The sequence below is a fragment of the Juglans regia genome, chromosome 11 (genome assembly GCF_001411555.2).
Source record: "Juglans regia cultivar Chandler chromosome 11, Walnut 2.0, whole genome shotgun sequence".
NCBI classification, from domain to species: domain Eukaryota; kingdom Viridiplantae; phylum Streptophyta; class Magnoliopsida; order Fagales; family Juglandaceae; genus Juglans; species Juglans regia.
This window is the reverse complement of record NC_049911.1, coordinates 13,492,938-13,565,026: the sequence shown is the minus strand read 5'-3', so window position 1 is coordinate 13,565,026 and position 72,089 is coordinate 13,492,938. Positions and strand designations below refer to the sequence as shown.

Below are 72,089 nucleotides of genomic sequence, written 5' to 3'. Positions count from 1 at the left end.
ATCTCTTGTAGGATTTTTGGTCCAATTACCATACTTTCTCCTACTTTCTCCTTCGGGGATCTGCACTTCCTGCCATACAAAGCCTCATAAAGTGCCATCTGAATGGTGGCCTAGAAGCTATTGTTATAAGCAAACTCTACTAGAGGTAGTTGCTTCTCCCAATTTCCTTCATGTTCCATACCTAGGCTCTTAGCATGTCTTCTAACGTCTAAATCCTCATTTTTGTTTGCCCGTCTGTTTGAGAATGGTAGGCACTGCTGAACTTCAAACTAGTGCCCATTGACTTCTGCAAACTCTGCTAGAATTGAGATGTAAAACGAGGGTCTCTATTTGACACGATTTTCTTAGGCACTCCATGCAATTTGACATTTTTCGATACATAAATCTTCATCAATCTTTCCAAAGAGTAAGTATTCTTGATGGGTATGAAGTGAGCGCTTTTCATCAAACGATCAACTATCACGCATGTAGTATTATTCCTGACCGAGGTCCTTGGAAAACTCACCACAAAGTCCATCGAGATATCTTCTCACTTCCATTTTGGGATTGGTAGTGACTACAATTCACCTGCCGATTTCTGATGTTCTGCTTTGACTAGTCTACAGACAGAACACTTGTTCACAAATTCTGCTACATCCTTCTTCATTCATTCCCATCGGAAATGCTGCTTTTGATCATGGTACAACTTTGTATTACCAGGATGGGCAATGTAAGGATTTTTATGAGCCTCATTTAACACCTTATCCTTTAACTCCTGATCTGCTATGATAACTCTTCGGTTCTTATAATATAGAGTTCCATCTCCTCTAACACTGAAGTCCTTCAGTCCTTCTGACCTCTCGACTTTTCTGATGACTTTCGCAAGTTTGTTGTCTTCCTTTAAAAGGTCTTTCAATTCTTCCCAATCCAATGGAATGAACTCTTGGACTGCGGTCAGATTGACTTCCTAGCTACGGATCCTGATCAATAGTTTCCTCATACTGAATAAAGGGAACTTACTTTCGATGATGGAACATACAAATCTTCTGATCTGCTCATCCAACTCAAAGCATTAGCTACCACGTTGGCCTTTCCAGGGTGGTACTTAGGCTATGTTTGGCTACCAAAGTCTTCCCAACACTTTTCAAGTATTCTCGTACTTTTGAAAATACTTCACATGCCAAACAACTTAAAATACTTTCAATGGGACTCACAAACCCACTTCAATCTCTACTCATAATTATTCATAAACATTCTATAATACTTATCACTATTATATATAAATAAAAATAAAATTACTATAATATTTATCACTATTAAATATAAATAAAAAAAATCACTATAATATATAAATAAAAAATAAAATCACTATAATATATAAATAAAAAATATTTATCACTATTATATATAAATAAAAAATAAAATCGATATCATATATAAATAAAAAATAAAATCACTATAATATATAAATAAAAAATAAAATCACTATAATATATAAATAAAAAATATTTATCACTATTACAAATAAATAAAAAATAAAATCGCTATCATATATAAATAAAAAATAAAATCACTATAATATATAAATAAAAAATAAAATCACTATAATATATAAATAAAAAATATTTATCACTATTACATATAAATAAAAAATAAAATCGCTATCATATATAAATAAAAAATAAAATCACTATAATATATAAATAAAAAATAAAATCACTATAATATATAAATAAAAAATATTTATCACTATTATATAAATAAAAAATAAAATCGCTATAATATATAAATAAAAACTAAAATCACTATAATATATAAATAAAAAATATTTATCACTATTATATATAAATAAAAAATAAAATCGCTATCATATATAAATAAAAAAATAAAATCGCTATAATATATAAATAAAAAATAAAATCACTATAATATATAAATAAAAAATAAAATCATTATAATATATAAATAAAAAATAAAATCACTAAAATATATAAATAAAAAATAAAATCACTATTATATATAAATAAAAATAATATAATATAATATATAAATAAATAAAATAAAATCACTATAATATTTATCACTATTATATATAACTATTCACAAATAAAATCACTATAATATATAAATAAAAAATAAAATCACTAAAATATATAAATAAAAAATAAAATCACTAAAATATATAAATAAAAAATAAAATCACTAAAATATATAAATAAAAAATAAAATCACTATAATATATAAATAAAAATAAAATCACTACAATATTTATCACTATTAAATTTAAATAAAAAATAAAATCATTATAATATTTATCTCTATTATATATATAAAAAAAATAAAATCACTAAAATATATAAATAAAAAATAAAATCACTATTATATATAAATAAAAAATAAAATACTATAATATATAAATAAAAAATAAAATCACTATAGTATATAAATAAAAAATAACATTTCTATAATATTTATCACTATTATATATAAATTAAAAATAAAATCATTATAATATTTACCATTATTATATATAAAAATAAAATAAAATCACTACAATATTTATTAATATTAAAAAATCTTTATAATATTTATTATTAAAAATAAAATCACTATAATATTTATGGGACCCACACATTTTTCAACTATCTACCCAAAAGTCAACAACTCAACATACTTCACACATCCAAACAACTCAAAATACTTTCAATGGGACCCACAAACTCACTCCAATCTCTACTCATAACTATTCACAAACATTCTCAACACTTCTCAAGTATTCTCACTACCCAAACATACCCTTAATGTCACACTGATAGTCACTAATTAGTTCCAACCATCTCATCTGCCTCATGTTAAGGTTCTTCTACTTAAAAAGGTACTTGAGGCTTTTTTGATCTGTGAAAACCTCACACTTTTTGCCATACAAGTAGTGTCTCCAAATTTTAAGAGCGAAAACCAATGCAGCTAACTCCAAGTCATGAGTAGGATAATTCTGCTCGTGATCCTTCAATTGACGAGCGACTACCTTCCCTTCCTGCATCAGCACACATCTGAATAGCCAATCCATTCCCAAGATTAGGTCGAACTCCATCTAACTGAATACTAACAAGTCAGCTTTCAACGTCCTTCCGTCTAACTCCACGAGACAATCCTTAACTAAATGGGTACAAGCTAATGTATTTCTGTCAGGGATCGTCACTACAACCCGTCAAGTTAAAAGCTTGGTTCACAAACTACAAAATAGCGCAAACGCTGCAGACACAAAGGACTGCAATGCTCCTGACTCACTACAAAATGAGCAGCACGAAGGCTGTCTCAAGTGCAGGAGGATGTCGCATAATAATTAGGAATAAATTCCTAAATTGTCTCATCACGGAAAGTTGTTTGAAATCAAACTCGTTCAAAATGGTGAAAATATTCACAAAGAGAAAATAAAAGTAGTGGTATGTGCAATGAATGGAAGAGTGCAACGAGAATGAAAAGTGTGCTAATCATGGACTAGATTCATATTTTTATATTTTTTTAGTATTGAAATGAAATGTAAGAGACTAACAAATTGAAATTAACAATCAAGGAACCAACTAAGCTAAACAATCTCAATTAATCAGAAAATTAATTAATAAAACTGAAATTAACTAAGTCCTAATTAACCTAATATGCAATGGAACTAAAAGATTAACAAAATTAAACTAAGAACTAAGCTAGATTAGAAAATAATTAATGCAATACAAGCTGAAAATTAAAAAGTCTCAAAATCAAAATTCTAGGGTTCATCATTGTATTTAAATCATAAATTCTCAAAATCAATCTATAACAATTGTAATGCCTATTTAATGGAAGCTTAAAGAAGCAAGAAAAATAACTAACATCAAGGAAAATAAACAACAAATAAAATGCTCAAACTTCTAAGCCAAAGATTAAAAAATACACCACAAAACTTCATCCTAAAATTAAATAAAAAGTAAGGAGTGGAAAGAGCAAACAAAATGGATAGAGATGGAGGTGGTAGGCAACGGAGGACGACTGGGTAGCGGCAGACATTGGACCCCTCAAGGTTATTCAATGTGCTGCGCTCTCTATTCATTCCTTTCTTTTGTGTGTGTCACATTCATCCAAAAATGAGTCTCGTTTTTTTTTTTCCATTTTTTTTTTCATGCAGAGTGCGTTTTGAGGGAAATCCAAAAGAGCCCCTACTTTATGTTGCTTCCATCCAAACACCAAGAGAAAAAATTTGGGTCCCACGTGCATGTATGGCTTTAGAGAAACCAGAACAAAAACTTGCTACTTTTTTTTCTTTTCTATTTTCTCATGCTTTGCATTTCTTGGCCTGAAAAGAAAATAGAAATCAGAAATAAAATAAAAATGAAGAATAGAATATAAAAAATGTGTTGTGCATGTGAAGAAAATATTGCCTCATTAAATCACAAGTTATAAAATTAAGCATAAACTATGCTATAAATCAATTTAAATCACAACTCAAATTTGTGCATCTTAACCATTTTTTTTATCTAAAAACAATAATAATGTAGTGAAATAATTCAAATATATGAGTTCTAAATGTATAAAATGTGTAATAATTCAGTTTAATTAGCTCCCGAATCCAATAGTGCACAAGCCATGAACCTTAATAGGTTGACGTTTCCTAATAATAATATAACACGATACTACTATTGATACCAATCCTATCATTCATGCTAAAAAAATGCAAAAAAAAAAAAAAAAGAAAAGAAAAAAAGAAAAAGAAAAAAGAAAGAAAGAAAAGGAAATAACAGTGATGATGCTAGCTTCCTCAATCTCTCATGAGTTAGCATCGATATCACCTGGGGTTACAGCATATACGTGTGTTGGGACCTGGGGCCTTGACTTGTTATCACTAGCTCCACTACTTTGTGCGGCGTTGGGACAATCTCTGATCAAGTGTTCAGGCTTTTCGCATCAGAAACAGATTCCATATCCATAGCGGCATTCGCCGGCGTGATGCTTTCCACACTTTGGGCATTGTGGGTGGAAAGACAGTGTCTATGTTCCTATTGTGATTCCCTTGCCTTTAGCCGGGTTGGGAAAAGATCTCATTTTCTCAGCACTTCCTCTTGCAGCAAACGACATGGTTCTCTTTCTTTCGGAACTGATATGGATAGCTAGACATCTTTACTCAGCTTTTGTTATCGCAACCACATTTACCAACTCCAGGTAAGTTTCTATTTGGTGACAAGCCACTTGGCTACAGATCATAGGCTGAAGTCTTCCTTGAAACTTTTGTGCCTGCATTCTTTCTGTGGAAATCAGGTGAGGTGCGAACCTCCCCAATGGCATAAACTTGGCGGCATACTGCTCCACTGTCAGACTTCCCTGAGTCAGAGATGCGAACTCTTGTGCCTTCTGTTGCTTGACAGAATCTGGAAAGAATCTGTTATCACATTCTTCTTTGAATCTTTCCCATGTCAAAGCAGCTAGGGTTCCTAATTCTCTCATTAGAAGCTGTCTTCGGGTGTCCCACCAAATTCCAACTTCTCCTTGAAATAGGTATCCAGCGTATAAAACCTTCTAGTACTCAATGCATCCACATATCTCATGCGTCCTTTCGAGATCAATAATCTACTTCTCTACCTTCAGAGGTCCTTCATTACTGAAAAACGGTGAATCAGAAATTCCTCATAGGAACAACCCATAACTTCGGGTCTAGGTGTGTGCATGTGCTGCTGTTGTTGATGTCTAAGCATGTCAGTCAACAGACGTGCAACTTCATCTAATCCTTGCCCTCCATGGATTCTCATTCTCCTCATTGATATCTCTACTAGGGTTCCGAGGTATCCTACCGTGCGTCATGTGTCACTTCCTAAAACACACGGAATTGCGTATCAAAACCACATACTAGCTTTCGTACTCAATAAATTCAAGCCCAACAAAAACTAATATTTCAATCCTAATATTTGGTACAATTTCTAAAGACATGTGGATTTAACTTAGAGATGTATTGCTCTGATACCACCCTAGGACTCCCCCAATTTTCACTTGGGATTTGACAGAATCTAAAGCGTCGAAAAATGCAACACAAGGTTACCTACCCCCGTTCATGAAAATTAAGGATGTAATGCACATAGCATGAATCTAGTAATATGTAATATTCGCAAGGGATAATATTTTTTAGTAATAATATGCACCAAATGAGATACATCCCAAAAACTCTAAAACATAATACATATACACTAAAGTGATAGACGTTCACGATTACAACATAAGTCCAAAAGGTCTTTAATCACAAAAGTACGAGAGACAGAGTTCCTTAAGTACATGCATAAACTAAATCATCTACTAGGCTAATCGTTGAGTAGCTCGCGCAACTTGGTCAGGGATTCCATAATACTATCTATGAATCGTAGCATGGAGGCTAGGATGAGTACAAATCTCACCAAGTTAACAAAGAACGTAACAGATAGTTTAAAGATGCATGCATGACAGTAAAATTATGGATGCATAACATGATCATAAATAAGCTTGACATGACTTGACAAATAATATGATGTGTGCTAACATGACTTGAACTGGACATAACATGAACTTGAACATGGACTGTACTTGAAACTGAACTTGACATGACATGAATTTGAACATGAACTGAACATAACTTGAGTGTGAAACTGAACGTGAAATAACATGAACATGAATGTGAAATACATGAACTTGGAATCTTGTTCAATAGTTAAACATGATTAATAACACTTTCACCAAAACCGATTCCTTTATGGTTTGGTTTTGATCAAACCATTTGATCTAAAATATTTCACGAAATAAATCACAATTAAAAAGCATCATATGGTTAAAAAGTAAGGCCTAGAATAGATCAAAGCATCAAACTAAAGATCACATGACCAGATTTTCATAAAAAAATCAATCTATCCAAAAACCTCAAATATCTTACCTATCCAAACTCCTTCATGCATAAAAATTCATATCTTTAAAACCAATATAAGAAATCTTAAAAATAACATCCAAACATGTAAATAAAAGTCCTAGGAAAATCACATGTAAATATTAAAGCCACTGAAGCATGCTTCCATACCAAAAGATTCAAACTTAGTCAAAATAGAATCTATTTTCAACCTTCCAGTTTTCAACTTTTTAGATCTATTAAAACTATCATAAAAAGCTTATAACATACAATGAACCTTAATCCAACTTATATATTATTATGTTAACTATACTTCATAAAAAATCAGACCAATATCCCTCCAATAACTTGGTCAAAATCATTAAAATATCACATACTGCCTAGTTTATCGTCCATAATTACCACTTCATGCTTAAACCATATTATCACCCATCAAATGACCATGAAAACCAACATAAAACATACCAAAATAAACTAGAATAGAAGAGGAACAAAGTTTGTGAAGGGTATCAAAAGGTCGAACAAAGTAAGCTAGAAAATCTGCCCAAGAGCTTCTCTTGTTTTCTTTCCAAAAAAGGGTTGAAAAGTGACCAAATGCAAGGGGAATGGAAATGGATGAGCTTTAAACATCTAGAGGGGTGATAGGAGGGGTGTGAATGACTCTTTGAGTGATCGGGTGTCAGTCAAAATCATGGACAAACTAGCCCATGGTTTTCTGCCAGTAGCTGACGTGTGAGAGAGGGGGGTGAGGTGGCTCTTGGCCTTCCCATCAAGTACTATTTGGGGTCGTTTTGGGTAGTGATAGGACTTCCATGGCAAGGGGAAACTTCCTCCACAAGACTTGCCTTGGTGGCTCAATTTCGTGGGCCCTAATGGGCCTTAATCAAATGGGCTTCCATTTAGGGTTTCAATGGGGCTTTGGGTTGCTATCAAGACCAAATCTAATTTTTCTTGACCCAATAAGATTACCAAGGTTTAAAAGAATAATTAAGTATATAATAAAATGAATTTGAGTAGTTAATAGTACGTGGAAGTGATTTAATTAAGTGATTAAATACTAAATTAAAACTGGGTTCAATTAGGGTTTGGAGGCAAACTTTGGGGTTTGGGGAAACCATTTGGGTTTTAGTTTTCACCTAACGTTTGGGGTTTCAATTGGATTCCAAGTGTTTCGGATTTCACTAGGGTTAAAAACCCCTTTGGTTTGGCACAAATTGGATGGCTGGAAAGAATAGTTATTTGCTTGAGTGACCTGATCATAAAGCTTGATTTCCTTCACGGGATTCTTAAGTAAAACACTATTTCCATCATAAAATTACAATCTCTTATGGCCTCATGTATCTCTTAATACAATGAAGGAATTTAGGGTTTCGGGAGGTTGAAAATAATGTCTCCCTTGAGAGAAGATATTTGGGAGTCATTGTGCGTGGTGGAGTCCATGAGAGGAGAAGTTGTAGAGAGTTTGTGGAGATTTGTGGAGATCTCCTTCATATATAGAGATATCTTTCATTCTTGGAGTGATTGAGTCATACTTATCCTTTGAAACCCTTTCCTTCAGGAGTCTAAGTCAACCTGTCTTATCTCTTATTGGTTTTATCTCTAAGCTAGATTCTTGATTGTATCTCTTCTTTTATTATTAGTGATAGGCTGGACCCAGTCGGCTTTATCCCCAACCAGTATTAATTTTAAATTTTCTAAATCCTAAGTACCAATTTAAAAAAGAAAAAGTGAAAACTAAAAGGCCTGAACAATAATTTTCCCTTGATGTCTATAAAGTTCTATTTTAGAAAGTTTTGATCATTGTATAGCTTTGAGGTGTTGGAAAAACAAAATTATTACTGCTTCAATTCTCTTTTATTGTTATTAGTGCCATGTGGAATATCTAAACTTTTATTGTTTGAAATTATTATTTTAGTCGGAGGTGTGACACCTAACCTCCAGCTAACAACACCACCAAGGAAGAGGGCAGAGGAATGAGCTTTGGCTCCACTCTTCTTCTCTCCTTCTCATGTCAACAATAACTTTAGTCTTCGTCAACATCTCTCTCTTTCCTCTCTTCTTTTATCTTTTTTTGGCATATTTAGAATTTGTTTTAGATGTTGTTACACACCCATCAAGGATTCTTACCAGCATATAATTTTTTTTTTTTGCTTTTTTAAAAATATTTTTTAAATATTTAAAAAAAATACAAAATCATTAAAAAACACTACTTTTAACTATTAAATAAAAAACTAAAAAGATACAATCGATACGCATTCTCGATGGGTATTATCTGTAGGATTTTTTTTTGTTTTTTTCGGAAGTTGTTTGTAGCCTTGATCTATAATCTATTAACCTCCAACCCCCATCGAACACCCAACCAAGGGGTGTGTATATGACCCACATGCCTCAACTTTGCCGCATATGAGTCTCATGCACCGTCACATCATTGCCTATCTCCAAAACATAACATATTGCCATCATCACCTCTCACAAACCCGCCATGCTTGTGTGCCCAACCGCTTCCCTTTTTCGACGTCTTGCCAACCAACCCTTCCTTGCCCCATATCTATTGGTGCATTTTTCACACGCTGACGGAAGAACGAACAACCACCACGCCTCAATACCTACCTTTTAGCCTCCTCAAATGCATAGATGTGGCATTTGTCCACCTACCCTATCTGCAAATGCATAGGTGTGGGATCAGTTCCTCTTCAGAATGGTCGGGCTGACGTGGTGGCCATTGATTGGGGCTGATAAACGTCTAATATTAGCCCGATTGTTCTGAAGAGGAACTGTTAAAGCAAACTATTATTTGGAGTGGAAAATGCTCGGGCCACTTAGAGGTAGTCATGAGAGTTCTTATTGATTGATTTTTAATTTATTTATGATTAATAAAGTATTTTTTAATGACAGTGCAAATTTTTTAAGATGTTTAAACTTATTTAAAAAATATTTGAAAAAAACACACAATAAAAAAGTGCAAAATACACTTATCGGTAGAACTCTCGGGACCACCTAGCAGTTCCCTTTGGATTTCTCCAAAAACCTCCATTACAACAACCAACTATGGGATCAAACCAATCATTATTTGATAACATTTTTCAATTTTTTATTTTACTTCTTGTATCGTATATACTATTTTGGGATGATTATCAGGGAAGTCCACCCAGTGTTGTGAATTTCATACCATACCTGTAGCGTCCCGTTCCCGGAGGTCCGGAGAGTTAGCTCTTAATACTTAAAATTAACTTAAATAACACAACTATAAAATCCAGAAAATCCAATAAAATATTAATCCATTTAATCAATCCAAAAATCTAACTTCCTCCATGACGAAAATAAAGAAATCCCCAATAACATAAATTAGAAATTCTCCAAAAACTCGAAAACATCCTCAACTCATCAAATCAAATACCCGAAAAATTAAATCAGTTTACTAACTATGACTCTCGCATAAGCATTTGTACCCTTAGGCACTTATTCCACTACGATCATCACACATTGCTAAACTTTCTACTCTTGTTCTCCAGCTGAAGCATCAAAATTATCTGAAAAATATATGGAGATAAGGGGTGAGTTATCAACAACTCAGTAAGCAAAGAACATATACCAGTGGTAAACATGAGCATTTACAAAAATCAGAATGCAGAACAAAACATTTTCATTTTCAGAGTGCGGAAGCAAAACATGTTATCAAAATATCAGAGCGAACATTTAGAAATAATCTCATTCAAAAATATTCTTTGGCATAGCATAAATGATCATCATCATCATCAAAACATCATATCAGAACAGAGGCCATGTATAACCCCCGTGGTAGGGTTGTGATCTGCGGATAGCCAAGCAGAACATAAAACACTTTGTCACCAAGGTGTGCACTCAAAATAGAGACCACTACTATAACCCGTGACAGGGCCGTATCCACTATTATTACCCGTGGTTGGGCCGTATCCACTATTATAACCCGTGGTTGGGCAGTATCCACTATTATTACCCGTGGTTGGGCCGTATGCCACTATTATCACCCGTGGCAGGGCCGTAACTGAACAGAGCGGAGACAAAATCAAATTCAGAATCAGAGAGTCATGCCAAAGGTTTTCAGAAATCATGTCTTATCCAAACAGCGTACTAAACAAAATCTTTAAAACAGAATAAAATCATATCACAACATTATTTATTCACAAATTTCATATTCGCTCTCTTTTTCAAAGTTTAGGAACAGAATGTCAAAAATAAGCTCATGTCTACACCAGTCATGACAGAAAATACGTTCTTCTTAAACAGAATCTTATGAGTAATGCAGAACAAATATCTGACGTTGTTTTCAAATTTCTTTTCATAGCAAAACATGCACATTTTCCAAAAAGGACCTCAGCTTATTTTATTTAATGCAAAGTCTAGCATAGGAACTCCGCTTACCTGGACTTCTTAGCTTTTTCGAAATTTTCCTCAAAATGTCGAATAATAATTAATCGTCACCTATAAAATAATCACGTAATTTTCGTAAATTTCCAATTAATCACATACTTTGATATTTAATCCTAAGCTTCTAAAATAACCTATTTTAATCCTTCAATACCTAAAAACCCTCATAACCTTAAAATACCACAACTTTCCAAAATCCTCATTATCCACATAATAAAACATAAATCCATCTCAAAACTCAACTTCAATTAAAGACAAGTCTGAGCTACAAAAGCTTTTGTAAAACACAAGCTGAACATAAAACCAAACCCAAACCTAAAACAAGGCCCACTCAAAACCCATTTTAAAAAAATACATTCAAATCCTACTTGGCTTAAGGGCAAAATGGTAATCTCATAAATATCTCCCCCTACCTACTAACTTCACGTAATTGCAGCACTTAGAACCATATATTTCCGAAACTCACAAGTGAGGGAAGAAGTGCGACAGGAGCTCACCGTGAGGGAAGGAGATCGTGGTGGAGCTGAGTTGCGGTGGGCGGAGGCTGTCCTGACGGCAGCGCACTGAAAGAGAGAGAGAGAGAGAGAGAGGGAGAGAGATGAGAGAGAGAGAGAGAGAGAGAGACACACACACACACACACACACACAGAGACGGAGAGGGACAGAGAGGAGAGTTGAGTTCGGGGGGTACCTTACCGAGAGGAGAGTGACAAACTTGGATGGAGTGTAGCGCCCAACGATACTCGCTGTGCGGCTGCGATGTCGTGGAAGAGGTTGGTGGCAGCGGCGCTCGGCTAGTTTGCATCGAAAAGCAACAAACAAAAAAGAAAAAATGCTCTGTTTTCGGGGACAAAAATAGAGGTTTCTTCAATGGCTTGAATGATGGCTTAGGGCGGGACGCGACGGTAGCGTTGAGTCTAATCCGTGGGTTGCTGCTACGGGAAGGACGCTGGTGGCAGCGACTGGATTGTGTTGTCGAAGAGTTTGGCAGTGAGACTATCCTTCGGTGGTGGTTGTGCGGTTTCTCGTTGGGCTCGGGCAGTGGCCATCACTTGGTGGTATGCATGGCTAGATAGGTGAAAGCACATGAAGGGTGGTGCATGGCAGTGTGAGTGAAACAATGGTTGGGCGCGACAGGGTGGTGAACGTGGGGTTGAGGAGCCTTGGGGAAGATGAATACAAAGGCAAGAGGGGCTGGGCTGGCTTGCGATTCAAAGTGATGAGGCGGCTTGTGTTTGGGCAGTATTTTTACTAGCATGGAAAAACATGTGTCTATAAATATAGTGCAAAAACCCTAGAGATAAAAGAGACGTGTGTGCGGATGGAAGGGTAAGCCGTGTGTGTGCATGCATGCTGTGGGCGACGGAAAATAAGCCGTGTGAGAAAAAATATAGACAGAAAGAGAAGAAAACAAAAAAAATAAAACATGCGGGAAGAATAATAAAAAAAAAAAAAGGGCCAAGATCTCCAAATAAAAAAAAAAATCACTACTCAAGTCCGTAATATAAAAACCTAAAATATCAAGCTCAAATAAATAAATAAATAAAATCCATAGTCCAACTATACCAATTTTGGGTCCAGGTGTTACAATACCGGCCGGTACGGCCGAAATTTTTCGTACCGGCCGGTACTATATCTATTTCGTACAGGCCAAAATACCGGCCGGTACCGGACGTACATGCCTCAATTTCGGCCTGTACCGGCCGATATTTCGGCCAGTATTTTTTTTTTTTTTTCCGTTTGTTCAAACTACAAGCTTATTTTTTAACCCCAATTCAGACTAGACTATTTATAATTTTTATATATATGTATTTATATCTAATTTATTTATATATAGACTATTATTTTGAAATATAATTTTGGAATATAATTTATTTATATATCGATTATTCCGAAATGTTATCCTGAAACACTATCCTGAAACGGTACCGGTACCAAAATATTTCATTCCAGTGCCTTGACCGGTACGGTATCCGGTACGATATTCAAAACATTGAGTCCACCCCCTCCAAATAAAATTCTCTTGTATGCAATGAAGTATCTTGCCTATAAAAAAACCTTTGCAGAAAATCTACGTTACGTATCGGAATTTCCCCTCACTGATTTCTCCAATAAGCCTAAAGTGTATATTGTTTTCCTGTCCACAAAAACCTTAAAGACTGATCCTTGGAAGATGGGAGTTGTGCTAATAGTTTGTTACAATATTCAATTAGTTGAAAGGAAAATGAAAAGCTACTGAGAGTTGGGTCCCGATAAAAGTCACCGACTATTTGTTTATTTTGTTTATTTTAATTTAGTGATTAAATAAGTATTTTTTTAATATGGTTGTAATTTTTTTTTTAAATATTTAAGACTATAAGAAAATATGTGAAAAAAAATAGTCAAATAGCCTTATCGGGAGAATTTATCGGGCTACACCCTTAGTGGGCGTAGCACGACTCTAGTTGAAAATTCAATTGAGAAATCACCTCTTATTAATCGTGACCCTAGCAAGAATCTAACTTAGGCTTTGGAGTTCTCTCTTACATAGAATTTATTTTTCACAAGAACCTTAAATATTGTTAAATCTTGAATTGAGAAGTTTGGAAGATTTCTATATATTTCATTAACACAGACCAATACATGTGTACTCTTATATACAAGCCAATTGAGGCGGGAAAAAAATAATTTTAAAACTAAGTGAACTAACATAACTCAGTTCATAACTAGACTAACTAGATTTTAACTAAACTAAATCTAATACCCCCTTCAAGTTGGAGCATGAATGTTAATAATGCCCAACTTGAAAACCAAGGTAGAAAACAAAGGAAAACCAAGTGGTTTAGTAAAACAATCAGTAAGCTAATTGTGAGAATTAACATGAAAAAGCTTAACAAACCCATCTTGAATCTTGTCACGAACAAAATGGCAATCGATCTCTATATGTTTTGTGGGTTCATGAAAAACATGATTGGTTGCAATATGAATAGCAGCCTTATTGTCACAGTATAAGGCATCTGCACTTGAATGAGGAACTTGTAAGTCATGAAGCAAAGATAGAAGCCAAACTAATTCAGAAACGGTATTAGCCATTGCCCTATATTTAGTCTCAGCTGATGATTTTGAAATTATGGATTGTTTCTTTGATTTCCAAGAAATAAGAGAGCTTCCCTGAAATATACAAAATCATGTGATGTATCTTCTGGTGTCATGACACCCTGCCCAATCAAAGTTAGCAAAAGCAGTGAGTTTAAAATTTGAGTTGGAAGAAAAAAAAGAAACCCTGACCAGGTGTGAATGTTTAAGGTACTGAAGAACTCTATAAGCAGCATGTAAATGTGTTGTCAAGGGGAATCCATAAACGGACTCAAGAATGATGTTGTCGAGGGGAATCCATAAACTGACTCAAGGTATGAACTGCATATGTGAGATCTGGTCTGGTAATAGTGAGGTACAACAACCTGCCAACCAATCTTCTATAAACTTTGGGATCTTCAAGAAGAGGACCATCAGATTTGGACAACTTAAGGTGCTGCTCCATAGGTGTTTTAACTGGTTTAGAACCCAGAAAACCAATGTCTAATAATATGTCTAAAGCATATTTTCTCTGAGATAATGAAATACCAGTAGTGTTCCTTAGTCTTTGAGGCCCAAAAAATACTTCAAAGGTCCAAGATCCTTAAGTTTAAACATTTGATCAAGAAAAACTTTAAAAGCAGTGACAAAATCCATATCATTGTTGGCAAGAAGAATGTCATCGACATATACTAATAATGCCATGAAACTAGAACCCTGAGTTTTTGTAAAGAGAGAGTAATCTATCTTGGACTGTGTAAAACCAAGATCAATAATTGTAGAAGAAAACTTAGCATACCACTGTCTTGAAGCTTGCTTCAAGCCATGCAAAGGAGAGCATGCCAATAGATGTTAAGCCAAAGAAACAATGATAGTCTTGACCAAGGGGCACCTTGATTATAAGACCCCCTATCAAGCAAGAATTAAGGTTATCATGATTGACAGGAACCTTGACAATGTTCCCATCTCATAGATAGGGTTGTGCAACCGGGTCGGATTATTTTTCGGTCCGGTCTAGAATCCAAAAATCTAGGTGGTTATTCGCTAGGATTGAACTCTGGTGGATAAGATGAAACCGGATCGAGTTGTGTAACCGAGTCTTATTTAAAAAAAAGAAACAAAAAATAATTCTTTTTCAAATCTCAAAATAAAAATAATATACAAAAATTATATTCTAATAATATTTTAACTTTGTAATATTTTTATTCAAATTTTTATCTCTCAAAACTCCATTAACAAATTAACTCAAATTTGAGTTAATAAAACATATTAACTCAATATATTTATTACTATTTACAAATTATTTTACTACTATTAACAAATCATATTATCTCATTTTACTTTCCAAACCAAGTAATCTCATCTCAACATCCAAAACTACGACTTAAGAGAAAGGTTTTGCTAAAAATTCACGTATGGCATAAATTTAGTGCAAAATTTATGTTGTCCCATTAATTTTTTGTGAAAGCTAATTTGGTTACACAAAACTAAATTATCTTATCTCATATAATTATTACAATTTTTTCAAACTCTCACATAAAATATAATAAACAATTCAACTTTTTCAAATCTTAAAACAAAAATTATATTAAAAAGTAATATTATAACAATATTTTATTCAACTTTTAATAAAATATGTAATATCATCTCATCTGAACTGCTTAACCAAACGAGGCCTAAGAGACCTGCATTAACGTATCTTTAAAGTTGAATTTCATTAAAATCCCCCGATACCATCAAGACTCACTAAAACTCTATATGATTGTTTGGAACTTAAAAAAATGAATAAAACGAAAATCAAACACTATTGTTATAGTTTTTGGAGAGTAAATTAAATCAAACACTAAAATTACTTATTATCGCAAATCTGCAGCTTTTTGTCTCATTTGCTTCTTTAAAGATCATATTTGAAATGTGGTCATATTAATATGATTAAAAATATCTTCTTCTTTCTTTTTCTTTTTTTTTTTCTAAAACATAGATCATGAGAATAGGGCTGAGTGTTGGTCTAACCAAAGACCACTGACAACAGTATCATACTAAGTAATTACTAAGTAAACTGAAACAATTAGTTTGGATAAGTTTATATTGGAGGCAGATAGTATTGAGTGTTACATCTTGATATTGTTATGATATATTATTATTTATTTTATTCTTTGTAAATTAATGTTTTACATTGTGATGTAAACAACAATATAATATGTAGTATGCATGTATTGTGCGTGTTTATGTATTATTATTTATTTTGTATAAAAAAAATAAAGGCCTCTAAAAAAAGCCTTTAGAGATTATTTTTATTTCGGTTTGAGCCTTTTTTTTTTTTGCAAGATTCTTATTTTGTTACTTATTTTAGTTTTATGCAATAATTGGATCTTTCCCTTTTCTAACAAAATTTTCAAAATCTCTAATCTCCTTAGCTATTTGGGCATGGTTTGTGGGTTTCAGAACTACTTTTTGACCTTTATAAATAAATCCTACTCTTAAAATTTTCTATTTGTTTTGCATCATTTCTCAATCTCAATCCTTAGATTTTGTTGATTAACTAGTCATCACAATAATTCTTATTCTGCTCGGCGTCAACCTTGCACCTCGGCAAAGCTCCAAGGGTACTACGTCTTGACTAGGGGGCAACTCGACAAGGCCCTTATGGCAGGTAAAGTTCCAAGGGTATGATATGAACCCGCGGGAAAGGAATTCCTTGAACCCACAGTCAATTTGAAAACACTCCAAGAAAGCCAAAATCAAGTCAATGGATGGAGAATCTAGACTCGATGAGAACTCGTTTCAAGAACCTAGATTATATTAAAATCTAGACCCGTTGAAGAACCCGTCCCAAGAACCCAGATTACAAAGGAGGAATGCTACAAAAGTTGTGATTTACCTTTGATAAGTTCAAAAGTTCAATTAAGAACCCACAATCAATTTGAAAACACCCCAAGAAAGTCAAAATCAAGTCAATGGATGGAGAATCTAGACCCGATGAGAACTCGTTTCAAGAACCTAGATTATATTAAAATCTTGACCCGTTGAAGAACCCGTCCCAAGAACCTAGATTACAAAGGAGGAACGCCACAAAAGTTGTGATTTACCTTTGATAAGTTCAAAAGTTCAATTAAGAACAAGAGGACTAAAACTCAACTCACAATGAATAAATTCATCAAATTTCATAAACTTCATAAACTTCTGAAAATGAGGCTACAAAGAGTATTTAAACCAAAACCTAATTAAAACTCTCGATAAAATAAAACCTCATCTTCCAAAAATACCCCTAAGTGAACAGTGCCGCGGCTACAGTACGACGCTACAGTAACTCGGCTACAGTAACCCTAACCCTAGTTCAATAACATAATAACTTTTCCAACATGCCCTTACATAGGCATAAACCCAATTATTCTAAGCAAATAAAATAGGTCCTTGAAATTAATTAAATAAGTTGAAAGTCTTCAAGTGTCCAAAGCCTACAAGTCATGTTGTTGCCATTTCCACAGCTTATGAAATGAATCAAAGCATAATCTTCATCGTTTAAGCCCTTGAACTTGTATTTGCCCCATCTGGAACTTGCAACATATCTTTAAGACTAGGCTCACCTTGGTTCCCATCATTCCCCCTCTCCTCAAAAGGATTCGACCTCGAATCTCCACCTGGATCGAAGGAAAAAATGTTAGTAACATTATCATTGATTTCATATGCATTGTCATTAATTTGTTCAAGAATTTGAGAACATCCATATGATGTAGTCCTGTTGTCAACAGATAAAGACATTAAATCTAAAGGAGTAAATAGATTAAGTCTATAAACAATTTCAAAAGAAGAATATAAAGTGGTAGTATGCATGGTCCTGTTATATGCAAACTCTACAAATCCATCCATAACCACAAAAATAGAATTTTTACTCCTTTCTCTTTCCTAGGCAGCCCCAAAACAAAGTCCATAGATATGTCTACACATGACTAACTAGGAATAGGTAAGGGCGTATACAACCCATGTGGCAAAAGTATAAATTTGGCCTTTCTGCATGTAATGCATCTGCGACAAATACAATTGACATCTCTTTTCATCTTAGACCAATATAAATGTTCATGCAAAATGTCTAATATTTTCTTGACACCAGAATGACTACCCCAAATATATGCAAACTCAATGAAGGGTAAATGATAGTCCCACAAACATTCATGCAACAGGTCAATGTATGGCAAATGATACTCCCACAAACGTTCCTGAAACACACCTAAAGCTTTTTTTACAACACAATAACCACTCCAATTATATGAAAACTCGATGAATGGCAAGCAATACTCCCACAAACGTTCATGCAACATGTTAATGAATGACAAATGATACTTCCACAAATGTTTATGTAACACTTTAATGAAAGACAAATGATACTCCCACAAACATTCATGCAACACATCAATGAATGACAATTGATACTTCCACAAACGTTCATGCAACACGTCATTGAAAGGCAAATAATATTCCCACAAACGTTCATGCAACACAACAAAAGTCTTCCTTACACCATGGTTATCCAACAAACCACCATGTCCATCACACACAAGCAACTTACGCATAAAACTAGTAGGTACACAAAATCTATTATTTCTAAACAAGTACCAATCTAGTTTATAAAACTTACCAAACGATGCTTTCTCACATGTTCCATACACACTAGCAAAGTCATCATCATTAGCATGCAATTCCTTATCATATTCAAGTTTCAACAATTTTGCATCTAAAATGAAGATAAGTACATACCTTCTTGCTAAAGCATCAACCACAAAAGTTTCTATACCTTGTGTGTATTTGAATACATGAGGAAAAGTCTCAATACAATCCTCCCGCTTAACATGAATTATAGTCAACAACTTACCTTGTCCCTTTAAGTGTGTCAATGACTCATGTTCTTCCAAGAAAGGTCGGTTAAGAATTGTTGCACCTGGCACAAAATCAATGTAGTGCTCTATCTCCCTAATGGGTGGCAATCCACCAAATACACCACTTGGAAACACGACCTCATATCTCTACAACAAAGAGACAACAATACTAGGCAAACATACGTCAAGTTCGTTAGGATTAAGACTTGCCTTAGCATAAAAACTCATTTTTCTCTTTGTTTTTCTCTCACTTTCTTCACACTCTCTTTTCTTTCCACTCTCTTTTTCTTTTTTCACTCTCTTTTTCAAAATTACTTTTCAACTCATTCTCTCTTTTGCTTAAGGTCTTAGTCTCACCCTTTTTTTTTTCTCTCTGATTTTTCTATCTTTCTCTATTTCGGTCTCACTATTTCTTTTCTTCTCAATCTCACATTCACTCTTGCTTTTCAGCTCAATCTCACTTTCACCCTCACCTTCACTCTTGCTATTCAGCTCATTCTCACTTTCACTCTTGCTTGTTTGCTCAATCTCCTTGTCACTTTTTTTTTTTGTATCACTCTCACTCTCACTCTTTCGTTTTTGATCACTGTCATTTTCACTCTTTCTTTTTTGAGCAACCTCACTTTTCAGTTTCAATTGGTCCCCATGGACCTGTGTTGGAGTTAAAGGAGCAAGTTTGATTGTTTTTCCATCATTTTCAAAACTGTACATGTTCCTTAACCTATCGTGGATCACCTTCCTATCATATTGCCATGTCTTCCCCAACAAAATATGACCAACATGCATAGGTACTACATCACAAAGGACCATATCCTGGTAATTTTCAATTGAAAAAGAAACTAGCACTTGCTTATTTACTTTAATCTCCCCACAATCACTCAACCACTGCAACATGTATGGCCTAGGGTGTTTCAAGATAGGTAAATTCAATTTCTCAACTAAAGTGGTGCTAGCCAAATTAATACAACTCCTCAAATCAACGATCATACTACATACCTTGTTGTTGATGTGGCATCTAGTATGAAAAATGTTCTCACTCTGCTGCTCTATATCATCCATCTTAACTTTTATATTGAGTGCATGCCTGGTAACAAGAGAATCACCATAGTCTTCATTCTCATACACATTTTCAACACTAAACTAAGGATGCCTCCTATCTCTCATGCCATGAAGATTTTTAATTACCGCATCTTGATGATCCATCATATCCCTCATTTCACCCAACACCAAGTTCAACTTCTCAAATTGTTGTTGTATGGCTTGCAAGAGAAGGGATGAGTTATGTACCATCCCCTTTGGTAATGAGTCACTCCTATGAGACATCATAATGTGCTGTACAAAAAGAATGTTAGTAGAAAACCTCACACATTCCCTTATGTGTTTACACTTGAATAATGGCACTCCACTCGTGTTTCACTCTTAATTGGTTTTTTCCAGATAATAGTTTCACACTTTCTTGCCTTTTACCTCAATAATTTTCTCGCTCAAGTTCTTTAAGAACTAGTTGAACTAAATCAAGACAATACAACCTTGTATTATTCCAACCAGTAATATAGATCCAAGAAACAATGAAGGAATAAAATGACATGAGACTCAAGGAATTTATACGAGGGAAAGAGTAATTATAAAACAAGATACCAACTAGAAAGATGTATTCAGCTCCTATGATGATAAAAGCTCAATCAACAAACACTTTCTTTCTTTTTGTTATAACTATATAGCAACTTGGAATACGACACCTTCTCTTTTCTTCTTCTTTCTGGTTTTTTTTTTTTTTTCGAATTTTTTTTTTTCCTTTCCTTTCCTTTCATTTCTTTTCTTTTCTCTAATTCAACCACAAACAGCAATATTCAATTGTGAAAACCAAGCAATTGAATTCAAACGCACAATGAAATATAAGAGAATCAATGGAACGGCACTCTAAGCAACAAATAAACTTAGAGATGCAGGAAACCCTAGAATTTTGAAGTCCTAGGTGATGCAAATTTCAGCCAAACCCAAAATCATAAGAATTTCGACAGCCTACTTTTTGTTTCTATTTTTTTTTTTTTTTGGCAACTCTAGAACAATGAAGCCCTAGAATTAAATTTAAGGATGCTAGAATTAAAAGATAGAATCAGACCTGTTTGGAAACCTTGCTCTGAATACCAAATGATATGAACCCGCGGGAAAGGAATCCCTTGAACCCACAGTCAATTTGAAAACACCCCAAGAAAGCCAAAATCAAGTCAATGGATGGAGAATCTAGACCCGATGAGAACTCGTTTCAAGAACTTAGATTATATTAAAATCTAGACCCGTTGAAGAACCCGTCCCAAGAACCCAGATTACAAAGGAGGAACGCCACAAATGTTATGATTTACCTTTGATAAGTTCAAAAGTTCAATTAAGAACAAGAGAACTAAAACTCAACTCACAATGAATAAATTCATCAAATTTCATAAACTTCTGAAAATGAGCCTACAAAGAGTATTTAAACCAAAACCTAATTAAAACCCTCGATAAAATAAAACCCCATCTTCCAAAAATACCCCTGAGTGAACAGTGTCGCGGCTATAGTACGACGCTACAGTAACTCGGTTACAGTAACCCTAACCCTAATTCAATAAAATAATAACTTTTCCAACATGCCCTTACATAGGCATAAACCCAATTATTCTAAGCAAATAAAATAGGTCCTTGAAATTAATTAAATAAGTTGAAAGTCTTCAAGTGTCCAAAGCCTATAAGTCATGTTGTTGCCCTTTCCATAGCTTATGAAATGAATCAAAGCATAATCTTTATCGTTTAAGCCCTTGAACTTGTATTTGCCCCATTTGGAACTTGCAACATATCTTTAAGACTAGACCCACCTTGATTCCCATCAGGGTATGTCTTCACCGATGACCAACTCGCTAAGGCTCTTATGTCGTGCAAAAGATCCTAGGGTACGCCTGGACCAAGGTTCATCTCGGCAAGCCCTCCATGTCAAGGCAATGTGGAATGATGCAAATGGTGCTCACCATAAGAAAGGAAACAAAGAAATACACTACAAGAAAAGCAACAAACAGACAAAGTAAATACGAATTTCACATGTTTCAAAGTAGAATACAACTAATCCCTATTACAAAATAAAAGAAATGTTTAACAATCCAGCTTATGAGAGAGAGATTGCTAAAAAACCATTCTATAAAGAAAAAAGCTATTATGCTCACCAAATCTTATTGATCGGGAAATTTTTTTTTTATTTTTAGTTGATGATTAAAAAAGTGATTTTAAGTGTATTAATGTATTTTTTAAAAAAAATATTAAAAAAATGTGAATAGAAAAAAAAAATTGTAAAAGTAACTAGCGGTTACCATGAGCGGTGCTACTCTTCTATAAAACCTAAAACAATGAAGAGAAGAAGTATAGGACTGTTGAGGAAAAAAGAGGAAGAGAAGAACATGAAAATGCAATTGATTTTAAACCCAAAAAGAAACCAAGCGTTGTGTTGGTTTCGAATCGAGGAAAAATTAGAAAATGACAATGCTAGAGCCATCGCTTGGGGCTCCCGCTGGCTCTAACATGTGTTTTTTCATGATTTTTTTTAAGTTATTTTTTATATAGATTTTTTTAACACTTTTAAATATTTTTAAAAAATAAAATAAATTTAAAACATCGTTAAAAAGTATTTCCTTAATTAGAAAGTAAAAAAAAAAATTATTAAAAAATATTACCTTAATATTTTTTATTTTATTTCGTAATAAACGAAATATTTTTTAATAATATTGTAAATATTTTTTATTTTTTTAAAATATTTAAAATTGTTAAAAAAATATATATAAAAAAAAAAAACATATAAACAAACACAAGTTAGACCCAGCGAGAGTCCCAGACTCTAGCATTATTCATTAGAAAAAACAAATAGGAAACCACTGTAAATTGAAGAAGCAACTGAGAAGAGCAAGCAACAAGTTACAACCTGCACGCATAAATTTTGAACACAAATAGGAGGAACTCGATTGCCCCCAAAACAGTAGAATGGACTTGGGGATAGGTTCTATGGTGCAAGCGTGTAGCTGCGGTCACTCTGAATCAACAAAAGGTTTGGTTTTGTGCCTCTAAAGTTCAAATCATCAGAGATTTGTATGCAATCGTTTTGGCACGCCCCTTGCGCACGAAACATAACTTGTCAATATTAAACGTTGCGTTTTGGCCTTTTGATTGTAACCAGCGTTTTCCCCTTCTTCTCCCTCCGCGAAATCATCTCCCCTTCTTCTCTTCTCCTCCGCGCAATTAGCTCCGATCTGCAGGTGCCCTTCTTCTCCGATCTCCGAATTAGCCACGCTCAACGTGAATAAACTGACCCAGTTGGATCTTGTCACTAAGAATAAGATCATCATGCTCATCAGGGAGAGATACGTAAGTGGCATGAGTGGAACCCGAAACCTTGAGATAAAAAGCCTTTGTTTGGGAACAACTCACCGCCTGCAAGCGCCAGAACAATGCTCACAACTTGCAATAACAACGACCTGTGCTCTCCGACAACCTTTATATCTCTGTTCATGTACTGCAAAAGCCCGAGGAGGACACCGGGAACAAGATTGGCCATGTTCGAGGCCTTCAATTTGCATTATACTGAAAACCCCAGACGCAAAAATCTTAAATATTTCAGATGTGAACACAAAAATCTTGCATGAAGTGTTATACTTTAGATACCTTCAACATTTCTCTCAATACCCTGGTTTGAGACAAGGAATCAAATCAGTGGACTTTGACACTGTTTGTGAAATCCGTTTCACAAACAGTGTTTACCAAGCAAAACCAAAACTAAAAAAAATCTCACGCCCTAAATTGTTAGAGATGCAGATTTGGAAGGTCTGAACTTTTTCTACTAAACCGAAAAAAAAAAAAAAACTTAATGATAGAACACAATACACAGAAATTAAATATTTGGGTTCCAACAATTGGTAGTAATAGTTGTCTACAGCTTGGGGGGATGGATGGGGAACAAAGGTGCTCACCAACAAAGAAGAGGACTGAGACTGACTAAAATTGTACTCTCTTCTTGAAAACTTTTGGTTGGGCATGAAATCTTATAGACTAGAGTCTATAGAGCCAAAACAGAAAATACGGAAGGGTAAAAGGCACTTTTCTGGAAGAAAATATGGAGAAGGGGCTTGAGAATTGTCTGTACCGAACATGGGATGTGCTGAAAATTTGAAGGAAACAGAGAAAAAGGTGCAAGGGGTATCATCAATGTCAGAGAAGAGAAGGGGAGAGAAGACGCTGGTTTCAAATCGCCAAAACGCAGCCACGCCATGTTTCGTGCGCAAGGGGTGCGCCAAAACAATTTCATACAGCGTTTTCCATGGTAGAATTGGGCAAGCTAAAAAAGAAGATAAAGTACTGTACTAGTTGCAGTGTGGATGTAGCACCAAATACACCCAAACATAGTACTTGGTTTTGCTCTTTTCTTTTCATGTCGGGGAACCTCTCCAAAGTAAGGGCTTTCGGACCCATCTTTGCAGAATAAACTTCGGTCTCTTGCACCGCACCCTCAGAAGTTGGTTTTTCTCTTTTAAACTAGTGTATTAAGGTCTTTTAAGGGGCCAGTGGGTGTATTTGTTAAGTCTTATGAGTTGACAAAATTCCTCGAATATTGCAACATATGTCCTCTAATCACTTCAAAATCTACACTTGAATATATTTTCGAATGCTGGATCGGCTTTGAACAAGGTCTGACCATATTTTCTCTTCTTAGCCTCTAGCATACAAGGGAATCAAATGTAAGGTCATTGGGCAGGGGATAAAGGTCTGGAGAAAGAGAAATTATATGTTGCCTCAAAGTTTCACCATGTTAGCCACATGGAAACCGTCAACAATGGAACTATTAGTACTAAGCCATAGCTCACAAAGGCATCAACATCTTCGACTTTTTCCATCTCTTTTTGAATAGTACTCCATATACGTTTTAAAGCGCCATGTTGATCCTGCACCACATGTACCTTCCCTCTTTACTACAATTGTATAATTAAAGTCAAAAGTAAGGCTACACAATAAGTTTTACCTCTATGTTTAGTTCGCTAATTTGATCCAAACGACTGGGATTGTCCATTAATCTTTTCTTGTCAGGGACTGATTTATCTGCAGACATCTTGATTTCAACCCTGAAAGACTCCTTTCTTGACAGGAGACTATAAGCTGAATCAGTATGTATCATTTCCATGACTGAGCCAAAGAAGTTTGTCACAGGTACCTAGAGAGATGACAGAGATACCGAAACTTTATTTTGAGCTGAACAAATATAAAAAGAAAACCATTCGAAATAGGAATACAAAGATGCAAATTTTTAGATGTTGCTTTAATCTTTGAGGAATACGCGATATGAAGTGGTAGAGTTGCTTCGAGCTTAACAGATACTTAAACTGAAATACGCAAATCAGTTTTTTATGCCTAAACCAGAAAATAACCTAATCCCTCCTATATAATTCAGCCCATGGAAGGCATTTTGATGCTTTCATTTTGTGAACATGACAATGCTCTCAATAGTACATCACATTAACAAAATGAGGATTAAAGGAAAAATCAGACAGCCTTTTGAGATCTAAATGCAATATAACAGAACATCATACAAAATACCCAAAAGAATATTAAATGCTAGGAGACTTCAAGTTCCATTGCAGTCAGAAATAAAAGCCCAGCAACTGCTTCTAATTGGAACACAAAACAATTTCAGGGACAGATTATTTTTCCATAAAGGAGTCAGGAATTTTTTTTTTTTTTCCCACAGGCAGCAAAGACTTGTGGAAAGCCAGCTATAGGTTATGAAAGTTCAATTTTTTTTTACATAAAGGAGTTTTAATAAAGGGTAGCATAATGTGACTCTAATTACATCACAGATAATTAGGAAGCAGCAACTTCAACACATTGTAAAATTGGAAGATCAATAGCAACATAAATAAGTCTAGAACTTCCATACCTCCTCTAAATGGCGTTGGTATAGATCTGTTCGGTAATATGCTGTTGACATCAACATACTAGGATTATATGAACTGAAAAGACTGCAAATAACCACAAATCCACGGTACAGGTCTTTATTTGAATAAAAAATTATGCATAATCATCTATCTGCAGACTGTATTAGATATTCCCAAATGCCAATGTAATCACTGTATATGCAAAAGATGATTCATATGTATTCTTCTAAATGGGATTTATACAAATACGCCTGTTAGTTTCCATAGGCTGTGCCATGTTAAAATGGATTAAACAATATTTATGCTAAATACATCAAGAGATGTAGTTGTTGCTGTGACAGTTTGGACATCCAGAGATGAATCATAAAGAGATGATTCATGTGTATTCTTCTAAACGGGATTTATACAAATACGCCTGTTAAAAAAATCTTGAAATGTTTCTGTAAAGTCCGTACACTTTCTCTCTGTACACTTTCTCACTGGTGATGATTTCTGGTGCTTAACTACGAGATTATCATGGGTTTCATGAAGCAGATTCTAAACCTTTTGAACTGTCTGAGGAAGGTAGCCAATGGATTCGCATAACTGAGAGAAGTTGGAAGGTTACAAAAGCATTGGTCCTGGAGATGTTCACTGTGAACTGGTTGATTAGAGCCCTTGAGGAATGTTCACATGGTTATAAAAAGGAGTTCTTTGCAACCTCAAGGGATGGTTATAGAAGTTACATTGCTCAGAGATGTTTCAATGCTCAAGGTCAATATATGGCGTTAGTGGAATATGGCAATGGTGGCAGATGGAATTTTGTTTTTGTACCAGAAGAAATGGAGGGGAAAGGGTGGAAAAAAAATGGTGGTTGCACTGCAGAAAGCTTACGGCAGCATGGGGAAGGGGAGAAAGGTTGGGTTGTCAAGGTTTCAAAACTCAAACTAGAAAGTGTCGATAAACACACTGCCTAAGTCCTATGCAGAGGTGGTCCGGTCATTGGGACTTGCTGCTGGCAGTCAAGAAATGGTAATGAGTGCTCAGGGAGATGCAGTAGCAGCAACACCAAGGGTCGAGGGTAATTCTGGGTATTCAAAAGTAAAGGAGATAGCCGTTGAAAGAGAAGGACGGAGACATGCACTGCATGCTCAAGTCAGCAGAAATAATGTTGAAATGGTAAGAAGCTCTCTGACCGAGAGAGGACGCAAGGAGAGGGAAGAAGATCTTTCCCTTCTTAAACAAGATCTGATACAGTTAAGAATTTTGGTCAATAACATGATTCAACGAGTGGATAATTGTAGACTGGGCTTGGGCAAAGGTGGCCGAGTAAAAATAGGCTGGGTTAGGAGAGGCGTTACACTTGGGCCGAGAAAGGCAAAGCTACAGCCCAGCCCAATAGTTGGCGGGCTAAACCTCCAAGGCCTCCTGAAACGGGCCTTGTGCCTGTTATCGGCAATGACTTGCCGATGTCATCCAATCACCGGCCAGCAACCACACATAACCCATTGCCAAGACCAGACGACCTAGTGGGTGGGTCTCTAGTCGACCCATCTCCAGATTTGACACCGCCGATAGAGATTGAAGTCGAGATTGGTTGTTTCAGATGTACAAGGGGCCTGCAAGTAATGGAAAAAGACAGACCACACCGCCCGGACCAGGCAACCCGGAGGGTGGGCCTCTAGTCGACCCATTGCCAGAGTTGATGCCGACGACAGAGATCGAAGCTGAGACAGCTTGTTTTAGATGTACAAGGGGCTTACGAGTAACGGAAAATAGACAAAAACCCACTGCCTGGACTAGGCGACCTAGTGGGTGGGCCTCTAGTAGACGGCATACCGGAGTTGACATCAAACGTACGAAGGGTACCCAGACAGAGGAAGAGGGCTAGAGTGAGCCGGCGACCTTCTTTGACACAGTTGAAAGTCCTATAGCTGTTGTGCTTGCACTGGAGCCTCCAATGGACACTGAGATGCCAATGGGGGACAGCTCTGAGGGTGACAACCAAACCGATGCTGGCACCTTAGTTATATTCAAGCCCAGAGTCTCTAAACACAATAATAACGAGGGGGAGTTCCAATTGGTGGAGGTAGCAGCAGGTAAGAATATTGGAGCTGATGATCATTGGGTTGAGCCTACTCCATTGAATTTAATGTCCCCACTAAAAGAACAACTAGCATCAGATTGGGTTTTACTTAAAGCCAAGGAGATTCAATTGTGTGTTGGGCTCCCATGTATTGGTTATGAAGATAAGTTCTTGGCCTTACTCGCTGCCATCGAAGCTAGGCAATCCAATGCAACCATGAAGAGCCATTCAGCCAAGAAAATGGAAAGGAAATTAAAGCGACTTACTTGTTCGGTCAATTATGAAGGAAGTGCGAGTCGTGGTGGGACGAAGAAATCAAGGGTTTTATGAAGCTCAAAATAGTGTCGTGGAATGTAAGGAGGTTGAACGAATTAGAGAAGCGCACCAAAGTACGAAACCAGCTTCGTAGTTGGAGAGTGGATGTGTATGTTTGCAAGAGACAAAATTGGTACTCATCTCCCATAAAATCATACGGAGTTTGTGGATTGTTGTCATGTGGGGTGGTCGTATTTGCCGTCTAAGGGGCTTCGGGAGGCATTTTGGTAATGTGGGATAAAAGAGTGGTGGAAAAAACGGATGAGTGTGTGGGGGAATATATGCTGGCTACTTCTTTCACAAATGTGGAAGATAGGTATCAATGGTCCTTTGCCGGTGTTTATGGTCCCAATACTAATACTGAGAGAAGAAGCATGTGGGATGAATTGGTAGGTCTTTGTAGCTTATGGAGCCTTCCTTGGTGCATTGGGGGAGATTTTAATTTCACTCGCTTCCCAAGCAAACGACTAGGAGGTCCTAGCTCTAGCTTAGCAATGACGGATTTTTCAAACTTTATTATGAGCAAGATCTTTTGGACATTCCTCTAGTGGGTGGCACATTCACATGGTCCAGTAATAGAGAACATCCCACTTGGTCAATACTTGATAGATTCCTCATTTCGGCCGATTGGGATGCACATTTTCTAGATCTAATTGAAAAAAGGTTTCCAAGTTTACGTTCGAATCACTTCCCCATTCTCATTGATCATGGAGGCGACAGGGAGGTAAAAATATTTCAAGTTTGAGAATATGTGGCTGAAATCTAAAGGCTTCATTGAGCAAGTAAGACAATGGTGGTCTTCCTATCTCATACAAGGCAACCTGAGTTATGTGATGGCTTGTAAGTTAAAGGCTCTCAAGGAGGACTTGAAGAAGTGGAATGAGCAAATGTTTGGGAATGTGGAACACCGAAAGAAGTCCCTCAATGAATTACAGGGTTTGGAGGACGTGGAAGAGGAGAGGGGGCTTTTAGAAGAAGAAAAGGCTTGCAAAAAGTACGTCACCTCGGATATTGAAAGGATGGATTTAATGATGAAATCTCATGGAGACATAAATCGAGGGCTTTATGGCTAAAAGAAGGGGATAAATGTACCAAATTCTTCCATCGCATGGCTAATTCGCATAGAAGACACTATAATGGAGTCCTTGTTGGCAGATGGGAAGATTACATTGAATCCGTCTGAGATCACAGATCATATTACCAACTACTATGTGCAATTACTTTCAGAAAAATTTTCTTGGAGACCTTGTTTGGATGGCCTTGTCTTTGGGTCGATCGATCAGCATGAAGCAAGTTGGCTAGAAAGGCCTTTCGAGGAGGTGGAGATTCACAAGGTGGTGAGAAGTATGGCCGGTGACAAAGCTCTGGGTCCTGATGGGTTTTCACTACGGCCTTCTTTAAGGCATGTTGGGAGGTAGTTAAAGAGGACATCATGAGCTTCTTCCAAGAGTTTCATGAATGGGATATTTTTTAAAAAAGCCTAAATGCTGCTTTCATAACTCTTATCCCAAAGAAGCCTGGGGTGGTGGAGATTAAGGACTTTCGTCCTATTAGCTTGGTGGGTAGAATGTACAAAATCCTTTCGAACGTATTAGCTATTCGATTGAGTACAATATTGGAGAAGATCATATACAAGCCCCAAAATGCATTCATCCAAGGTCAGCAAATCCTTGACTCGGTTCTCATTGCCAATGAATGCTTGGAGAGTCGCATCAAGTCGGGTGAACCCGGGTTATTTTTTTTTTATAAGTAAAAATATTGTATATATCAAAAAGAGAAACCAAATACACTAAATGTATACAAGAAAACACATTGCCCAAAATGACCCAACAAGCCCCTAATGACCCAAAAAACCCATAAAAAAACCAACCCAAAGTACATTAGACCCGACCCCAATCCTAGTTTCTCGTAGAACTATAACTCTACCCGAACACCAACCCCAACACCTTGATACCTATCTTCACAATACCCTCCCTTTGGACTTCCCTCTAGTTGAACTACCACCCTTAGCATCGTAGTTGATTGTCAGAAAGAGACGCTGTAACTCCCTGCTTTTCTTGAAGCTTGATTTGGTTTGAAGTGTGCGGCTTGCCTCGATCGTAGTAATTAGTTCATTAAATTTGTCTTCACATCCTCCATGTGAAATTCCCACGAACTGCTGAATTTCGTTAACTTTAGGCAAAATCTAATCCGCTATTGGAGGAAGAGAGACCAGGGAAGCCACAATGTCCCCATCAACCTGCACTCCCGACTCTAGACAATCCTCTACACAAGGCACCAACGCCAAGCCCATTGGTTTAACTCCATTGGTTCTCTCCAATGGTATCGGGGTCCCCATTGGAGATTCTGGGGTGTCAACAAGTCCCTTCACCTCTGGGATGATAGTGGATCCTACATCTCCTTCAGACCTCGGCAGTACACCTTTTTTCCTTCAACTCTAACGAAGGAGCCATAGTTTCTTCCGGGACCAAGTGTGTAATACCGACTATCGATCTATCCTGTGTAACACGAGGCGAATGACATTCCATTACTGATGTCTCTACGCCAATACCCGATGTAGACCCCACTTCAAATAACCCAAATTTCCTTTTGAGCCACCATACACTCCTGGATCTGGTTATAGGTGGTTATAGGGACAGGGCCGAATCCGATCTTCCGTTTTCCTTTTTCTAAGTTTAAAGGATTCGGGCCTATCATGTTTCTTACCACCCTGTTGCCTCCAGCTGAAAGCTGATCTATTTTCGTAGACATGAAAGTTATCGCTGTCTTCAACTCAACAAGTTGGGTTTCCATCTCCTTTAGAGACTTGTGCATCTCGAGAAGCTGGTCTTGAGGTGTGATTGGCAGACCCCCCACACTCTGAACCCCCGAAGCATGTCCCGTCTTTAGAGCTGCCGCATAGGATTGCCTCGCCACCGAGGATGTACTTGGGTCTTTCTCCAAGTTCTCCCTCCCTACCACACCACCTAGTCCTTCCAAGCCGTCACTCCCTCTCTTACCTAAGGAAAAATGACGCAGCACCTCCCCCATCCTTCTCCAACTACTGCCCCCCTCTTCAGGAATGAAAATAAAATTCCTCCTCCCCCACCACCATACTCCTCCACCGCCATATAACGTCCACGAGCATTCGAGTAGCGATGTGCTGTGAAACTACGCCGACCTTCCCGGACAGTGGAGAAAAAATCTTGTTTCTTATCCTTAGTACACGCTTCTATGGCCTTGGTTAGCCACTGCACAGGTGAACCCGGGTTATTATGCAAACTTAACATGGAGAAGGCATATGATTGTGTAAACTGAAATTTTTTGTTACACATGCTCGAGAGGTGGACATGGAGCGAGATGGTGCTCTTCGATCAAATTTTGCATCTCCACCGTACGTTTCTCTATCTTGGTGAAAGGTACCCCAATGGGTTTCTATGGAAGTTCGAGAAGTTCGAGGCAAGGTGATCCCCTATCTCCATTACTCTTTGTTTTCATAATGGAAACTTCTAGTAAAATGATCGCAGATCTTGTGGAAGGTGGATTTTTATCTGGATTTGTCATAGGGGATGCAAGAATTGACACACTTGAGATGACTTGCCTCTTATTTGCAGATGATACTTAGTCTTTTGTGGGGCTAGTCATAATCATATTCAAGCCTTGTGGGCTCTTTTACTTTGCTTTGAAGCGGTTTCGGGTTTGAAAGTGAATCTCGCCAAGTTAGAATTAGTTCCAGTTGGAAATGTTCCAAGTGTTTTGAGCTTGGCCAATATTCTGGGATGTAAAGTCTCCACCTTGCCAATGATGTATCTTAGTCTTCCATTGGGTGCCTCCTTTAAATTGCTGTCTATTTGGGATGGAGTGTTGGAAAAAATGGAGTGTAAACTGATGAGTTGGAAGAGGATTTACTTGTCCAAAGGTGGTAGAGTTGCATTGATAAAAAGTACTCAATCCAACTTGCCGACTTACTTCTTATCTTTATTTCCAATACCATGCAAAGCGGCTCATCGGATAGAGAATTCCAAAGAGACTTCCTGGGGAATAGACGAAGAATTCAAGTTTCATTTAGTAAATTGGGCTGCAGTTTGTACCCCTATACGAGAAGGCGGGCTGGGAATTCAGAATTTGTTGGTTTTCAACAAGGCTTTATTGGGTAAATGGTTGTGGAGATACCACAAAGAGGGGGAGCTTTGGACAATAGGTTGTGCCATGTTAAAATGGATTAAACAATATTTATGCTAGAGATGTAGTTGTTGCTGTGATAGTTTGGACACAATGACGCAAAATTTTAAAAACTATTAAAACCAATTAGGAAAATGATCTGGAGGAAACAAGTAAATATGCACAGTTTATTAAATTATCATCATTTCAAAGCTAACTTTATGGTTCCAATTTTTAGAAGAATCATAACACTGATTTCTTAAAAGAAAATGACTAATTGCCGCCAAACAAATCCTGTCCAATAGAAACCAGAACTCAGAAAAATATATTCTTTCTTCCTTTTGGATATTTGCCTCTCTTTTTATATAAGTAAAATAAAAATATTTGCCTATTTTACAGTGAAATAAAGGTAGAGGCACTCCTCAACAGATGAAGGAAAACAAAACTATGACAGGCATAAATGACACTACAATTCGAAGGCAGTGTTCAAATTCAAAATCAAGACTTTCCTAGCCCCAACAGCATTGAATCTTATAGAAAACTAACTATAGGTGAGGGTCTGAAAATAACACAAATAGCAAAGTATAGGGGCTGAAAAGAGCATAATAAGGAGGCAATATATTTTTTTTCAAGTTTTTGTCTCTCTTGAATATAACGAGGCAATATGAATTGCAGTTATTCTTTTACTTCTAGTTCAACATGCCTGATTTTTTTTATCAGTAAAGAAGAGTTCAACATACCTGATCAATGAGTCATTATTGTACATATTTAGCCTTTCAAAGAATCCAAGGGTGTAAAATGTGAAACGATCCACAACTGAAACACCAACCTGTTTAAGATAAACAGAATAACAAGAAATCTTACTATGTGGTACCTAAGACCTGGTGAAATAAAAGTCAAAGAAAGTTATATTGATGCACACTTTATTTATATGGTCCACAGATGGAAAATACTGTAGAAAAGAATGCACTTACGTCTGAGTCCAAGTGATGTGAGTATGAGTTCTCTCCCTTCATGCTGCTTCCAATGGTCAAGACACCAGGTGATTGAAGCTGCTCAAGAAACGAACTTTAATCCATTTCTAAATAAATTACTAGAAGGGCCACAGTTTGTATGCCATGATAACTAGATTAATCTCACAATGCCAAGCTCATTTGGGACAAGCACAACCCCAAGTGCATAAACCAGTTGGATCATATATAGCAGTGGCCAGATGACATGACTGGCACACCATAGTAACAGAGACATCCTACTCAGAAAACTGTCGCGATAATATATAGATCTCACTATAAAGATAGTGCCTCAAAAGAGGGGGGGGGGCAGGCATGCATTGTTCATACAACAGACACGGTTACAGCCTCCATAAAATCTCACAAAAGCTAGAAAATAGATAACACAGATTGATGGCAGATGTAAACAATGCTAAAATCACAGAATTACATGTTAGGTTAATAATATCAGAATGGAACAGCTAAAGGATTTATCATGAACAGTACTAAAGATATGTATGTAACACAGATAAAGTAAATCTGGAATTCATACACAGAATACAAAAGGAACTTCACACTGGGATTGTTTTCTTTTTTATTTTACCAAACTAATTATCATTTAGGCATGATGAACAATAAGAGTGCTGGCTATCCACTGCATATTGCTAATTCCCGTATCTTTTAATCAACATTTGAGGTTAACAACTCTCAATTTTTTCATCCAATTTTTTGACATTTACAACCAGTGGCGAGGAAATTTTTAGGCCAATAACACGCAGAATAGGAGGTCCGCCTAAGAATAAGGATCATTTGTGGCATACATGCAGAAGTTTCACAAGTTGAATTCCTTTTTGAAGAGTTAGCAAGCACATTTATTATCTTGGTCTTGAAGAATGGAAAAGTTAATAATCTAAATAAATTGAGAACATCATGCTACAAGGAGCTTTTTGTAACCATAGCATAGTCTACATTTTGCATACATAAAGGGAAGGTTTACAGGAATTTTGAGCACTGTTTATAATCTTAGTTAATATTAGGCCTTATAAGATCAAGATTATCAATCCTGACCAAGATTGATGATGCTTCATTAATTTATGTTCGTATGCATGCCTCTACTAACATTACTGTAACGTATATTTTATAAAAAGGAATTATAGAAGTTTTATGGAATGTTATTTTCACGGGACCACACTTTGGCTCATTATTCAGACTCTAGACCAGCACATTGACCCTCGATTTCTGTGCCTGGCCTGTCTTGAGGCTTGACCTGGTAAACCTTGATATCACTAACAGGTGTACCCTGTGCAAGCAAGATGCCAATTCGTTGTCTAATCTCATTCAGTATGCAGCAAGGCATGAGTTATGAGATGAATCTGTAGCATCTTAGCTCATATGATTTATTTGGGTAGGCAATTCCAGTTAAGCTTGTTACTGGATTAACAAAAACAATCTGTTCGGTCTTGCAATTGGTTATAATGAAATGTAAGTCAGGAATTCTATTTTTTTTTTATAAGTACTGTGAGTCAGGAATTCTAGAGATCAAATTGAGAACTATGAACTGTCAGCAATGTGATCTTTCTGTTTTCCCCTATTGTCTCTGAAAATGTCAACAATGCCAACAAAAATTAATGTTCTCGGTGAAATGTAGATGTTCCACTAAACAGATAAGTAAAATTCCTTAAAACTAAATAGGGATTTTGATTACAAATTATCCACGTTAGTGGTATTCTAAGAACATCACCCCCTTTAGGAGTCACATACCTGAGAGAAGAGAGTTGCCGCTTGGCAAGTGTCCACCATTATGAGCAGCTCCTTGAATCTGGAGTTTTTAACATTATTAACAAGTTATCAGCTCATTTTCCACCAGAGCTAATCTAGATTGATAGTCAGCAAGATTAGAGAGAGAGAGAGACAGAGAGAGAGAGACAGTCAAACTTTTCTTATTAGATACACAAAGTCAAGTCACCTCGAAATTTCTATTTAAAGAAGTTAATTACTCGCATGTCTTCTGGTTAGCCAAACTTTTTTTTATTGTGAAGGAAATTATTTGCAGAATTCCAATTACATGGCAGAACCAGATGCCATTAGAGCCTCCACAATTGATTTTCTTTGTTCTTAATTGAAATTAAAAAAAAAAAAAATTCAAATACAGATATCATGGGAAACATGCATAAAAGTAGAAGATTTTCCCTACCTACGCTTTTCTTTCATTTGTTTCACAGCATCAGCTAAATCATGACTCTGAAGCTCTTCTGAGTCCTGAAATTTCAAAAACTCATCTCCTCCATGTCCCGTCATATAAAGCAGGATGTGGCTACCTTCATCACTTAAAAGACGCTTAGATCTTGGAACGGCATTCTCATGACGCCCAGTCAATACCCGTAAAAAATTTTCAACTGTCACTTCGTATCCTCGATAATCTACCTGAGAGATTGCAATCAGTAAAAAATGAGAGTCCATTCTAGAAAACCAATTATCAAAAGTCCTTGGTTATTACGAACCTGAAGCAAGGAACATAAAACTTTCAAGATACCTGCATATGATGGACAGTCTAATACACCACTGAACTATTTGCAAAAATTCAAAGAAAAGAGAGGGAGCAGGTGCACTTTTCAGAGTGTCTTTGGCATGCTAGAAAATATAATATCCACAGTACAAAAATCTACATCCCTACATAACAAATAATATGACCGAACAAGATAATTACAACTTTTGCATTTGGTTAAATACCAGAAAACATAGAAACTTTATGGGTCACCAATACATTCGACTATAAAATGGAAGGATGGGAAGGAGGGGTAATCCTATCCCACAAATCAATGTAGTTTCAGATAATCTCACAAGTCACACCATGCATGTGAAATAAAAAAATTTAGATGAGCATATAAGAGTTGCTAATCGAATCTCCTCTTTCTATAAAGGCCCCTCTCTTTTGTCTCAAAGGACAGGAGATTTTCCATTAACAAAAGGTTGGAAGTAACTGAACTTGAATTTTCTTTCAAACGATAAGGCTCAAGTTTACGATACTACCCAAAATTGTATCTGTGCATTTAAGGAATTCATGATTAGAGGAGGCAGTAGATCTGCTCAAAGTATCCATACTGGGAAAACTGCAGATCTTTTAACTAGGTTGATGGTATTCTTGAAGGACAATTAACTAGAAGGCAAACAAGTTGAGGGCCCACCACAGATATATTCCATTGACCTAAAGTACAACTGCGAATGTTAAACCTACACCAGTCACAGTTATCATAGACCTTGTCTCCCATTATTATTGGGTATGCACCTAAATCTTAATATTCATTCTTTTTTTATATATATAAGTAATCTTAATATTCATTCTTAGATGACCAACTGGGATATTTCTAAGCTACCACAGATAACAAGCAATAAAAAAAAGTGGTAGCCATCATCATGAGGAATAAAAAAACAAAGGCATTATAGGAATATGTCATATAGATTAGACATGGTGATCATTCCAAGCTCTTTATGGCACCATTTAGGATGGTGTATGTATGGCACAGATGGTAAATGTAATACCAATCAAGCCAAATCAAATCCAAAAGAACAACTAAAGAATATAATCAAAAGAAATAATAGATTCAGAATTTATTGATATCGTTATCCAAACAAAAGAACAGCCTCTTAATGAATGCTACCGTTCCTAGGTGTCTAAGGTGATCAGAGCTTGGAGTAACCATATAGATACATTTGCTCTTTAGAAGCATCAAAAGCCCAATTGGAGATACAAGACTCACCTCAACATTATCTCCGTACAAGTTAAGTTTGTGGTTCTCATTGTTAAAAACTTGGGCAGGGTATTTGTTTCTGGCATTGCAAGCCATGTCATCTGCCAGCATGAGGATTATTCTCTCATCAGGTATTCCTAGCCGCTTAACTGTCCTGGAAGATAAAGGATTGGAAGATTTTCAATCTATGGTTACCAGGTAAGAGGGATCCCAAAAGAAACAACAATCAAAAGCCTAACAAAGAAAGCTATTTAAATCTATTTTCTTACCTATACAAGGATAAAGTATTAGCCATGTGTCGATAATTAAACCTGAACAAGGACATAGATGTAAGTTATTCAACTGGATAAGCCAAATTTCTTGTGATGCAACGGCTCAAGTTTCTCATAATGCATATCAAGCAGCTCGGCACATATGATGTTGATATTATATTGTGTCTTGACTGGCCCGACATCAAATATCAATTACTCGGGAGCTTCTAGAGGTAGAAAGAAAAAAAATAGTCTTACAAATATGATTTCAATGCTTAAAAATTGGGGCAACAGTGACATTTTATGTTGAGCACTGTAAAAAACAGTGTATGTTATACACAGAAACAGCATATAAATTAGTATCAAGAGTACTGTTCAGTCACATAGATATTGACAATGTATGTCAGAAATCCACCGTAAGTCAAAACAAACATCTGCGTAGTTCTTCAAAATAAAACATATAATGAAAAGGAGACAATACTAGGTCCTGTCACCTCCATGGAAGAGTTGGAATTCTAAGAAAAGTAAAGGTTTGATTATAATTCCAGAAATTAAAAAGCTACATTTTTATAGGAAAAAACATTAAAAGGAAAAAAAACTATATGCCAGAAGTCTTTCTCTGAATAACTTTTAAAGGTTCTAGATGACTAAAAGTGAAAGACCTCGTTATTGGAAACTACTAGGTGCAGAACTCTAGCCCAAGTTTGCAAAACAAATAGGTAATTACAAGATTATTCTAGTCTCGTATCAATATAGACCCAAGGTCCTTCAAGCTCTAAATTGTCAAGTTTCTCTCCTTAAAATATGGAAGTGATGCATCAATGGTAATAAAACATTAAAATACTGTTTTTCTTCTTTTCAGTCAGTCAAGAAATTATGAATTTATTTTTTAGAGGAAAATTAATTGTTTCCCATTATTGGATACAAAAAAATGGACATAAATTATTTGATATTATCTTCAACCATTTATCATCTAAGAAAGGGAACAACATAATTAATTTGTTAGGAAACTCAAATACCAGTTACCTACTAAAAGCAAAGCATCAGCATGATTCGTCGATCAATATTCACCATTTTTTTCGGTTACGAAGTTCGAATGATGCATCACTGAGGTCAAAATATCAAATTTACAAAGAACTAATACTGATACTCAAACATCACACATATGTACAAATCATTTGGCACATAACTTTAATTTCATCTTGATTGCAACATTGGAAAAGATTCATTTGGACAGAAATGAGTCAAATGACACATGAGTTCCATTTACTTGCAAGTGATGTTGCCAATGATGCAACATAAGCAGTTAAACATGAATTCAAATATCAATCACAACGGCACCTTAAGATTATTGGCAATAGGACGGCAGTTAAACATGAATTCTAATATCAATGGAACCTTTAGAATATTGGCAATGTTTGCTCCTATTTCCCAGTCACTTACATCAAATACAGAAAGGGCAAAAAAAAAAAAAAAAAAAACAGAGGACAAAACAGAACCAAAATCCAGACTAGTATATTGTTTATCATGTAGGTCCATTAACAGCTTATCAAGCAATTAAACAAAAATCTCCAAGGAAATAAGAAAAATATGCACGGGCAGTGTCAATCGTGAGATTGTAAATCTTGTTAGGTATTACTCATGTATACTTCCTTTGTACTTGGCTATGCCTATTACATTGTGAATAAAACATCTTGATTACCTATAAAAAAAATCATAAGAAAATACAAAATGGGTACAATTGATTTCTCCATAACAATACAAATGATAAGAAATAACATTAATAATAACGTTGGTATGCTTTTCAATGGTTCAAAAATCATAAATGTAAAAGTTTTTGAGCGAAAAGTAAAGCTTGAGTTACCAGAACCGAGAGGTGCAGACCAAAACAGCCCAGTTGTTAGTGTGCATAGTAGCCTCAGAAGAAGTGTCCGCTAAACAATTGCTGAAGTTGCAATCCAGAAGCAGAAACAAAAGCAGCAGCACCATTCTGCACCGGAATGAACCGTACATCTTGAACCGCATTCTCTTCGGCCTTCGCCTCAGCTAGTCGTCAAAAACTAATTTCTTCTCTTCTCCTTCACAATACGAGAGATTGATTTGGTTAGGTTCCTCAAAATATAAGCAATGGAAATTCGGTCAAGAGAAAATCTTCTAACCGGTCCTTCCGTTAGTGCCCCAAAAACACCCTCCAATGATACTTATGTAAAATTTCTCTTCCAAACTCTCGCGGCCTTGCCCAAGACTGAAGACCCTCTCCCAGAACTCTCTTCCAGACTCGACCAAGACCCTCTTTCCCAGGACCCTTGACCCTCTCTCCCAGATCAGATGACACTAACCCAACGCTAAACAAACACTGTAAAATGGCACCAAACACTTCCAGATCAGATTAAAAAAAAATGAGAAGATTATCAAGCACCTAAAAACCTGGGCATGAAATTGGGGTTAGAATATATTTTTTAAATCTGATTAATGATTACTTCTGAAGAAATATAGCTTAAAAGCAGGGGCGGACCTATATTAATGTTTGGTCCCAAAAATTTTTAAAACTTATTTTAATATATAGTTTTTTAAAAATGTCATAACATAAAGATAATTTATCTCCTCAAAATATTTTCAAAAATTTTACTTAGTACTTAGTTGTCTAGGTTTTTTTTAATTTTTCAATAATTTTTTATACTCACACCTATTTTTTGTCATTAATAAAATCTCACATTCTTATTTTTTTCACATCTCATAAGAGGCAAGAAAATATCTTGATCTATTTTTATAAGCTATTTGGTAAATCTACAACCTCATTTTTTCTATTTATTTACATTTTTATTTTCAAGTCTTCTACTAGCTAATTTATTAATTTGGATTAGTTTTGTTAATAAGTACATATGTACTATCATCGAATTAACAATTAAGAGTAAAGGTAAAAATAAAACCACATAATTAATTTTTATCGTCTGTTTCAACAAGTCTCACATAACTATTTATATCTTAATTTTTATCGTTCACTTAAGTTCAATGGAGCTCAAGTGAGAGGTTCAGATTGACGGCCTGAATAATTTAGTTATCCCTAAATAACTACCTTATATGGTTAATATTAAATATTGGTGACACACTTTACTACCTTAAATATTGGTTACCGTTCACCCATACATACGATACATTTTGCTAGTCGCCTCTCCACACACCAACTCTTAGTTTCGCCCCTGCTTAAAAGCTTGTGTTTTATTATGAAAAATTCTAAACATAAGTCTCACATTTACTCAACACATCACTTAAATATGTGATTTTATTATTTTACCATCTTTTTTATCATACACTTCCTTAAGAAGCCCCATGTCTTTCCTTTTCTTCTCTCCATCTTCCTCATAGGGTCACATTGCTCTCTCTCAGACTCCAACATGCTTCCCATTTCTCCCCTACTTCTTGCAACCTCAAGTCCAGTCAAGGTGATGACAATGCTGCCAATTTGGTCAGATTCATTTCTGGGTTTCCTTCCCCACTTGCAAAAGACAAGCACGGTTGGTTGTGAGGGATTCTTTAATGGAAAACATGTATTTCCATACTTTAAGCCCTGCATTTCTATAAAAGCAAGCATCGACATTTGAAGTAAAACTTTTGCGTTGTTTTCCTTTTTTGTGTTGTTTGAAAAATTGACATTTGAAAATGAGGTGTGAGGGATTCTTTACTGTAGAGGAGAAAGATCCAATAGTGGGTACAATAATGATAAGAACACACAAAATAAAGATTAAATAGTTGCTTTTTGGAGTAGGGGTGATATCAGCCCCCTACGGGGCAGGACCACCCCTCCCTTGCCCCCTACCCCCCGCCCCCGCATATGCGGGGGTGGGAGATTTTTCCCTAGACCCCACCCCCGCATGGGCTGGGCGGGGTCCCCCGTTCGCTGCCCGGGGTGTGGGGGTGGACCCCCACCCGTCTGCACCCCCCGCATCCCCTACTGGGCCTTCGGCACAGTACATTTTTCTGGACCCTAAATGGCCCAGAATCGGTTTTTTAGGCCCATAATTCGTTTTGGGCCACTTTGAGCCCATTATTTAGATTAAAAAAATATAAATTTAAAAACAGAAAACAAATAAATTTTTTTTTATAAGTAGAAAACAAATAATATATATATATATAATCATATATTGAACTATTAAGTAGATATTAAGTTTTAACTATTAACTAATTAAGTAATAATCATCAGTAAGGCAGTAAGACACTATGCTAAAATAAATAGTTTACAATTATACAAATTAAGAGAACTAATAAACTATTACACTATTACAAACTCCTCTAAAAAAAATAAATATTACAAATTGTACAATTAACTATTATAGCAACATTACATTAATTGTAAATTAACAAAATTGATTTTGGGGTGGAACCGTAGCGGTGAGTTCACTGAGTTGTGTCGATTGCTGTGAGACTGAAAATCAATAAGTTAAAAATAAAAGTTAATAAGTTATAAAATCTGAAATATTAATAAGTTAAAAATAAAACAAATTAGAATTAAAAAGTTATAAAGATTAAACAAAATTTTAAATGCAAAAAACAATTAAGGGATAAATTATGCAAACCATGGCAATGGTGAGTCCAATACAAAGTCATACTGCATTGGAGGTAGCCGTAGACGCCGTCTCATATATCACTATAAGTATTAAATTTGAAATCAAATTAATAAATACCAATTAAATGAAAATAAATAAATTAAAATAAGAAATTAGAAAATAAAATTAAAATAAATATCAGATCCAGACTGATCATTACCCTCCTCCTCGACGTCAGCTTCCTCATACTCAAGAACATCCGAAACATTAATTGGAGTTTCCTTGATCCAATTCTGCGTGCAAATCAAAGTCTCCACAGTGGTAGGAGCTAATGAACTCTGAAATGAATCTAATACACGCCTTCCGGTGCTAAAGGCCGACTCTGAGGCTACTGTGCTAACAGGGATGGCCAAAAGTGTGCGGGCTATCTCTTCAAGGATGGGATACTTCACGACGTTCACCTTCTACCAATTTAATATATCGAAATCTCGTGAAAATGGTAGAATCTCTGCTGCTAAGTATCTGTCTATCTCTGACTAAGCCTCTACAGAATTCCGGAGGAAGGGGGTCTGCTCATACCTCTCACCCCACTCCAATCTACGCCTTTTCCCAACCTCAACATCAGGAAACTGTGAGCCTGAGGCTGAGGGGGTAGATGTAGGTGCTGCAATATTACCACCCCGCAGGGTGGAAAACTCATCAAATAATCTAGTAAGGGTTTCCCGAACCCTTGCTGCAATAAGCTCCGCCCATACTTGCCCATACGCAATGCCCAATCCAAATATCATGCCATCCAACTTATACATCGGGTCAAAGATGACAGCTACATATAACAAAATATTAGCCCTAGTCAAATCTCTCCAATACTTGTCGTACTTTGTCCTCATAATCAATGTCATTTCCTGCAGCCTAATGTGACCACCCGCGACCATGTCATCTAATTCTTCTTTTACCCTACATATTTGTTGGCATACAACATTGGATGTAGGATACAAAATTCCGAATAGCCTCGTGGTGACATCGTAAAAAAGTCTCAAAAACTCTACAAAAATAGTTACAATTTTTCAATCATCATCTACAGGTTTTCCCAATCCCCCGTGATCATTAAAATATTTAATATATTGGATGTCTTCATCACCCAATAATGCAAATGCCAGCCTATATTCTTGGGTCGCCTCCAACATAAAAAATGTTGAGTTACATCGTGTAGACATATCAGTACAAAGGCCATTCTTAGATGTTAGACCCGCAGATCTCGGAGCAATCTTGAATTTCTCCAACCTTGAAGGAGAAGGTCTCACCCATCTCACAACAGTCCTAACCCGAGCAATCGAGTCATGAAAATCTCTCAAACCATCACTGACAATCAGATTCAGAATATGTGCCGCACATCTCACATGCAGACACTCACCACCCATAAGTGTCTTATTTGCCTCTCTAAGATAAGTTTTCAGATGTCCCAATGCAACATCGTTAGACGAGGCATTATCGACTGTGACTGTAACAACTCAGGTCAAACCACACTCTTTTATTAAAGCCTCCAAGGCCTTCCCAATTGTTTCACCCTTATGATCGGTGATTTTACAAAATTTTATAATTTTCTTTTGCAATGTCCAATGGCAATCAATAAAATGCACAGTCAAAGACATATAATTAAAATTTTGGATCGATGTCCAAGTGTCAGTGGTGAGACAAACAAATTGAACCACCAGTTGACCCCTCAACTTCTTCTTTTCAATATAAAATTTTTTTTTTACATCCTTTGCCACCGTGTGGTGATAGGGAATATTAAACCATGGTTCCTAGTAGTGAGAATACGCTTGGAACCCTTTCCCGTCAACAATTTGAAAAGGTAGCTCGTCCATTATGACCATACAAGCTAGATGTCGTCTACACTCATCGGGATACTTAGTATACCCCCTCAAAGTTGCACCCCCACTAGTTCCATCCGCCATTTTTTTAAGTCCAATTTCTAGCCTAAATTGGCTTTTCTCTTGTAATGATCTTAATATTAGACTTTTTTTACATTGCTCTTCTAAGTGCACTTTTAATTGTGAGGTGTCATGTTTCCTATAGTGACATCCATAAATTTTCCCACAATGGTTACACTTGACTTGGGGGTTACTTGAGTCACCACCCTCTAGTTTGGTGAAATGACTCCAAACTATTGAAGCAGGTTTCTTGCTGGGCTTGGGGGCAGGGCAAGGTGCCGTAGGGCTAGGGTTAGGTTTATGAGTAGGAGGGGTAGGTGTATGTGTAGGTGTAGGGGTAGGAGTGCCCTCGGCCTGGAAAGGAGAGCTCGCACTAGAATCTGCTGGCATATCCATGAACTCAAGCAAACAAGAAATATGAAATTATAGAAAACATAACAACTATATAATAAACATAAAAGAAAAGTAGAATAAAAAAAAGTATCACTTGACATTCATATATATATGTAAATATATATATTGTGTACTTTGGTTATAAATGTAATAAAGTATATTAATAATAAATACACTATATGTGTGTATATAAATTATAATGAACATAAAAAAAAGTTGGATTAAATATTTACAAATATTCACGTGGAAGATATGTATAGGTGGAGGTTTTGTTTACAAATATACGTGGAAGATATGTATATGTATAGGTGAAGATATTTACAAAATTATAATGAAGCCTAATGTGATCAACAATCAAGAAGCGCCTTTATGTGGAGGTTTTGTTTTTTTCTATATGCATTTATAATTTTTAAAACAAAGGACTCTAGAAAAATACTACAACCATATGCATATTAATAATCCAATTGGTCAAAGACTCAAAAGTGCACGCATAGGATTGAGTCATCTATGGGCCACTTTGAGGACAAATTTCTCCAATTTTGTTTGCTTTTTGACTTTTGGCCCCCACAAATAGGCATCTACTCCATGAAATGAGATGACTTTTTTTCATGAATAAAATGAGATGAGTAAATAAATGAGATTAGTGCGCACTAATTTAATTATAGCCATGCGCATATTAATAATTATAGATGTACACTAATTTAATTTGTATGTAGTATTACTTATGAAATTAATATGAAAACAGAAAACCGCACTAATTTAATTTATAGCCATGCAAAATTAGTGCGCTAAAAATCTGGCCAGCTTGGATGAGGACATGAGGCAATTGAACATTGATGGGATTACACCTATTATATAATTTTTCAGAGATTAATTAATATCATGGATAAATCTAATATTATATATATATATATATATATTTCCACCAATTACAAAGCTGCATGTGTATCTATTGAATTAATGTGTTTAGGGTATTTAGGGTTTCAGATTAGAGCCTTAAATTAATTTAGGGGTTTCAATATTTGAATCTCCTAAATTAATTTAGGGTTTCGGATTGGAACCCTAAATTAATTTAGGGGTTCCAATCCGAATTAATTAGAGTCTTAGACACAATCAAAATCCAATCCAATCCGAAATAATTACAGAAATGAGAAAACAAACACAAATAGCCATGCACGGAGTCACGGACTCATTCACCACATGCACAATCTAAACTCCACAGCACACAATTCATAAAAATCCCATCCTCCATCTCCGATAAACTCCATCCTTCCTCCAATCTCCATTAAAAATATAAATCACAAAAAAATAAAATGGGATAGGGTTTCTTACCTTCGGATCTTCGATGATGGAGATGCAAAGAGAGGGACCGGATGCGAGTCGTGCGACGGCGACGTTGAAGGGGATGCTGGTCGCTGGGTGTGGCGTTGGGAACTCAGAGAGAGGGAGAGACGAGTTGCAGCGGTCTGGGTCACTGAGAGGCAGAGATAGAGAGCACTGAGAGTGAGCGAGGGAGGGAATCAGGGAGGGGGGGGGGATTTTGTTATTAACCCAGGCAGGATTTCGTTATTAACCCAGGCATGAAACGATGTCGTTTCATGCCTGGGTTAAAAAAAAGAAAAACCTACGCATGAAATGACGTCGTTTCATGCGTAGGTTTTTTTTTTTTTTTTTTTATAATATAAATGGGCAGGGCGGGGCAAGGTATTTGCGGGGCTGGTGTCACCCCATCCCGCCCCCGCCCCCGGACAGAGCCCAGATGTGGGGCGGGTGGCCCTGCCCCCCGCATTTGGCAGACGGGGTGGTCCGCCCCGCCACACTGGTGCGGGGCGGAAGAGGGTTGGGGCAGCGGGGGCGGGGCCCCGCTGCCCACCCCTACTTTGGAGAGAAATACAGCACATTTAATTAAACTTGCCTCGATATGAATGTTGAAGACGAAAATGTGAGAGAGAGAGAGAGAGAGAGAGAGGGATTATTACCTTCCTATGTTGCCTATCGGAAAAGATATGCCCAAATCTAAATCTCGTTCATTTCATCTAAATTTTACAACTTTATCAAATTTCAATACAAAATAAAATAAACAATTCAACTTTTTCAAATTCTAAAATAAAAATAATGTTAGAAATATATATTATAATAATATATTATTAAATTTTTAACTTTAATCTTAATTAATCTCAACTCATCTCGTCTTATCTGTGAAAACAAATGAGAATATTGCAGGTGAAGATGAGAAGAGGAAGGTTGAAGATGAAATATTATACTCTAAAGAGCACTCTCAATGGCTTTTGTATTATACAAAAAATATAAATTATTTGAAGAATTGTACTAAAAAGGAATTTCATCTGATTATATAAAAGGAATTGTAAAATACAATTTGCTACAGTAACCCGCTACATGTAGCTAATACTGTTCATCCTGTAAATTTTTTTTATTATTGATATTTCATTTACTCCCCCATTTTCTTTTACTTTGATTTTTATCATGTATGCAAATTCTTTTTTATTGTTCATCATTTAAAACACATATATTTCATTTTCTTCTAAAAAATATGTTAGAAATATTTTTAAACCAAATTTTTCATGTTTTGATTTTATTTTTAATTTTTATTTGGTTTATATATTTTTGTTTTACGTGTATAGGATTGAATTATTTACATTGTATATAAAAATAAATTGTAAATAGAAAAAAAATATGAATATTGTAAATTTATTAGTAGAAATGAAATATTTAAAAAAAAAATAAATGATATAGAAAAAAAAATAGATAAAATATTATAAAAATTAATATATAAAATAAAAAAACGAGTTTTAATTATATATTTTAAAAAATAAAATAAATAATTCTTTGAGAGTGCTCATAAAATCCTTCAGATCCATTCTTCTTTTGGTCTCTGAATATACTCTGTATTTTTTCATTTTTTAAATAAAACAATTCTATGTCATCACAGGATGTGCGGAGTGTGCAAAATAATGGCACGTCTAGATAGCAACTCCTTAATAGTATTTTTATTGGATTAGTTAAAAGTTAAATTTAATGAGTATTTAGCTATTAAAGAATAAAATATACTTATATTGAATTAGTTAAATTCTAATTAAAATTTAGTTACAGTGACTTTTAAAAGTTTTTTCAAATTTGAAAGTTACTGTACATAAATCAAATACATATTTTATTAATTATTTCTCTCTCCATTTCTTTCTATCACATATTTTATCACAATTAATATATTAATTTGACTTAGTGATATATTAATTTAATAAGAACTTGATTATTAATTAACATATAATAAGTAGAATATTAAAATATGATAAAATTAAATAAATTAATAATTAAAAAAATTAAATATTTTTAAAATTATTTGTTATTCATTACCATATAATGAATAAATGTATAATCTAATGTGGAGATTTAATGTGAATAACCAAAACAAAATTCATTTTATATTATTTTATTATTATATAATGAAAAAATAGCTATTCCAATATGGAGATTTATGTGAATGGAATAGTCAAAAGTCAATTTTTTCTTACATTCATCAAAACTGTCCTTGCACTCTTATTGGATTAGCCAAAGTTAAAGGACGGTTTTGATGAATGTAAGAGAAATTTGACTTTTGATTATTTCATTCACATAAATCTCTATATTGGAATAGCTATTTTTTCATTATATAATAATAAAATAATATAAGATGAATTTTGTTTTGGTTATTCACATTAAATCTCCACATTAGATTATACATTTATTCTTTATATGATAATGAATAACTAATAATTTTAAAAATATTTAATTTTTTTAATCATTAATTTATTTAATTTTATCATATTTTACTATTCTACTTATTATATGTTAATTAATAATCATGTTCTTATTAAATTAATATATCACTAAGTCAAATTAATATATTAATTATGATAAAATATGTGATAGAAAGAAATGGAGAGAGAAATAATTAATAAAATATATATTTGATGTATGTACAGTAACTTTCAAATTTGAAAAAACTTTTAAAAATCATTGTAGCTAAATTCTAAATATTTAGAATTTAACTAATCCAATATGAGTATATTTTACTCTTTAATAACTAAATACTCATTAGATTTAACTTTTAACTAATCCAATAAGAGTTCTCTAAGATAAAACAAAAAGCCAAAATAAGGAGATCATCCAGTACCAAAAATTCTAATCGAAATTAGGGTTAGAAGATATTCTTGAATCTCATTTATTTTAAAATATTGTGTTTAGAATATAATTTTTTAATATAATTTTTATTTTAAAATTTTAAAAAATTTAATTATTTATTATATTTTATTTTAAAAATTTTAAAAATTATAATAATTAAATTAAATAAAATGAATGGAGAAGAATTGAAATATTTCTACAAATAAATTAGGATTCAATTTTGTTTTCGCAAGGAATCCCGCGTGTTGATCCACATCTCTCTAAAATCTATACTGCTTACGTGGGTTTCTTCTATTGCGGGGTCTTAAGTGGCACTTAACACAGGTTCTGTTCCGAAGAGGAACTGGTCTGTCAAACCGGCTAACAATCGGATCAATGGATGGTTTTGGATACACAAAATATCTTATATTATTTTATTTTTATAATTTTTTTAGATTTTTCTATTAAAATATAATAGATAATTCAACTTTTTTAAATTTTAAAATAAAAATAATATTAAAAAATAATATTCTAATAATATTTTATTCAATTTTTAACAAAACATCTAATTTCATCTCGTATGTACTGTCTATCCAAACTCATCCTGAAACTCAAAAAATCAAGTTGGTTCAGATTGGGAGGGATTTTTTCCACCAAAATTTTTCATCCCTTTTTTTTTTTTTGGTAACATAGCCACATCTCTAAAAATGATTAATATTGTAAAATGTAAATCCTAACAGAGCACGAAAAGTAGACCAAAGGTTGAGAGAGAGAGAGGGAGAGAAACTTCTCGAAGATAAGGAAAAATATTATTCTATAAAAGATATTTACATCCGTGTACAGTAACAATATTTATGGTAATACATGAAGAAATAAAAAGACATGTAATGAATATATAATACAAAGATGAATAAAATGAATAAATGAATAAAGAGAATAAGTTTAATTCTTGATACCCCCTTCAAGATGGAGAGTATATAGAATGGACTCTCATCTTGAAAACTAAATGATGAAATTATTGAAAACCAAGAGGTTTAGTTAACACATCAGCAAGTTGATGACTAGAAGCTAAGCGAAAAGTCTTGATAATTATTGCTTGAATTTTTTTCTTAAAAAAGTGACAATCCAGCTCAATGTGTTTTGTTTTTTCATAGAAAAATGGATTAATAGCAATGTGTAAGGCAGCCTAACTATCACAAAAAAGTTGAGCACTGTGAGAATGAGAAATACCAAAATCAGATAAGAGAGTGAGAAACCAAATGATTTCACAAGTGGTAGAAGCCATGGATTTATACTCAACATCTGTAGAAGATCTAGAAACAATGATTTATTTCTTTGTCTTCTATGAAACTAAAGAATCCCCAAGAAAAATACAATAACCACTTGTAGATCTTCTACTATCAGGACAAGAAGCCCAATCAGAATTAGTAAAAGCTTTGATGTATTTGAAGCAGGAAAGAAAAAACCATGGCTAGGAGTGCCTTTGATGCATTGTAAAATTCTGTAAGCTACTTGTAAATGAGGCTGCCTAGGTTGAGCCATGTATTGGTTAAGCTTGTTGACATAATAACATAAGTTTGGCCGAGCTAATGTGAGGTAAAGAAATCGACCTACAAGTCTTCTATAAATTGTAGGGTCAGGCAGCAAGTCTCCCACATCCTTACTCAACTTAATATTTTATTCCATAGGAAAAACAACATGTTTAGAAGCAAGTAAACCAGCATCTTAAAGAATCTCCAAAGAATATTTTCTTTGACACAAAGAAATACCAACAGGAGACCGAGCCACTTCCAAACCAAGGAAATATTTGAGCGTAACGAGGTCCTTGAGCTTAAACTTCTCATCAAGTAAGGACTTCAAAAGCTCAACAGATTTCATATCATTACTAGCAATGAGAATATCTTCAACATAGACAAGAAGGTCAATAAAAGATGAACTATCAGCCTTAGTAAAAAGAGAATAATCATATTTGGCTTGTTGAGAACTCATATTTAGTATAGAAGTTGAAAACTTGGAGAACCACTGTCGTGGGGCTTGTTTCAAGCCATAGAGTGATTTATTCAACTTGCAAACTTGAGACCCCCTTTAATATGGAAACCAGAAGGTAAAACCATGTACACTTCTTCAGATAAATCTCATGCAAACAAATATTATTTACATCAAGTTGTGTAAGATGCCAACCTTTCACAGCAGCAATGGCCAAAAAAGTTCTAACAGTAGCTATTTTAGCAACATGTGAAAATGCTTCAGAATAATCCAATCCTTCAGTTTGGGTATAACCCTTGGTAACCAACCTTGCCTTATATCTTTCAATTGAACCATTAGCACGATACTTAATCTTGTAAACCTATTTGCAACCAATGAGCTTCTTACCAAGAGGTAAAGAAGTAACAGTCCATGTATTATTAATTTATAAGGCTGCAATCTTAGCTGACATGACATCTCTCCAATGAGAGTGCTTGACAGCTTAATGATAAAACTCAGGTTCAATATCGGCAGAAATGGACATGACAAAGGATTTGTGTTAAGGATAAAGATTAGCATAAGATAAAAAATTGAAAATATCATATTTAGGAGATGAAGACAAAAGTGAAGAAGAACCTGATGAATAATAAATTATTAAAGGATCTGATGTAAAGTGTGTAGAAGAGGAATTGCAATGAAAATTCTACAAGTAACCAGTACCTTTCTGATTCTAGAAGATCTTCTAGGAAGATCAGAATGTAATAGAACAATGACAGAGGACAGTGGGAAAGAATAATCAACAAAAGGTAAAGAATCATTTGAATGAGAAGGTGAAGAATCAACAAATGGTGAAGCATCATTTGAATGAGAAGGTAAAAAGAAGTTAAGAGATGAATCAACAAAAGATGTTGTTGAAGGCATAGTTAAAGAATCTAAAGTTGAACATTCAACTGGAAAAATAGAAGAAAATTTAGTATTGTTTTGAGAAGTAAAAGGAAAAATATGTTCATAAAAAACAACATTTCTTGAAATAAAAGATTGATTAGTTTTTAAATCAAGGAGTTTGTAACCTTTTATGCCAAAAGGATAATCAAGAAAAATACAAGTTCGAGCTCTAAGATCAAATTTGGTTCGAGATCTTTGTAGAGTTGAAGCAAAACGAAGACAACCAAAAGTTCTTAAATGAGCATAAGAGGGAAAAGGTTTGAACAAAAGCTCGAAAAGAGATTTATGATTTAAAAGAGGAGTAGAAAGCCTATTAATGAGGTAAGTTTTTGGTAAGTTGTTGTTAAAACAGCATCACCCCAAAAATTAATAGGCAGATGAGACTGAATCATCATTGTTCTAGCTACATTAAGAATGTGCTGATGCTTTCTCTCTACAACAGATTTTTGCTGAGGAGTCTTAACACAACTATGTTGATGTATGATGCCTTTGGAATACAAGAAAGGAGCAAAAGAAATTCAGTGCCATGATTAATACGAAGTGATTTTATTTTTAAATGAAATTGTGTTTTAACTATTTTATAAAAAACTCTAAAAATATGTGAAACTTCAGATTTATGCTTAAGAAGATAAAGTAATGTAGCACGAGTTGAATCATCAACAATAGACAGAAAATATTTGTAACCTTCAACGGTAGGTACAACATATGGTCCCCAAACATCACAATGAACAAGATCAAAAGGTGCAGTAGACAAATCATTATTAGGAAAATGTAACTTCAGTTGTTTAGCTAAAGGAAAAATCATGCAAGGATTGTATGGAACAGTCAATTTAGGAACAAAATTATTCAAAAATAGCATCCTAGAATTAGAAGGATGACCAAATCTATTATGCCAAAACTCATAATTAGAACATTTGGAAGAAATGAAGCATATTGTTTCAGGTAAACAAATAACATATGCACTAGAAAAAGAATTAGGTTTAGAAATAGAAAGGTCTGATTGTTGCAATATATAGAGGCCTCCATACAATCTACCCACTCCAATTAGCCTCCAACTAATCAGGTCTTGTATTAGACAAGTGTCAGAGGAAAATAGATAGCAACAAGTTAGTGATTGTGTTAACTTGCTAATAGAAATTAATTTGAATTTAAGAGTTGGAACACATTGAACATCATGTAAAACAAGATGTTCAGAAATAGACACAGAACCAATATGTGTAATAAACATAGATTGACTATTAGGAAGCTTCACAAAAGCATTAACAGAATTGGTAATGGAAGTAAAACAATCAATAGAAGGAACCATATGATCAGTGACTCCAGTATCAAGAATCCAAGAATTGGAATTAAAAGTAGCAAACTGAGCAACAAAAAAAACATAATGAGTATTATTTCGAGGAAAAATAATACCAGAAAAATTATTTGAAACAACTGCATTGACAATAGAAGGATGAAGCATATTTAGAAGTTGTTGATACTGAGCCTCAGTTAATGAAAAAGGAGAAACAACCGAAGAATTGCTATCACTGAGGACACCATTATTAGCCATAAATTGTTGCCTCTATTAGGGTTTGTAGCTTGGGGGAAAGCCATGTAACTTGTAACATTTTTCAATCACATGACCAGTAATTCCATAATGTTTACAAACTGGTCTATCCTTCGTAGAAAATGATTTAACAAATCTAGTTCCATTATTTTGAGAAACAAAAATATGTGAGTCAATAGGGGCAGAGAAACAAAAGATGTTTCTCGTTGCTGTTCCTTTTGTAAAATAAGAGAAAAAACTTTATTAAGAGGAGGCAGAGACTCCATAAGTAGAATCTGTGCATGAGCAGGTGCAAAAGATTCACTTAATCCCATCAAAAATTGTAAAACATGTTCCTGTTAAATATAGTAGTTGAACGTTTGTACAGCTCCACAAGAACAAGCAGAAAATGACTTGTAATTAGTAAGTTCATCACAAAGTTCCTTAAGACGAGTAAAATAATTACTCATGGAAAGAGAACCTTGAGAGAGGAAGGAAATCGATTTCTATAACTGAAAAATGCGAGGTCCATTTTTTTGAGAATATTGTTCCTTAAGATCTGACCAAATCTCACAAGCAGTTGTAATATACAATATACTAGAAGAAATTTCAGGAGAAACAGAGTTTAAGATCCAATATATCACTATATTGTTACATCGGAGCCATTGAGAGAAGAGAATTCGTTGAATTTGAAGGTTTAGTAATGGATCCATCAACGAATCCAAACTTGTTCTTCGCCGAGAGAGCCATGGACATCAAACGAGTCCAGGCAGGGTAGTTCTCATCGAGAAGAGGTTGCATAACCAAGATAACACTAGGACTGTCACTAGGATGAAGAAAATAAGAAGAAGTAGCATCCTGAGAGACGGATTTGTGAGACGGCACCATAAAAGCAATCAAATAGGAAGTTTGATAGCATGTAAAATGTAAACCCTAGTAGAGCACGGGAAGGGTGAAACCCTAGCAGACCAAAGCTCGAGAGAGAGAGAGAGAGTGAGAGAAACTTTTGGAAGAAAAGGAAAAATATTATTCTGTAAAAGATATTTACATCTGTGTATATAGTAGCAGTATTTATAGTAATACATGAAGAAATAAAAAAACATATGGCTAACATGTGATACAAAGACGAATAAAATAAATAAAAGAATAAGTTTAATTCTTGATAATAATTCTTATAAAAAAATGATTAATAATTATGCCTGCATTTGAATATTGAGCCGAGTTAAGATGAGTTGAGTTTTTTATAAATAGTAGTAAGTTGAGATGGTGAAGTGAGTTTTGTGGAACCCACCTAAAATGAGTTTAAAGGTGTTTGAATGTTAAAATGAATTTAGATTTTTTTATGAAAAGTTGAAAAATATATGAGTCCTAATAATGATTAGAAAGTTGTTGTAACAATTGAATAATTAATTTATTAAATCTTTTATTAATAAATAACAAAAACCAAGTTTTGAAGGTACAACAATTAACTATGACGTTTTTTTTTCTTTTTCTAATGTGTTCATTTGGGTGGTTCACGTGCTTTCTCTCTCTCTCTCTCTCTCTCTCTATCTTACATGCCTCGGTAATCTCAGAAAGTGCAATATCAAGAAACAGTATTAAGAATTCAGTGTTTAGATGTTAGAACAGGTCTAAATTTGAATCATACTCAAATGAGTTTTGTGCATTCAAGAATCCTAACGAGCTCTAAAGAAAATATTTTTTAGCAAGTTTATGATTTTTTTTATATGAATTGTAAAGGATTTAAAAAATGTTTAAACAAGTAGCAAAAAAAAAAAAAAAAAAAAATTGCACTATTGGTAGAAGTCTTCCGTGTGGTTTCTCGGTGAACATAGTAGGGTCTTTTCGAGTTTGTCTTTTTAGGCTTGACTTGGATATTGAATTGAGATGATTTGTAAATAGTAATAAGATATTTAAGTTGATATGAAATAAGTTAGAAATTGTTTGAATTAAAATATTTTATAGAGTTTTGGAAAATGAGAAAGAAAAAATTCAATAAAAATACTGTAAAGTTAAAATATTGTTAAGATATAATTTTTTAATATTTTTTTTTGTTTTGGTATTTAAAAAAGTTGAATTATTTTTTATGCTTTGTTTGAAAGTTTGAGAAAATTGTAATAATTAAGTAATGATATATGAAAAACTTGAAGATTTGAAATTGAAAAATGTTTGTATTTGTGGTATTTGAATATTGAGATGAGATAGAAGTGTCTCTCTCTATCCAAACCAAGTGCATGTTTGGGATTGTGGTGGAAAATATAGCTTATAAGTTAAGTAATAAGTCCTTCTATTAAAATGTTTTTTACTGTTTGGTAACCATATGTTTAAAGCACTTTCAAACTTGTTACGTTTGTTTGGAAACAAAACAAAAAAGTGATTTCTGAGGTAAAAATGACGATTATTTGAATTTTTAAAAATTATGACCATATCCTTTAAAGATTGGGAGTTGTAATTATCTTAAAGTTGTATAAGTATTTTCGTCCATTCAAAGTCTTATTTGAATTACATTCTGCATTATCCGGAAGCACGTTTGAGGAAAATCATTAAAATGACGTTTTTCTTCAAACGTACTTTTTAGCTTATTTGAGAATAAAATGGCTTTAAAATGTAACACTCAAACAACCCAATTTTCTCATTAAAAGGTTTTTAAAGTTATTTAATCACTTTTTAATACTCGTATCGCAATCCCAAACAGGCCCTAAAAGTTAAGTCTGCTTAGATTGGCTTGTTAAATATTTTAACATGAAGCAATAAATATTGGGATCTTCAATTCTATGATCCACGACATTAAATAATAATAGTTAGAAAACGTATCTCTCTAAATTATAATTTGATGAAAAATCTAACTTGACTATGAGAGAATAATCACCCTAACAATTTTACCTCCGAATGTCTCTTGATGACTAGAGACACAATTATGTTGTATGTGAAAACCCTTAACCCTCTCGATTATTAAATAAACTTCTAGTTATCATGAAATTTAAAGGTATTTATGTCCTACTATAACTCATTAATTACGAGATATATTTGAACTAGTATATTTATGTATTATGCTTGCAAGGCTAGTGACAGCGTCAAAGCCTTGTCCGTGGGGCTATCGGGGCATGTCAGCAGTAGTGTCGAGGCATGGGCTGTGGGGCTGTCCAGCTTTGTCAGTGGTAGTGTCAGGGCATTAGCCATGGGCCTATCAAGGCTTGTCATGGCATGGTTGGCAACTTGGCCGTAGGCCACAAAACATGGGGTTTTTACACAATGCCACACAACGAGTTACCGGTGAGGGTACTCAAACCCCGTTAAGCTGCTCTCTTCTTACCACACACAACGACTCTTCCTTCTTCAATTTTCACATACCAAGACCAACACATAGGTATGAATCAATCGACAAACATGAATTTCAAGAGGATGTAAAACCGAAGTAATAACAAAGTTTTCTCTCATACCCAAACTGAACAACGTAAACTTTTCCTCTCAGACCAAAAATAAAATTAACATAAACTGAGAGAACCACGCGGAGGCCATGAAGTAAAATGAATATACTGTTATTATATATCTACGATATATTTTACTTGAGATCATAAAATATATATTATAACACCCCCATCAAAACATACCAATAGACCATAAGGATAATGAAGTGTTGACCATATTAAGGGACTTACTAAGTGAAGAATAGGAAGCATCTAGAGCCATAAATTAGGAATTCCTTAAAGAGCATTTTTTTGTCAAAGAACCCATAGAAAAATTTCAAGAAAGAACTTGCGATCTTGATAGGCTTAAGGATAAAACCCGTAATATCTTGAGGATCTTAGTTAAAAGGAAAGTGGGCTTAAGCATAAAAAGTTAAAGGATCTAACTCTTGAGGAGAAAACCGAATGGGCCCAAGGTAAGGCCCAAATTTGAATGGACCAAGGCCCAATAGGAAGCCCAACAACTAGGCTCAAATCCAAATGGGCCAATGCAAAAACTAAAGCCCAAAGACTAGGTCCAACCAAATGGACTAAGGCCCAATTTAAAAAGCCCAATCCAAAGCCCTAAAGAAAGCCTAGTTCAAACTATAAAACTTGGGGCCAAAGTTGCCCAACTTGGAGACCAAGTTTGAGAAACTTGCACACCACCCCTTGCCTTATGAATTCAACGCCTAGTTCATTTTGACCCTTCTAAGTGTGCCCAAAGAATTCCTTAGCTGCCAAGTTTTACTCTTCCCCAAGGGTTCAAGAGGACAACTTCTGATTTTGTATGACTAAATAAGACAAAAACTAAAACAATTAGCATGAAAATTGTATATCAGCTATTGGACTTCAAACCGATCCCTTTGAGAAAAAGTTTTTGAAAACTAAGACTTTATCTCTGTAAATTAGATTAAGTATTAGCCAATCTAGATTAAAATTAAGTAACAACACATGTCATGACCATATGGGACATGTCAAAGCCAAACACTCCACACAAACAACTCACTAAGTACAAACCGAATACCCTTCAATATATGCCATCGATTGCTTAACTTAATTTGCATAAAATTTATGAAATAAGCGTAACCCCACCTCCATAATAAAATCTAGAAATTCAGATTTAGAATAAAGACAATAGGCGACTGTAACATCCCGATCCTATATCATTAGAGACAATTACACGAATATTTTATTAGGTTTGATAATTAGATTATTATTATTATTATTATTATTATTATTATTATCAGATTTTACGTTTGTTATTTTTAATAGGATTATTATTTATATTTTTGAATTAAGTGAAATATTTTTATGGCATCCAAGCCCATGAAGTCAGGAATCAGTTTCCACGTTAGACTCGTTCTCAAACTCTCTTGCACGTACGTCTTTTTCTTCTTATTCATTAGGGTTTCATGGGTATATATATATAGAACTCGTTTAGACGTAAATGTCTTCAACCTAGAGTTAGGGTTGCCGCAGCCACTGCATGCAAATCATCTGCACGACAGCAATGGCCTCCTTCCCCAAACCTGGCCACCCACACGGCAACCAGCGTGCCTCCCTGTCCAGAAACCAGCCGCGACAACTCCACGCCACCACCAGCCATCACAGTAGACAGCAGACCATCCTCAGCGGCCAAGGCACGCCGCAACAGCAACGGACGTGGAGAAGCCTCTGCTTCTCTTCCACGGTAACGACCACACGGACTCACACGGACTCACCTCTGTCTAACACTCACGAAACAGAGCAAGCCCATGCCATAGCACCGGGCACCACTCAGTGAGACGCAGCAACCGGAAAGGCCACTAGTCGACGACGGAACCACCATCAACCACGGCGACTCCAAGCTGCCCAGATCACGCCGAAGCCACCACCGGCCACCATAGAATTCATCGGACGCACCTCTGTTTTGCACTTCCGAAACAGAGCAACCGAACCACTGTTTTGCCGGAGTCCACCACAGAAGACATCGGAGCACCACCCATGGTGCCAGAAACCGCCGACCAGCTCTTCCCCGTGGCATCTACTCCATCCCGGTTGGCCTTCGACCCTCAGCCACCCAGCTCTGTGCGTGCGCCTCCCTCTCTCTCGGTTGCACTGCCGCATGGTTCTTTTCCTTCGGCGTCGCACCACCACAGTCGAGCCCCAGTCGCGCCGCCGTGACCCCCGCCAGCAACCCAGAACCACCGCACGTCAGCTTATCTCTCGGTGAGCCCTTGCTTCGCGCGTCTCTCTCTCCCGAGCTCTCTATTTTTCTGCTGCAGAGTATATATATTTACGTATTTGCTTTAGGTTTCAGTTTAAGTGTTAGTAGATGAAATTACAAGTATGCCCTTTCTAATCTAGTATCTTGAAGCAGTGTTTTTAAGTATAATTATATTTATAACCTTACGTTTAAGTATATGTTAATTATGTATATTGTTATGTCATTTTAATTAAAGTTGAGTTTAATATTTCAAGTTGAGTTTAATTTTGTTAAGTAAATATATTAGTCAAATGCTCTTTTTATTAAGAAATTGTTTAAGGAATTTAAAATGTGTTTTGAAGTACATCATGAAGCCTATTATTTTAGTTAGTTTTCTTTTACCTATTTAGTCAGACTTTAATGAAATTATTATGTTATATTTTAAAAAGAATTAAGGAATATGTTATGAGTTTTGAATAATATTATGATTAAGTCTACTTTTATTAATCGAAGGCTTTCACCAATTATTTTAGATTTATATATATTTATATACAGTTAAATTATATTTGAAAGATTAGATATCATATTTCAGCAGTAAGAGTTGTTAATTTATTTTGAACGATTTATTTAAATGATATTAATATTTATTAGATTTCTTATAAGATTTAATCATTATGTTAAGAAATGAAACTTATTTTAAGAATTGAAGTTTTATGACGTATTTTAAATAGTTCAAGTATTCTACTAAGTTTTAATATGTTATCAGTATTTTAAGTAATTTAAATACTAGGATTTATTGATTATAGTGTTAAACAAAATATTTGTTTGACCACCTTTTAGAATTCTGAATTTAGTTAAGTAAGATATTAGTATTTATTTTAGTTCCAAACAATTTAGTGATAGTTATTTTTTTGAATATAGGTCTCAAGTTACGAAGTTTTATTCAAGGAGAAACGCATCGAGGTAAGTAAATTGGATCATAAATCAGGATCATTACAGTTAGCTTATATGTATGTATTATTCAAGCCAGTTCTTTGATAGCCATTATTTATGAACCGCTCATGTGCAAGCATGTCATCCAGCATAGCATATGATCATGTCATTCCGCATCATGTTTCAGTTTCAGAAATTATAGTTATGTATGTATTATGTCATGCATCTCATGTGTATAAGACACATAAGCCATCTTAAATTCAAGTGTAAGATAAAAATCAGATCAGTTAATAAGATGGCCATTCAGATGCATGGTACCAATGCAGTTCAGTTTCAGGGTGGTGTGCAAGCCACGAACTCAGTCGTGGTCCACCATAGTATGCTAGAATACTATCAGCAGTTCCCCTTGCTGCAGCGGGATGTGGGGCTGGTGCACAACCTTGCACACAGGGTTAAGTGTGTTGGCCAGTCAGATAAGTAAGATAAATCAGTCAGTTAGTTCAGAAAATTCAGTCATACATAGCATAAGCATTAGCATGAACAGTCATAAATTTTAAGTTCAGCATGAAAGTTCTTATGAAAATTTTATGTTTATTACGTTTTCGTTATGATAGATTTCTTACTGAGTCATCGACTCATTTTAGTTTATTTTCATGTTTTTAATTACCCAGGTGAAGATGATGATTACGAGTAGGCAGGCCAGGAGTAGAAGGAGCATTTTAGTTTTGTTCAGACTTTTTAAAATAAAATGTGTCTTTTATGATGAATTTATTCAGTTATTTCTTTAATGTTTTTGGGAAGACATTTTTTTACTAGACCTTTTATTTCATAATAAATTACTTCAGTTTATTTTTCAATTATGAAATTAGAGAATCGCTTGCCGGGTTATTTTTCATGAAAAATACGTGACACACCTAGCCTACGGGAAGGGGGTGTTACAACGACACTCCCTTACACACTCACAAGAGGAATAGTGCACTAAAAAGCAAACTGTGTAATCACCTTACACCATTCAAACAAATAAAGTTAGCCCGTCTTTAGGCTATAGGCTTTGTCCCCAAGTAAAAAAGAATAAGAGTTCCAAGACATTCTAATCTCCCTTTTGACCCCTCCTATTTTATTTTGTTAAGGGTTGAAAGAAAGAGGATAGAAGAAACCAAAGACACATTCTCGGTAGAAAGACACATTGGGCATCCAAACTTAATTTCTCTTCATTCCATCTACCATCAAGTCTCCACCCTTTCAAACTAGAATCCTTACGCGTTACCTTAAGCAAGCAAGGAATAAGTGCTAACTCATGTCATTCCCTCTAGCAACATGCCAAACCCATGCACCTCACTCCAAGCAACAATTGAGTGCAATCAGGTACCTCTTGAATGAAGCCATCGGTTTGAGTCAAGTTTGAATGAAAACTTCTAAAGTAAAACAGCCCTAATAGAAGATCATTGATGGAAAAATTGGACATAGCTTGAAGGCCTAGGCTGCATCACTGTACACATACAAAAGAGGAACTATAGCACCTAGCATCTAGCCGAGTATCATCATGAACAAGCTTGCAAACCACCTTCTATTCTCACTCCATCCCTTGGTTCCCAAGAAAATATTGAAGCAAGGTATTCAACCATTATTTGACACGTAATCCTTGGCTTTACCACAAGAACTTGAAGGAAAAATTGAATAGAAGATTGAAGATGCCAAATGGCTCTTCTCGGCCACCAACACAACACTAACCTCTCTTCCACCTCTTCCACCAAGAAGCCAAGCTTCCCTCATTCTCATCTCTTTCTTGTACTAGAAAAGAATCACTTTTGCACCTACTAAGCCATTAGAGTTGAACTAGCTAAGAGAAACAAGTGGTTTTAGGCAATGGTTTTGAAGGAGATAGGGAATCCGATCATGATCTAACTATGTTCATAGAAACTTGTTTAAACTTTAGAAAATTTTCACCCTACGCCCCACAAATTTAGAAAGACTTCATCCTTAGGTAGACATAAGATTCTCATAGCTGCACATAAGAAAACGAATAAGAAACATCATCATAATCCCTAGTCGATTATATCATGGTAAACCTATGGGTGAGTTGTTGGATGAACCATGTTATGTGTTGTTTCTTGAATGTTTTCCTTCTTCAAATGGAGTCTATAAATAGCACCCCTCATGCCTTACTTCATTCCACACCACATGCATAAGAACTTGAGTAATATAGAGAGAAGTTTCAAAAGAGCGAAAGAGCTATAGCTGATCACTTTGAAGGGAAGCTACAACCTAGATAGAATTTCCATGGTAAACACTTGATTCAAGTTGCTTGAGAGTTATATAGGACTCGAAAACATGGAAGTTATGAAGTTGCATGGTTTGGTGAAATTTAGAAAAGATTACAAGTCAAAGTGCTAATTGGTTAGTGTATGACTTTTAGTGACTATTATAGTTCTAACTTTAAACACATCTCTTGTTTCAGCCACCTCATCTTCATAGCTCAAGAAGTTTGTAAGTTGACTTCTAACTTACTTTTGGATAATTTTTATATGACTTTGTGTAAACGCCACATTTATGATATAAAATTATTTTGATCATGAAATGCATTATAACATATGAGGAGCATTGGGTCACTTGATCTTAACATGTGTTGATTTTACATTGTTTAGCATGACACATGAAAATATATCATTTTACATGAAGTATATTACTTGTTACAAAGAATAGCACATGTCACCAAATATGTTTTGTCATGAGCATAACATGAAAAATACCACGATCCAATGCTTGGATGAGGAAATATCCTAGTGAAACTCTATCTCCACTCTGAAGTGATTAAAAATGGAGTGGTAACCTCTGGGTTGATGAAGAATAGTCAACAAACTTTGACTGGTTCCCTTCAAAGGATTTTAGGGCGTTGTCGAATTATAGCACATAACACTAGTGGGTGCCCTAGTTATAACAAGTTATGATCAATGCATTGAAAATTATCTATTCAGCTCTAATGACGTTGTTCAAATTAAAAGTTAGGCTACAGTAACCAATAGGTATTCACGGTACAAAATGGGGAGCCATGATGATACCATATGTTAAGATGAATCATAATTAAAGAAAGAAAGGAACTGGACTAATAAAAGATGAAATGTGTGAAATGTTCTCTGTAAGAAAATGTGTGTCAAAGTTTTCTGAAAGATATTGAGGAATTTGGATGAAAAACAAATATAATTTTTTTCTCTGCATCTCATGCATTCATATCATGTTTATTATCTGTCATGTTTATATTATCTATGTGTATGTTGGTTGTTAGTTTACTGAGATTTCAAGAAATCTCATTATATTAGTTCCAACTCCAATTCCATTCAGGATGGCAGAAGTTGTAGCAGAACCTAAAAATGGTGATGAATGCCAACCCTTGGTTGAGGATAATTGAGGAGGAGCTAGACCCAGATTGCTAGTTGGAGTTAATTATGATATTCTTAGAGATAGTTCAGCATGCCATTTAGCGTGCCTGAGAGATGCTCTGAAAATGTTTTGTTTTAAAACCTCCATGGACCACGACTTGAATAAGGAGATCTATTCTCCATTTGTTTATAAGTACTATGTACCCAACTCATGTTATAGACTTTTAAATGAGGTGTGAATGAATGTTAATGAAGTTATCTTTTTAGTTATTCTAGTACAAAATTTTTACAAGTCACACTTTCGCTACGATTATTACATACTACTACATGAATTATAGGTTGCATTGCATGCTATCTGTCATGAACGGGGATATGTGACTGTGTGTTAGCTGTCCACCATGTGCTGCCACTACTGCCGTCTTGCTCCGCCACTCCTGGCACTACCACAGTAAGCTGCGTGCCACTCTATTTTCGTATAAATTTCTAGGCATCGGCAAATGTAACTAATTGTTTTCCATCTCACAGTGACTTGCACGCACACTCGATGGACCCCTTAGACGACGTGATTGATCATCTAGATTGCCTATCCGCGTCATAAGTAACTCTCCAGGGCGACCCTTGAGTTTAAGATGTAAATTTATTACTAACTCTATTTGCAGTCTGGTTGTGTTAAGAAGGGCCTTGGGCTTGGCAAAATGATGGGCTGATAATTGTAGTTGTTGTTGGAAATTGGGCCGTGGGCCAAATAGAGGATGAAATTACGCATGTAGTTGGGTTGGTGAAACTGTGAATATTATGACTATTGTGATGTTGTATATTGTCTAATGTGTGTTATGCCATGTCATCCAATATACTGTCTGTCATGCATTTACATTTTTTACTGTAATTACTATTGGTTCTGATTATTTAACTGTGCTATGTTATGCCATGTTGTGTGAACTGAAAACAGGGTTTTCGTGTACTGGTGATATCATGTGGGTGTGTGTGTATCACGACCCAAAGTCGAGATGGTGCATTATCTCGGTGGAGCTCCTCTGGTCACTTAGGAGTGTAATAAACTAAGTGACGTCTCCTGGGTTGTCTCTAGGCAATAACGGGCTCGAACGAGACGGTAACACTCTTGTGCTAACTCTGTGGCCTCTCTGCTAGCGGGGACTAAATGATGCCTGGTCACGTATGCACCAGGCACTGAGCTAGGCATTGCTCTTTACAAAGTCACATGCACAGTCGTTAATCGTGGTGTGACGAAGGGAGCCAGCGTGTGCACATGGTCCATAGGGGAGACCACAGTGCATGCATAATACATTGTTGTGTTTCAGGCCAAATGAGTTTTTGGCGTGAGTGTTTTGTTTACATGTATTATTTTTGGGAAAGGGTGGAAGAAATGGATATTGTGGTCTTTTGTTTGTATGGTTGTCTTACTTTGTTGGTTGTACAAGTGCATGTTTTAAACTCTTGATTGTTGCATGTTGGTTACTTACTGAGATTGCAAAATCTCATTGTGGTATTTGCACATACAGTTCTGTTTCATGGAACCGTAGACTTTAATGCAGAGGATGGGTATGAGCAGGAGGGACTGACCCCACTGGAGGAGTGAAGACCTAGGGACTTGTTCCTTGTGTTGTTGCCTTCTCTTATCTAGTCGAATGACTGTATTAGTTTATAGATTTTTTTGGTTGGAGTTCATAATTTGAAATTTTGGTATTCTTAGCAGTTCAGACTGCCCCTTTTTAGTTCTCCGCTGCGTCTATAGCTGTACACTTTTAAGTTGCATTATGCTTGGGGTGTGTGATCCGTGTGGTCTTTGCTTCGACATCCCGTCTCCCTCCGAATCACATGTGGGGGTTGAGGGCACCACACTGACGCTCTGATACCACATGTTTAAATATTTTAACATGATACAATAAATATTGAGATATTTGATTTTCTATGATCCATGACATTAAATAATAACAGTTAAAAACGTACCTTTCTCTATTATAATTTGATGAAAAATCTAATCTGACAATAAGAGAATGATCACCCTAACAACTTTACCTCCGAGTGTCTCTCGATGGCTAGAGATACAATCATGTTGTAGGTGAGAACCCTTAACCCTCTCAGTGCTTAAATAGATTTATGACCATAATGAAATCTAGAGGTATTTGTGTCCCACTATAACTCATTAATTAAGAGATATATTTGAATTAGTATAAATCTATAGAGATATGAGTGTGTAGGACATTGAGTTTTAATAAAACTCATGTATTATGATTGCAACTTCCCGGAATGAAAAACTGCGAACTTGGAAGTCTCCGAATACGAAAACCCAATCCAATTCTCCTCTAACAACTATTCAATCAACCTTTTATCCCTCTCCGAATTGTCGCTCTCGCATTCCACCTTGTAACAGGTCCCGAAATCATAGTTCGTCTTGTCCAACTTGAGTTTCCACCCTTGCCACTAATACACCGTTCTCAAGTTCCTGAACTTGCCCAAGCACATTAGCCCTTTCAATCTCTCTCAAAGTTCGAACTCTTCCTTCACTCGATAGATTATCACTGAGGAATTGATGGATAAGAGGTGCCAAGGCTTAGTGATGCAAGCACAGGTGAGGGTGGGGTCCAGTGTTATGATCCCACTAGAGGAGTAGATGAAGAACACAAAATGATTGTATGAAATGCTTGTAACGAGGAATGCAATGACTCTAATAAATGAGATGAATAAATGGAATGAATATTCTTGTGTTTCTGTTGTGGTGTTGAATAGGTTGCATCCATGTATTAAAGAAACCAGAGAAATGTAAGGAAATGTTTCTATGTTGATTGGTTGTAATGATTGATGTAATATATTGTAAAGGAATACTGTATGGAGAAGGAATGAGAATGCACGAGAAGTATTTGATAAAAAGCTCAGAAGAGCCACTAATTCATATCTACGAGTTCTTTGAGGGACCTAACCTCCAGTACAAAGATTATCAACAAAAAGACATTCCAGATTCCAGAGAGTTCTCCCACAAGGACTCCCCACTACATATACTCGAGCCAACACCTCTAATTGATCATAACCAACTAAGCCCATGGGCCACTAAACAGATTAACAACTCAAATACAATAAAAAGTAACAACTAATTTGGAGGTCCATCAAGCCCGACCCAACTTAATTGGGTTCATTACATTATCCACCCCTTCAAAGAACCTTGTCCTCAAGGTTGAAATATTGATGCAACTTTATAGAATTGGTTCCAATTTAGCATTTCATACTCAGCTTGCTTCTTCTCCACCCCTTGCCAACAGCTACTCTTGTCTTCATTGCCATGGAGGGTCATAACATCCTCTCTCCCTCAAAGGAACCATGTCCTCAAGGTTAATAACAATGGCGCAATTGTCAACCACACTCCAAGATAAGAATATTGAAAGGTATAGAATAGTATAGAAAAGTATAGATTGCAGGCTCTAAGCAATCTTCTGAGATCAAAATCCAATCCTCATCCATGCACCAAAATCACAAACATAACGTCAAGTTTCCCAATCACATCAACTAAAACAAGAGGAGGCAAGTACTGGTCACTAGCTTTAAGTCTATCCTTCCATTTCTTGAGAGCTTCCACCTTATATCCAAATAAGCACACATGGCCAAAAGTGTACCGTAGAGAAACTACATTTAACCCCATTTCTTTTTCCTTTCCTCTATTAAAGGGCCACAATATTTGTTCCTCTATCAGTTCTCAAGGTTGTGGCATATTCATCTCATACCACTCAAAAACACCCTTAAGTGGCAATAGATCAAGCAGTTGAGGGGCACTATTCACCCCCTCTTCTCATTTGCCACCAACATTCAAAAGAGATACATGCCACATAAACTATGAAAGAAGCAAGTGTACAACACCAACAATGAAATTTTTAAGCTTCAAATGGTCACGAATCAGACAAAGAAACGTCTTCCCACACAAAGTCAACTGCACACGTGAAATACCATCCGCATCCACATCATTAAAAGTGAATGTTATTCCTTTATCACAATAAACTTCGTCTCCATCATTACAATACTCACAAATCTCTCTACTGATCCCAGACAAAATTCCATCATCCCATGATCTTTCGCTATCAAAAGGTGCAAAAAAAACCTTAAGGGGCAAAACATCAAGCAAGTGAGGAGCAAGGGAAAGCATAAAAAATGTTTTTCCAAGGAACATATAAAACCAATTCAAATTGTTTCCAACAAGTCCACCATAAACATAGCCTAAAGCTACTCCACATGGTATACATATGTAAAATGTTGCAAACCATGATGTGTTCTGATCAGCGGGGGCACTGTCATCTATAAATGGAGCAGCATGACTTATGAAAGAAGCCTCTCCAACCCCAACCAATGTGACATAATGCAATGGACCAAAAGTCAAATGAACTACCACACCTAATCACAACAATTTTCCAAGCAAATAACCCAAGTAAGGTGGATAACGTGACCTTATAAGGTCTTACCCCTTTCTCAAGCATTTCTTCAAACATGTTCTCTACTCTAACCACCTTCCCACACTAGCTATTTTTACAAGAGAAGTGTACCTTGCATCATATTCCTGAAAGTGTACACACAAATATACCTTATCCATGAGAGTGTAGAAAAAATAACGAGAAATGCTTGAGCGAATGGATTTAAGAGGGAAATCAAGAGTCTTTTGTTGATGGTGCTCCTTTAAGTCTGCTTTGAACTTCCAACATAAATGCGCAAGCATTTGATCTTGCAAGCGTACAGACAGTTGTTTCCTCTGCACGAAACTCGAGGTAGCTTGAACGGAATCCCAAAATGCCCTTTCTCTAGAAGATGAACTTGATATTTTCTCCCTCTCTCTCATGCATGCCAACGCACACCCAGAAAACAAACACTTACAATATCTTGCTCTCTTCTGCCTCTCACTAGCTCGATCTTGCGACTGAACGAAGGTGTGTTTGAAGACCAATTTTTCTTGGAGAAGAGCATCCTCATCGAAACAAACACCATCCTAGGTCCCACTTTTGAATTGAGTATGGGATCCTTTGCGAAGACAGATCTATGGAAGACCACAATGGTCTATTTTGTCGGTGATGGTTGATCTTGAAGACTCTCCCATGAAGTCCAAAATTGGTTCTGATTCTGCAATTTCTTGCCTAGGTTGATAGTGGTGGAATCCTCTATTGGCTTCAAAGAACTATTGAAAATAGAGAGAAACGGAACATTCTCCCCCTTCAATTGGACAACATTTTTTTCTTCATTTACTATCGATTTTTGTATTTCTTTGATTGAATCCGTAGAATCTCCAGAATCACAGATGGGCTCTTCATCCTTCGCGCCCTTTTCATCATCCATCCAACTGAGATGACTAGAATCAGATATTCCAAATATGGGATCGACCCCCTCAGGAGTTACGGGCATATCTACACCATTTTTTTTTACGATTCCATTTTCTTCCTGCACTACCAATGGAATCGTTGATTGAAGGTGTAACTGCTTCCTTCTCTTCTACTAATTTTTTTGAGCTAAAGTCTTCACTAACTGCGACATTTCCTCCAGGACACTCAACAACAGACTTCGATTCTTCTTCGTCCACCTTGTATTCAACAACTACTGACCTCCGTTTCCTAACCTTTAATCTTACTAATTTTTTCATAACATCGTACCGATTTGTAATATTGTTCTGCCTTACCACCCAATGAAGCATCATATCTATCAAGTTGTTAAAGCTGTTATTAAAACTCTGAAGACTCTTTTCATCAGCGTCTACCCGCAGTTGTAAGGCCTCTAGTTGCTGCTCAAAAAATAGTTCATCCTCCATTGATCTTCGACTTTAGATACCACTTGTTATGATTCCACTAGAGGAGTAGATGAATAACACAGAATGATTGTATGAAATGCTTGTAACGAGGAATGCAGTGACTGTAATAAATGAGATGAATAAATGAAATGAATATTCATGTGTTTCTGTTGTGGTGTTGAATGGGTTGCATCCGTGTATTAAAGAAACTAGAGAAATGTTAGGAAATGTTTCTATGTTGATTGGTTGTAATGATGGATGTAATATATTGTAAAGGAATACTGTATGGAGAATGAATGGGAATGCATGGGAAGTGTTTGATAAAAAGCTCAGAAGAGCCACTGATTCATAGCTACGGGTTCTTCGAGGGACCCAAACTCCATTACAGAGATGATTAACATAAAGATATTCCAGATTCCAGAGAGTTCTCCCACAAGGACTCCCCACTACATATACTCGAGCCAACACGTCCAATTGACCATAACCAACTAAGCCCATGGGCCATTAAACTGATTAACGACTCAAATACAATAAAAAGTAACAACTAATTTGGAGGCCCATCAAGCCCAGCCCAACTTAATTGAGTTCATTACATCTAGGGGCTCGTTCGAGTGATGGTTTGGTACTGTTGAGCGAGGAAGTCCCATTGAGAAGGGTGTTTGAGGAGTCGATTGATTGAAGTCTAGGTCATGGAAAAAAGTAAGGCAAGATGGCAACTCGTAGAAGTCTAGGTCACGGGAAGGCAAGGCAAGATGGCAACATTTGAAGTTCAGAATTTTTGGTCATTTCCTCACCTGCCAGCACAAGGTGTGGCTGGTGTGTTAAAACCAAGGGGAAGGAATAGAATTTTCCATTTGAACCCATGTTATTGTACACATTGATCTATGTGTCAAGTGTGTTAAAAATATTGGCTGCTCTTTTGCATAACTCTTTTTTTCAAAATTTTATAATACTTTTCCAATTATTCAATATACCAGAGCAGGGTTTTTTAACAATCCTCCACATTGTCCAACGTGATGGTGACATGGATTTAAAAAATAAAAGAAGAAGAAAGGAGGACGAACTTGTTTAAAGAGAACTTCATTTGCAACCCTTTAAAATCTGTGCTTGTCTATTTTAGTCCCCAACATCAGCGAATCCCCCAACACTAATCCAAATAGGCAACCATCAAAGACTAACTTGGTTAAGGGTCTATTTGAGATTACGTTAAGAGTCTTCAAAAGTGTTTAAATAGTTTTAAAAGCTTTTTAATGGAAAACTTATGTTGTTTGACTGTTACATATTAAAGTACTTTTTAATATCAAATAAGCTAAAAAGTACGTTTGATGAAAAATATTATTTTGATGATTTTTCTCAAACATGCTTTTCTAGATAATGCGGAACGTAGTTTCAATTTTAAAAGAACTGTCAATGAGCAAAAATACCCCTACAACTTTTAAATAATTACAACGTTTAAGCTTTCAAGTATATGGTCATAATCTGTAAAAACTTAAATCATCTTTCTTGTCATTTATACCTCAAAAAGTAATTATCTAATTTTTTTCTAAACAAATATAACATGTTTGAAGGTACTTTAAACATATAGTTACTAGACAGTAAATAAATTTTTAATAGTATAACTTATTACTTAAGCTATAAGTTATAAACTTTAAAGCTATAAGTTATAACAGAGATGTTTAAAGGATCATTTTGGAAGGGGATGCAATGGCAGTAGTAATAGCTCTTAAAGGATTTGAGGAACGATGGAGCTCAATGGGGTTGATTATAAGAGATGCCAAGGAGATTTTAAGCCAAGTGAACCATTGGACTGCTAGGCATGTTCCTAGAAATGTCAATATAATGGCTCATACTTTAGCAAATCGTGCTTTATAACTCTCTGAGGAGAGTATTGAGTTAGAGGATTATCCTCATTGTATTTATTCTTTGCTCTAAAGAGATTCAATAAAGATAATATTTTCCTAAAAAAAATTAGTTGGACTATACCAAGAAATTTATAAGATATTGGAGCTTATTTATGCTATAAACTATTCTTATAAATAATCTAAATTTAAAAATAACCCAATGTGGAACTTATAAGATCTCGTTTGTGTACACAAATTGTAACGCCCATCCTTGTGGTGAAACTTTAAAAATAGTTTTAGAAAATGAGACAGGATTTACTGAAATTTTTTCAAAATTTTTCCTTCCCTTCCCAAGATATAAAATATTCTATGGAAAAAAAACTCACTTGCTTTATAAATTAAAAAAAAGTTTATAGCGGTATTTCTTTAAATAAAAATATACAGTCCTTTTACAAAATGTGAGTTCATACATTCAATGAAAGCTGCCTAGGCTTCTGTCACATTTCCCTTGAGCCATGTTTGTCTTGACGCTTCATCCTCATTTTGTTCTTGAGAGGAGGAGGGGCACAAATAAAAACAAAATTAATCGAATAATCACTAAGCATTACTTCATATTGTAAAAATATACTAGCATAGGTTTTCATTTATACATTTATTATTTCTCTACATACTTCACATAAAACATTTATCTTCTTTTGGAAACATTACAAGGTGGAGGTTTTTCTTTAAAAGTTTTCATTCCTCATAAAACATTTTCTACACCTTATACATTTCTTCATAAAGAGATAAAACATTTTATACATTCAATTAACTCTTATCACTTTCCTTTGACCGGTATACACTGTTACGCTCTGTGTGTTAGGGTTACAGGTCTTTTGGACCTGGACCCTGTCCATTGCCATAGGTTAGGAATCTCTTTCCATTAGGATGAAACCATTGGGTGTAACCGATCCGGCATTGCAATCTGCCCCTTTCCTCTTTGTGCCATTGTTCATTTGCTCATGGTCGTTACGTAGTTTCATACATTAAAACATTTCTTTCATTCATTTCCTTTTCATTCAATCATTCATCAGTCCATTTCATTTTATAAAACATAATTTCAAAGCATAAATATAAACATCATCAATAAATGTCATTTCATAGTGTGACGCTCCCAGTTTCGGCACGAGATCGGATGGACTCTAAAGTATTGGGACATGCAACACAAAGTTAGTTGCCTTTGTTCATTACAATTAAAGATACAATCCACCTAGCACACATCTAGCAATATGCAATATTTGTAGCGGATAACTTTTTTTCCTTGAGCAATACTATGCATCAAATGAGATATATTTCAAAAACCTTGAAACATAATACATAAATAGTAAAGTGATGGACGTTCTTGATTACAGCATAGGTCCAAAAGGTCTGCAATCACAAA

The 72,089-nt window shown here is 35.3% G+C and overlaps 2 protein-coding genes across 3 annotated transcripts; both read right to left on the bottom strand.

Annotated features, from left to right (window-relative positions):
- Positions 1–23,087: 23,087 nt before the first annotated feature.
- Positions 23,088–24,763, bottom strand: LOC109000369. The gene is made up of 2 exons (XM_018977212.2): positions 23,650–24,763; positions 23,088–23,548 (listed from the first exon to the last, which is right to left on the bottom strand). The coding sequence occupies exons 1-2, from the start codon at positions 23,774–23,776 to the stop codon at positions 23,301–23,303; spliced, it is 375 nt and encodes a 124-aa protein (XP_018832757.1). The 5' UTR covers positions 23,777–24,763; the 3' UTR covers positions 23,088–23,300.
- An 83-nt stretch (positions 24,764–24,846) lies between these two features.
- Positions 24,847–40,127, bottom strand: LOC109000368 (putative GPI-anchor transamidase). 2 transcript variants are annotated; one of them, XM_018977210.2, is made up of 11 exons: positions 39,813–40,127; positions 39,518–39,731; positions 37,672–37,713; positions 37,412–37,556; positions 35,848–36,077; positions 35,415–35,472; positions 33,639–33,716; positions 33,405–33,493; positions 26,147–26,228; positions 25,235–25,423; positions 24,847–25,157 (listed from the first exon to the last, which is right to left on the bottom strand). In XM_018977210.2, exons 2-11 carry the CDS (start codon positions 39,676–39,678, stop codon positions 25,017–25,019), a joined length of 1,215 nt encoding a protein of 404 aa, XP_018832755.1. In that variant the 5' UTR covers positions 39,679–39,731; positions 39,813–40,127; the 3' UTR covers positions 24,847–25,016. The 2 variants fall into 2 exon arrangements, with proteins under 2 accessions (XP_018832755.1, XP_035538683.1); XM_035682790.1 differs by lacking the exon at positions 39,813–40,127 and having other exon boundaries at positions 37,672–37,880; positions 39,518–39,734.
- Positions 40,128–72,089: the final 31,962 nt, after the last annotated feature.

Coding starts and splice junctions, on each gene's coding strand:
- LOC109000369 (XM_018977212.2), bottom strand. CDS start 23,776: ATGGCCAATCTTGTTCCCGGTGTCCTCCTCGGGCTTTTGCAGTACATG. Junction 23,549..23,649: donor TGTTCTGGCGCTTGCAGGCG/GTGAGTTGTTCC, acceptor TCTTATTCTTAG/TGACAAGATCCAACTGGGTC.
- LOC109000368 (XM_018977210.2), bottom strand. CDS start 39,678: ATGCGGTTCAAGATGTACGGTTCATTCCGGTGCAGAATGGTGCTGCTG. Junction 36,078..37,411: donor TGTACGGAGATAATGTTGAG/GTGAGTCTTGTA, acceptor GCAATCTCTCAG/GTAGATTATCGAGGATACGA. Junction 35,473..35,847: donor CAAATGAAAGAAAAGCGTAG/GTAGGGAAAATC, acceptor TAAAAACTCCAG/ATTCAAGGAGCTGCTCATAA.